Below are 72089 nucleotides of genomic sequence, written 5' to 3' on the forward strand. Positions count from 1 at the left end.
AGCCCTCGACGAGGGCTAAAAAGTGACCGCGAGTGAAATTCTCTTTATATGAGCTCTATTACGAAAAAAAATTTCCTCCGACGACACCCCTTGATATTTTGTGAGGTGGTAGGAGAACGCCTTGGGGTGTCACAAAAAACTGGCCATGTCCGGGAAAAATCGGGAAACGGGTCAAAACTGACCAGTTGTATTTCCCTATATAATCTTTGTATTTTATGGGGAAAACTGGGTAATTTCTACACAAATTTTAGGGTACCTCTTCTTTGTATAACTGGCTAATGTTTTGCATACACCTCTATAAATAGATGGGCCGTATGGAAAACCTGTTGGTCAGCATTAAAGCCCTCGAAGAGGGCTAAAAATGACTGCGAGTGAAATTCTCATTATAAGAAATTTGGTCAATTGGTCTATGAGCAGGGGAGGTAACTTTTTAATGTAACAATTTTTTAATATTTTGTATACTCTTTTTAAGAAAAAACAAAAATCATAAAGTATAGCATTGTTTTAAATGGATATTGTGTTATAAATTAAGTTTTGTATTGTATTGAAATTGTAAAATTAATTGCAAAAGTAATTTAATATAATATTTGATCGATAATTTTTATGAAAGCCCTTTCAGTTCTAATAACCTTGCGAGTAATAAGTTTGCGAATATTCCATCATTTTATGGGCACAATAAAAGTACCCGACTGTATAAATTTAGGCCCTAAGCATTTAACATAACAGCCAATCACCTATAAATTAATCATTCAATTTCTCAACTTTTTTGAAAACCTAAGCGAAGCTAGGCAGTATGCCTAGTCCTAATATATAAACGACCATGTGCGCACTTCTCTCTCTCTCTGTCCGCAAAATATTTTCGCAGGATATAACATCAGAATCTTCAGCGATATATTTAGAACTTGATACGGACTTTTGCTGAAAACAATATGGTAGATGTTTTAAATGTATAAAAAAAAATTTATTTAAAGAAGAAAAATAAAAAAATAAAGGAATATTCGAATGTAGAAAAACAGTTTTAATTATGCAACAGGAAAAGTGTTTATAGTTGGGACAAGAACACCGAAATCGATGACGTCACATGTCATATGTTTGAAGTACGGAAAGTACACAAAACCAATGGCGTCATCTTCCGATTTTAGAATAAGAAGAAATAAAATATTTCATTAAAATTTGATTTAGATCTATAGATTTACTTATCGAGACGTAATTTATGAAATTTATACAATTTCCTCGGCCAAAACTAATACAAACTACTTTAAAAAACAACATAAATACCATTGAAAAGCCGGGCTTTTAACGGAATCTTTGAGACTTTTAATAAATGTGTGCATTTAATATGGTGTTGTGTTGACTAGTTATATATATAAATTGGTTTTAATTTTTCTAATAGGGATTAGTAGCCTATGTTATTTTAAATGTGTCGGACTTTTAGCTATTTAGTTATTTCTTTGCTTTGTCAATAATATAATATATTACACATGTAATAAAGCACTTTGCGTTTTGACCAATAACTATTTTATAAAATATTCTTCTAAAAAATGTATAACATTAAAAATATATAGACCTATCACGTGTAACGGGTACCGATAGCTAGTGAACTCGAAATGCGAATTTTAAAAATATTTTTTTCTAAACAACTAATGTATACCATATTACAAAGAACTGAATCGACCTTTACCTTGATCCAAAAGACCTTAATCTAAGCTTGATAATCTACATACCCTCGTCATCCGACGTCATGCCATCTATGACAAGACCACGCTGGACTTAATCGAGAATTTGTCCACCCATGCGTACAATCAAATACTTTTTAACCTACATAAGGCACGGGCGAGCTAATCAAGATTAACGCTTAATCCAAATCATCACTGGTAATGAAAGTAGCGATAATCCCTCAAGTGGAAACTTTTTCAAATTTTGTCAGACAGGATTAGGATTAGCTTATAACAATTGTAGGTTTAATAATCCGTCTTACTTTCTATATAAACCAACTGATCGCTGTCAGAGGTACCTTCAGTTTTGTCTTCATCTCCAGGTAAGATTTTTTTTCTCTACATTGCCAGAAAGGGTGCGTTATTCCACAAATGTATATAAAATATTTAAACAAAATAATTAACGTATCAATTCCTTCTTATTCTCTGCTACAATATATAGCGTATATGTTTGAACAAAATAATTGACGTATTAATTCCTTCTTATTCTGAGCTACAATATTTAGCGCACTGATTGCAACATAATACGTGACGTAATATTTCTTTCTTATTCTGATACTACAATAAATATTGAACAAAATAATTAACGTATCATTACTTTCTAATTCTGATATTTCAGTATATAGCGTACTTATTTCAATAAAATAATTAAAGTATCATTACCTTTTTATTCTGATACTCTAATATCTATCGTACTTATATAATCAACGTATTATTGTTTCTTATTCTAGTATTACAATATCTAGTGTATTAATTTCAACAAAATAATTAACGTATTATGTCCTTCTAATTATGTAGGCCTACTCCAACATCTAGCATTAGATCTACAAACCAAGCAAAGAAGATGTCTGCAGTCCAAATTCTACTCGCTGTCATCGCAGTTCTTCTGGCTTCGTCACGTAAGATATTTAGCACACTTATATGTACGTTAAATATCTATTTACTACTTCTCTGAGTTGCAAATCAACAACCTGAGACTAGAGACATCATGTTGATGTCAATACCTGCGAAATTGTGGTGTTAAAAAGAAAAAAATGCGGCTTTTTAAATTTTCGAATAATGTTATTAATTTTAAGCTTTTATAATGTTCTTATTTTACTATCGTAGAAATACGAAGCAGTATAAATAACCATTTTATAATGGCTCTCTGATTAAACTTAATGCTATGTCTAATGTTACAATCAGTACAGGGTAATCATTTTTAATTAGGGAGCGATTTATATAAATTAGAAAACAAACATTATGTGCCGTGTTTAAAATTATAATTAAACAATTTTTGAAATTTCGCCCAGTAGAAAGTAGTTTAAAAGTAAATTGCGTTTTCATCTTAATTTTATATAAGTAACATGAATTAAAATCACCGAAATTGTATCGCATTTATTAATTTGAAAACATAATTATTAAAGGAGTACAACATACGGTCAATTACTGACTTATTGGTGTAAAGTCAAGTCACCTTTGTCTCATGGTGATCTCACAACTCTTTATTTGAAAGATTGTTAAATATCGAATGAGCTATATCAAACCACCTTTTTATTTAAACAATTGTTAAATAATGAATTAACTATATCACTCTCCCCTTTTTTAAAGTCTGTTAAATAACGAATGAGCTATATCAAAATACCTCTTATTTGAAAGATTGTTAAATATCGAATGAGCTATATCTAAACATCAAAATCTCTTATTTGAAAAATTGTTAAATAGCGAATGAGATACATCAAAACACCTCTTTATTTGAATGTTTCTTATATTATCAAAAAAAATCTCAGCTAAGCTTTCTAATAAACTGGTTTTGTTTATTTTATTTTTCTAAACAACTACATAGAAAAATAAAATGTATATCCGTTGTTTATTGAATACAGTTAGTCATAACACATTTTTGCTATTGTAATGTACTTGTTTTTATTTTTCAACAACTTGCATTGGACGGGTTATAGAGGTCAGTGTTATTGAATTTTTTTTTAATAGGCGAATATATATATATATATATATATATATATATATATATATATATATATATATATATATATATATATATATATATATATATATATATATATATATATAAAGAGAGAGAGACAGAGAGACAGAGAGCTAGATAGATAGATATACATATACATATACAATTGCCTTATTCTCCTCTCCTCTGTAAATTAAAGGTACATTAACAACGATCTATGAATAGCAAAACTATAACAAAATCAATGCTGATTTTATCACACAATCTCTCTTTTTTTTTCCACCAGAAATGATAATTTTTAAAACATCACAACTTTTTATCCCAGATTTTAAGATTTTGTTTTTTTTACACAATCTTTGTTTTGAAAATCATCAACGTTTGTTCCCGTTAGACACATGTAACGCAGATGAAGTAGAGTTCATCTGTTTCAACAAACTCGGCAAACTAGTGTTGTTAGCGCTATGATCAGCCGCCTTAGTTTCCTGACCGTTAGCTATGTACCCTTTAGTGCTGGGTGAACGAAACGTCTTCCGGGATCCGAACTCTAGACTTTTATGTTAGCATGCGAAAGCCCTACCACTCAATCATGCATATCCTATATTTACAAAAAAAAATATTTTGAAAAAAATCCCAGATTTTAATATATTTTTTGCCTCTCTCCCCTCCCCTCTGCCACGCAGTCTGATGCACTAGGTATCACAGGCAGTGTAAGCCTAAATACACCAACTCTCCTGAGTTCGAATCCCACCGCGCCGAACATCACCCAAACAGTGCAGGTAATGAATTCTTTTCTATAAAAAAAATTATTTTAAAATCCAGTTAAGTACTGATTTCAACGATAGAGACCCAATTACTTGTATAATATATAAACTTAGCTTAATTAAGTAATTTTTCCTTGCTTAATTAAGTAATCTGTTCCTCCACCCTCACAGCAAGCAGTTAGTGGCCTGACTGGACTTCTGCCAACCACCTCTGTCGTAGGGTCAAGTCCCTCCACACAAAACATCATCCCAACGATTAGTGTAAGTATTTCTTTATGATAAAGTTAAAATAAATAAAACCCAGTGGGATTGGACTCATTTTAATGTTATATTTAGAAATATAAGATATGTATTTAATAAGCCTGAATTACAATATCATCATCATCTTTTCCGGTTCGTGCCCCAAGACACATGGGGCAGATGAAGTAGAGTTCATCTGTTTCAGTGGATCGCGGTATATGAAGGGTAAGCTTGGACAACAATATGCCCTGCTGTCTTAATCTTCTCATAAGAGCTGGGCGTACTCAGGGACATTGTAATGATTTGATCTCAGATTCGAACTCGAGACTTTCGGTTTGCAGTCTTACTGCTATGCCACGCCGCTACATAGAAGAACAAAATACTTTTTTTACAATGTAAACACAAATTTCAAATGGCATGCAATTATATGATTTATAAACATGTCGTAGGTGTATAAAAATATGTGTACGATTAACTTGAACACAGACACGAATACAAACACAATGTGTTCATCAAAATAAACATAAACATAAACATGAACATGAACATGAACATGAACATGAGCATGAACATGAACATGAACATGAACATGAACATGAACATGAACATGAACATGAACATGAACATGAACATGAACATGAACATGAACATGAACATGAACATGAACATGAACATGAACATGAACATGAACATGAACATGAACATGAACATGAACATGAACATGAACATGAACATGAACATGAACATGAACATGAACATGAACATGAACATGAACATGAACATGAACATGAAGAGGTGAGGGATATTTTATCGGAAATATTTGTTTATATATTTTGTTTGATATATTGGGGTCGGCGTGGCCGAGTCGGTAAAGCTCATGGTTGCTAAACCGAATATTCTCGAGTTTGAACCCTCGGGCAGATGAGGCTCGTTAGCTGGGGACAGCCACTCTTCTAGGAGAGACAACTCCAAAATTAAACAACTGCTGCCTTGTAGTTTGTTCTATGGAAGCAAATCCAAAAAAAGAAAAGCAGGCTGAAATCGGAGTCAATGGCCTCAATGGCGCATAACCAGTTGACACGTATCCTTAATTGTGATGGAGGCGTGGTCGAGTCGGCAAAACCTAATGGTAGATAAATTCGAAAAAGTCTCGAGTTCAAACCCTCCGGCAGATATGGCTCGATCCCCTCCAACACTAAAAAATTAAGAACGAAGAAGAAGAAGAAGTTTGTTATATTTTTTCTAGTGACTAAATGTACATAAACGTTAAAATCCCGATATTTATGGTGTGTATTAATAAATTATAGATACGCTTTAGGACATTTTGGTTCATGGTGCATGTGAAGTAGAGTTCACTTGATTCAGCGAATTTGGCATATTAAGGGATAGTGTGGTTAGCACTATGCCCAGCCGCCTTTTAGTTCCTAACGTGAGTCAGGTACCCATCAGAGCTGGGTGAACTCAGAGACATCATACGGACTCGAGGACGTAATGAACTCTAGACTTTCGGATTCGCAGTCAAATGCTGTACTACTAGACCACACCGGCTCACAATAACTTAAAGATGAATGTTTATTATTTACACAAATAACACTCAAGAATATATTTTCTGTAAGTTTTGAAAATATTTAAATTTAATTCAATTTTGTTCTTACTATGGTATTAGGAACTGAAAGCAGCAGTAGTTGTATAAATCATGACATCCAAACAAATTTAAAATTGTTTCATTTACACACTGCTTTATAGGATGCAGTATCTGGTGTGGTTGAAAATGTTCTTCCCCCTTCGAACGTAGGTTCAAATCCATCTTTACCAAACGTCATCCCAGCAATTCAGGTAAGTGATTCCTTTAAAAAAACTAAATATAAAGAAAAAAAAACGTAAATAATAAAATTAATTTTTAGTGGTAAGCCTATACACATGTATTTAAATTAGGCTATATTACATTGAAAAAAAAGTTTCTTTTAAAAATATGTGTGTAAAGTTCAATCGTGTTCTAGATGCATTCAGTTACAAACTTGGAGTTTCATAATGTCATAAGTGTATGTTACTAATATGACAGATTTTGCTTTTGACTGGTAAAATATGCCAGATTTTGTTTTCAACTGGTACAAATATGCCAGATTTTGCTTTCAACTGGTACAAATATGCCAGATTTTCCTTTTAACATAAACAAATATGTCAGATTTTTAAATTGTTTATTGTTTTCTCACCACCAGAACGTCGTATCTAATGTGGCAGAAAATCTACAAACCCCCTCTCTCCTGGATTCGAACCCACCCCTTCCAAGCCTAGTCCCAGCATTACAGGTCAGCTATTCTTTCTGATGAATTTACTATAATGCCGAAATGGTAAAGAAATGGGAGAAGCCTTCGTATAATTTAATATTAACATAAACGTGAAATAGATCTCGAATAGTGACGAGACACATACCTCTCAAAGAAATTTCTGAGATGCATCAGATATATTTTGTCTGACTAACTCTGTCTAGCATAATTTTGTTTTTTCTTGAAATAATCACGAAATGCAGTTAAATACATAAAAACCACTACTTCCAAAATACTTTTAAAATTAATTGAATCAATGATTTAGATGTATATTATAAAAAAAACCAAAAGTAACATATTAAAAAAAAACCAACGTTTTAAACATATTTAAAAAAAAATTTCCACCGCCGTTTTCAGCAAGCAGTATCTGATGTTGTAGACAATATACCTGGTTCCTATGTCGTAAGCTCCATTCCTAGAGTCATCCCATCAATCAAGGTAAGAAAATAAACCTACCTATGTCACCTATTTCTATAAACATTACCACGATCATGAACATGTATGTGAAAGAAATATATGTGTAAGCATGAATATTATTTACACGAACCTCATCGACTTTTCCCGTTCGTGCCTAAGATGAAGTAGAGTTCATCCGTTTCAGTGACCTGAGTTTTTTTCACGAACTCAACAAAATAAAACAAACTTAAAGTACAATCTAAATCTAGTTGTATGTATTTAAAAAACAACACATTTCAAACAATCCCTGCTATATAACACATTTCAAATGACATTTCTCACAGGATGCCTTGACAAATGTCGCTACGGAAGTTCCAGTTCTCTCACTGATTAGCGACACGCTTCCTAAAGAGAAACTCTTCAAGATAGTTAAGGTAAGCGCTTCTTCGGCAACCTTCTCCTAACTCAGTGGTTCTTAACATTTTTAGGGGTACCCAACCCCACAAGCTACATATGTGCATTCACCGAACCCTTCTTAATATGAAAATTAAATATTGAGTTCGGTGTGTCTTGACCTCAGCGAACTTCAGGGACAGACCCACCGAACCACTGGGGTTCGATCGGACGAAGTTTAAGAACCACTGTATTAACTGGAAAAAACAATATAGTCAACACATGACATTTTTTGGCTTACAGAGATCTTATGATTATAATGTCTCCCGCCAAATGAAATTTTTACTAATATCTTTGAGTTCATTTTTTTATATTCATTCAGCATATATAGAAATATTAGAATAAATTATGTGAGTGAGAGAGAGAAAGAGCGAGCGAAAGAGAATTATATATATATATATGTATATATATTTACATATATATATATATATATATATATATATATATATATATATATATATATATATATATATGTACACACATACTATATATATATATATGTTTATAAATAGTATATATATATATATATATATATATATATATATATATATATATATATATATATATATATATATATATATATATATATATATATATATATATATATATATATATATATAATATCTATATATTTAAGCTAATAATATGCCATTTAAAAACCTATGCATAATTTCTAACTCTATATCTTATGTCTATTTCAAAGTATTTATATTCTATCTATATTAAAGCACTATTTCGGTTGTCGTTCTAGCCCGACCAATGTTGCCGTGTGTACCGCAGCCATGGCCTTAACCTTCCTCTCAAGGACAGGAAATGAAAGACAAGAACACAACAGACGGAAACGTGCAATAAAACATGACGGAAACTTGCCTGTCTCAAGGATCATGGCTACAAGAAACTTAACTTTTAATTTTAGTCTATTAAATATTTTTTTTGGCACGCAAGTTTTATTTATATTGCTTACAAGTTAAACAACTCATTCGAAAATTGTATTTTAAAATTTACCATACATAAAAACATATAATTATTTTATTGAGTTGATCGTTTCTCCATTTGAAGACTATTTAATTATTTATATTTAGCTTATTTTGGAAAAGTTCATGTTGCTTTTTTCTTGCGTGTCAGTTACAATTTTATTTAGTTTATTAGGGAAAATAAACGTAAAGAAATCTATAAAAATGATTTGTTTTATATTGCTTCTTACAGTTAAAATTATGAATACTTTAAATGATTTAAAAACAAAAGAATGGGACAGCGTGACCTAGCGGTAGAGAACGAAACTGCTTACTCCAGAGTCTCGAGTTCGAAACCGGATTCAGATCAGTGGAACTTCCCTGATCACCCAGCGACCCATCGGGAAGATAAAGTAGAGTTCAGATGTTTGTATAAAAGAATAGTGTTAGAAGTATTATACCTAGTCGCCTTTACTCGGGTAATTCATATACTCACAAGTCCTAATCGAGGTCCGAACTCTAGATCTTCGACCTACCAGTCAAACACTCTACCATTCGACCTCGCTGTTCAGAAACCCAATTCACAGAAACTAACCCTAATCCAATGCTAATGTTTTGAATAACAAGCCAACATTATATTTATGAAGTATCGTTGTGTGGTTTTACAACGAAGCTGTACATTATTAAAAAAGAACACCAGAAAACTTACAATAATTTTACATATTATATTTACTTCCGTTTCTGAGATAGCTTGTATTTGCTGGTCAACATAAAATTCACGACTGATGCTGCGTTGCATCTAACATATGACACAAGAACATACATATATTAAGAAACTAGACTTAAAATATAACAAACTTTAAAAAAAAATCATAATATTAATCAAGTTTTAAATTGCGTGAGCAATCCAAAAAAAAAAAACTTAGTAAAAGCTTTAGTCGTTTAAACCTGTAAGAAATTGTATAATTTTTTTTTCTAAAGTAAAATATTTTCTAAAGTAAATAAGTTAGTTGCTTTTGAAACATTGTCAATATTTAAAAGATTTTTTATTGGTTTTTAAATTTGTTTTAATTTCAGCTTTTTAATAATTCTAAAAACAGGAAAAATTTAAATATTACAAAAAAGAGTACTTACGATATTTTATTTGATTCATATTAGATATTTGTGCGTTGTCGTCGGATAAGAATGTATCTGGAAAATTAACAAAATGGCTGCATTAAATGAGAGTTGGGAATAAATGACAGGATTCGCCACAAACTGAAAGACAGAAGGACAGACAGACAATGTTAAGCTAATAAAAGCTTATACAAACAAACTCATTCCACAGACATCTATTTTATTTACATAAATAAAATAGAAAAAAATAATTAAAATATTTCGTAGCAATTTGACACGGAAGTTGTTTAATGAGAAAAAAGAAATCTTTATCCTATTCACAAATAGGGTAAAGAATTGAGATATAAAGGTTTTCGAAGAAATCCTTATTTTATTTGGATCTGATACATTTTCTGGTCAAAGTAACTCTGAATATTTTTTATCAAATCTTAAAGCAGTTCATTCCTTTATAACTTAAAAATAAAATTTATTCATAAGATTTATTTCCAGTTTTGCAACATTCGTGCGAAATATCAATACAATTTTACGATTAGATATATAAAATTACTACTAGTAAAAACGTCACAAAAACGAAAGCAGGGACATTAAAACTAGATAGGGAAGTATAAGCTGACACGCTAACTAAAGTACATGTCCTGCGATTTACTGTCACATACATTAGGGTACAAATCCCAAAGTTTCATAACTTAAATAAGAGAAGAACTCTAATCAAAAGTCTCAAGTTGCAATGCCTGACTCGAGTCCGTAGGGCGTCCCAGAGTCCACTCAGCTCTGATGGGTACCTGACTGACGTTGAGGAAAGTAAAGAAGCTGGGCTGAGAACTGACTACTCTAGCACTCTTAATGTTGAAGTAAATGAAATAGGTGAACTCTACTTCACCTGTTCTAATTACCATCATAGGTTAATAGGTATACGAGTAGAAAAAACTAATAGTTAAAGGTATCGGTTTCGGATGGAGATTAAAGCTACTAAACTATTTTTTATTTGTTTTTCTGACGCTTTTGGGATTAGCTCCAAGTTGAGCTGTCTTTCATTTTCTCAAAATTTTTAGTTAATCTGAGATGGGTGCTTGGAGATATAAGCGTTTTTAGCCTGATAACCAAATGCTTTTTTTCTGGTTAACAACAGCATGGGATCGTACCCTTCCAACACCAATAGTGGATCGTAGTCTTCCACCACCAATAGTGGATCGTACCCTTCCACCACCAATAGTGGATCGTACCCTTCCACCACCAATGGTGGATATTACCCTTACATCACCAATAGTGGACTGTACCCTCCACCAACAATAGTGAACTCTTCTGATATTTTTTTTTGTCTCTTTTGATCACGCGAATAAACCTTAATAATAACCAAACAACAAAATCAAAACAAACCCAAGTGCTCTAACAAAAGATTCAAGCTATACAAATCTAACTAAGGCGTATGCAAGACAAACTGATTCCATCCATTATGATAAATATTAATACTGCGTCCTTTAAAAAAACTCATTGAAGCAGCATTACTTCATTATTGATACAATACATAACATAGGTTTAAACCTACCAATTCAATACGACAACGTAAAAAACCTCAAGCGTCACCAATTCCCAAAAATAGATCAAAGAGAAGATTCCCATCTAAACCAACAACCAGATTTAAAACTATCACAAGATTTATGTTACCGATAAGTTGATCTGATCCGCAGATTAAGCCATCAATCGAAGTTCTTATGCTTGATCGAAGTCTTGACGTATTTTGCAAACTACGGTAACCACTCATCTGGAAAAATGTTTCGTTTCGTTCCGCTAGATTTAGGATTATCCCATACTACGTGAAGATTTCTTAATATTTTATCTTCTATATAAACCTCCACATTACTTTTAAGGCTATTCTAGTTTTGTCTATATCTTCAGGTAAGTTTCTAGCAAAATTCTAGATAGTGCCTTCAAATGATTATTAATATAAAGTGTATTATCAAGGGAGACAATAAATACTTTTAAAAAAATCTTTAATAAGGGGAAACAACTAACATTTTCTTTACTTCAACCAGCTATAAAAGTCTAGTCAGTGAGGAGTTATGGCTGCAGGTCGATATCTACTCGCAGGAATCGCAGTATTTCTGGCTCTCTCTGCATCACGTAAGTCAATTGTTACTTTGATATGATTGAATTGGATCTATTAAGTTCAAATTTAATTATTAAACGTCTGATTTGTGTCTTAAAATCGTAGTTTCGTTTGGTGGTTTAAATAAAACGAACTGTCCCCAAATTGTACATTTAACTTATTTGTACGAAAGGAATACAAATTTTTCCTCCATCTAAAGATATATCAAATAACAAACAAATATAAAAACAAATATTATTAGATAAACTTGTATTTATTGCTCCATTATTAAAGTTAAATTTATTTTAATTCATTGATTGATTTTATTTCTACTACGCCACGTAACGGAAATCAGAGGTCAGTATTATAATTATTCAAATATTTTATACTATACTGTAAATTGTAGTAGACCTGCTAGTAACTGTTTTTATTTATTTAGTTAATTAAAAACTGTTAAGCGCGCAATTCAAACACCGGTTACAGTGTTGATTTTCAAAAACGTAGGCTGGATTCTCAAGTTGTACATATTCAATGATTTTTTGTTAGCACTGTCATCTCTTGCTACTTTGCGGTTCATTTATCGTGGCATCAGTAAATCGCAGACTTTTCACAAATAGTCATCAAAAATGTTAAAAATAATTGAATAAATATAGCGTGTAGTTGCCCGCTCGCGAGCAGAAAGAAGGGAGTGCCATACAAATCAAAATCAACTTCTCTGATTTTCCTGCTATCATCCCACTATTTTATATCTCTCCCTGGATAGCCTTAGAACAGTAGTTCTGAACCCGATTATTTAGAGAAAAAAAAATAATGTACAGCTTTAAAAACGGAGACAAAGTTGCTATACAAATAACGGACTGACACACTACATAGCGGCTTACATTATAGATGTTATTATATACACTTTTTTTTTCTACAGGCCCAAGAACCAGGATCGCTTTCTAGAATAGTGAGTACATTTCTTCCGTATCATCAATACTCATCAACACTGTCAGTATGGTTTGATTCTTCTTCATAAAGGACGATTTGCTAAACAGTAAAATATTATTTAAATTAATATGTCAATAATTCCTAACAAGATCATATACTGTATAAATTAAATCCTATTTAGTGTTGTAAACTCCGTAAAACTAAAGTAAAAAATATTAACCTAAACATGTATTTAACGCCAGGGTGATGGAGATGAAGAATATAGAGGAAACAATGGCCCGATGCAGCTTAGATTTATGGACGGACCGTACGAAAGGGTAAGAATTTGTCTTTACAAAGGGTAAGAATTTGTCTTTACAAAGGGTAAGAATTTGTCTTTACAAACGGTAAGAATTTGTCTTTACAAACGGTAAGAATTTGTCTTTACGAAGGGTAAGAATTTGTCTTTTCAAAGGGTAAGAATTTGTCTTTACAAATGGTAAGAATTTGTCTTTACAAACGGTAAGAATTTGTCTTTACGAAGGGTAAGAATTTGTCTTTTCAAAGGGTAAGAATTTGTCTTTACAAGAGGTAAGAATTTGTCTTTACAAAGGGTACGAATTTGTCTTTACAAAAGGTAAGAATTTGTCTTTACAAAGGGTAAGAATTTGTCTTTATAAAGGGTAAGAATTTGTCTTTACAAAAGGTAAGAATTTGTCTTTACAAAGGGTAAGAATTTGTCTTTACAAAGGGTAAGAATTTGTCTTTACAAAGGGTAAGAATTTGTCTTTACAAACGGTAAGAATTTGTCTTTACAAAGGATACAAACGGTAAGAATTTGTCTTTACAAATGGTAACAATTTGTCTTTACAAACGGTAAGAATTTGTCTTTACAAAGGGTAAGAATTTGTCCTGACAAAGGGTAAGAATTTGTCTTTACAAAAGGTAAGAATTTGTCTTTACAAAGGGTAAGAATTTGTCTTTACAAAGGGTAAGAATTTGTCTTTACAAAAGGTAAGAATTTGTCCTGACAAAGGGTAAGAACTTGTCTTTACAAAGGGTAAGAATTTTCCTTTACAAAGGGTAAGAATTTGTCCTGACAAAGGGTAAGAATTTGTCTTTACAAAGGGTAAGAATTTGTCTTTACAAAAGGTAAGAATTTGTCTTTACAAAGGGTAAGAATTTGTCTTTACAAAGGGTAAGAATTTGTCTTTACAAAGGGTAAGAATTTGTCTTTACAAAGGGTAAGAATTTGTCTTTACAAAGGGTAAGAATTTGTCTTTACAAAGGGTAAGAATTTGTCTTTACAAAGGGTAAGAATTTGTCTTTACAAACGGTAAGAATTTGTCTTTACATAGGGTAAGAATTTGTCCTGACAAAGGGTAAGAATTTGTCTTTACAAAGGGTAAGAATTTGTCTTTACAAAGGGTAAGAATTTGTCTTTACAAAGGGTAAGAATTTGTCTTTACAAAGGGTAAGAATTTGTCTTTACAAAGGGTAAGAATTTGTCTTTACAAAAGGTAAGAATTTGTCTTTACAAAGGGTAAGAATTTGTCTTTACAAAGGGTAAGAATTTGTCTTTACAAAGGGTAAGAATTTGTCTTTACAAAGGGTAACAATTTGTCTTTACAAAGGGTAAGAATTTGTCTTTACAAAGGGTAAGAATTTGTCTTTACAAAGGGTAAGAATTTGTCTTTACAAAGGGTAAGAATTTGTCTTTACAAAGGGTAAGAATTTGTCTTTACAAAGTGTAAGAATTTGTCTTTACAAACGGTAAGAATTTGTCTTTACATAGGGTAAGAATTTGTCCTGACAAAGGGTAAGAATTTGTCTTTACAAAGGGTAAGAATTTGTCTTTACAAAGGGTAAGAATTTGTCTTTACAAAGGGTAAGAATTTGTCTTTACAAAGGGTAAGAATTTGTCTTTACAAAGGGTAACAATTTGTCTTTACAAAGGGTAAGAATTTGTCTTTACAAATGGTAAGAATTTGTCTTTACAAAGGGTAAGAATTTGTCTTTACAAAGGGTAAGAATTTGTCTTTACAAAGGGTAAGAATTTGTCTTTACAAAGGGTAAGAATTTGTCTTTACAAACGGTAAGAATTTGTCTTTACATAGGGTAAAAATTTGTCTTTACAAACGGTAAGAATTTGTCTTTACAAGCCTATGGTGACCTTCTAGTGTTTAATGATGATCGAGATACCATTCAGTCATGCTACAATCTGGTGCGCAACTCGAAAAACTTCACTCTCTCTCTCTCTCGCTCTAGTTATCTCTTTCTTAACTTCAGCTGTGTAGATTGCAAAGGTCTGGCTCTTCTCAACATTCCGGCCCAAGCTCTGCGTATGGATTTCCAATGCGAAATCATCCGATTGTATATTATACTATGGAGCCATACACACACACACACATGTGTATATATATATATATATATATATATATAATTTATATATATATATATATATATATATATATATATATGTCTGTGTATGGATGTGTGTGCGTGTGTATGATTTGTAAGCAGTGTATACACGGAAATCGGTGGCTCTAAAACGAAAAACACGTCTTTTAAAGAAAAAAAAAATCTAAAGAAAACAAAACTTTGGTATAGCAAGTAACATATCTATAACCAACTATGCCATTTAGTTATACAAAATGAATAAGAATTATAGGTATGGTGATATACTGGTGTAGACTAAGCAGGATTTCGATGAGCTGCAGAACACTGCGATAAAAAGAAAAAGCCGACATTGAACCTCTTAAAATACGTATAGAGAGATGCGTTGATAAAATCGAAAATTCTGTTTATGTAAAAAAGATTGATACTTAACAGTAATGTTGGCAAGATCAATTTTTCAACCCGGATTAGCAAATCTGTTGCTCCATGGCTGGTTTATTTTAAGCGATAGTTTTCTTTGATGTGTACAAATCCCGATATTTTATCAATGCGAGTTCGGTTTTTACTAGCCGTTTTGCCCGTTGGTTTAAGAATTCTACAATCGCAATATTTATGTTAATTTTGTGTATACCTCGAATATTTTGTTTTTATTAGTTAATCTATATTAGTATGTATATTTTTAGAAATTAATAACAGTTTTAAAAGCGAATTTCAAATTAGTCATAATTATATATATATATATATATATATATATATATATATATATATATATATATATATATATATATATATATATGCATGTATAAGGCTAAAGATGAATGATGAATGTGTAGTAGGTCTATAGAACTTATTTTAATAAGACGAACAATGTAAAAATCAACCACGTCCAAATATACTCACGCGCTATAATTAAAATCATTTTGACAGGGTCCGCCAAATCAAGCTGAATGGGCGCCTCCACCAGAGGAGGAAACGGTGAGTAATTTATTTTTTCTGTAGATCCAGTCACGTCGCTAGATTTATATTCAACGCTGAGATTGTTAAAACTTACTTAACCCCTTAAAGGGTTCGACTATTGTATGGTAAATAATAAAAGTATATTACATTTTATAAGTTATCTTTGTTAGAATTACTAATTTAAGATGTAATATCTGAGCTTTAAATGATTTATAATAACGTAAAAAAATCATTATTACAATCATACGTTGTAAAAATGTGTCGAATTATCCACGTAAAAAACATTCAAAGAAAATGATCAACAATTAATGTCTAATGTTATAAAACAATTTCACAGTAATATAGATTAAATATAACAGCACCTTGATTATTTATCTCGAAAAGACTTTATATCTTGGAAAGACTTTATTATATATCTTGAAAAAACTTATATCTTGAAAAGACTTTATTATATATCTTGAAAAGACTTTATTATATATCTTGAAAAGACTATTATATATCCTGAAAAGACTATAATATATGTTGAAAAGACTATTATATATCTTAAAAAGACTTTATTATATATCTTGAAAGACTTTATTGTTTAACTTGAAAAGACTATTATATATCTTGGAAATACTTTATTACATATCTTGAAAAGACTTTATTATATATCTTAAAATGACTATTATATATCTTGAAGAGACTATTATGTATCTTGTAAAGATTTTATTATATATCTTCCAAAGACTTGATTATATATTTTGAAAAGACGACAGCGAACAATATAAATCACACTTATAATCACAACTGTTTTACCGACATTTGTCTGACCGATAGCCTCCACCGAATGAGCCAGAACAAGAAGACCCGATTATGACGTATCCTGTAAGTACTCACACGCAACCAACAACTACCTTTTCCTCTAAACGATACAGCAAAATTCTTTCAAATGTGACAGATTGTCAATGTTTCTTTCAGACATCTCAAGGGGTGTAGGGGGTAGAAGCGGGAAAGGGACCACCATAGCATGTCCACAGTGTTTCTTTTATACCTTTTCACGGGGGGGGGGTGGTAGTATGAGTGTCGGATTAATTTTTGCAAGATGAAGACAGACACTGGTAAAAATATACATTACTTATATAAATTCTATTTCGTTTGGGAAAGGATGGGGGGTGGAGAGAGGTTGATTGTGGACGTGTCCAACTAGATGCATGAAAGAAACTCAGGCCACAACAAAACGAACATTCACGCACAATTCTTGCTGAAGTTTAGATCAACTTATGACCCATTTGTTTCCATCTGGCTTTTACCGACAACCTAATGTAAATATGCCATCGAGTTCGAATCCGGGTTCGAATCAGTGGACCGTACCTGAGTCCACCCAGCTCTGATGAGTACCTGACTCAAGTTATGGAAAGTAAGGGCGGCTGGGCATAGTAAAGTTCCCTTAAGTAGAGTTCACTTGTTTCTGTGACCTCGGCATATGAAGGGATAATGTGGTCAGCACTATGCCCAGCCGCCTGTAATGTAAAGTTTCCCTTTCAAACCTGACGGTCTATGGGGCAAGTGAAGTAGAGTTCACTTGTTCGCCTGTACTTTCCATTATTTTCTCTAGGTACCCATCAGAGTTGGGTGGGCTAGGGACGGTCTACTGACTTGAACTCGGATTCGACCTCGAGACTTTCGGGTTAGCAGTTGAGCTCTCTACCGTTAGACCACTCCGGTTGGGCATAGTACTGACCACACTATTTCTTGCATATGGTCAAGAAACATATGAAGTCTACTTCATCTGCCCAATGAATCGTTAGGTCTAAAAAGCCATTGTCACTTTTTACTAGTTTACTAGTTGGCGGGAAAGGCATTTCTAAAAATGAAAGTTATCAAAAACGTATATATTTGAAAGTATACCAGCCATATTAACTTTACAAGAAAATAAACATTTTAAGGCATTTCTAAAAATGAAAGTTATCAAAAACATATTTATTTAAAAATATACCACCAATGACAACTTTTAACAAGGATTATACGTTTTAAGAATGTTACAATACTAGATAAAACAACGCTTCTGCCCACATTAATTTTCTAATATAATTTCATCACCAGTATCCGAATGAGCCTGACTACGTCGCTATACCAGATGAACCAGAATCAGACCCAGTAAGTACATAATATACATTTAGATTTTTTTGCAACTGGACCCTATATAACGGACAGCGTGGTAGGACGGTAGAGTGCACGACTGCTAACGCAAACGTCTCGATTTCAAATCCCCGACTGTATTATTAAGACGCTTCTGAGCCGACCCAGCTCTGACGAGTACCTGGCTCGAGTTAGAGAAAGTAAGTATGTCTTGGTAAAGAGCTGATTTCAATGTATCTTCGTTTACCAAGGTCATAGAAATAACATAAATCTACTGCATAATCTACTGCATAATCTACTGTAACAATGAAAAAACCCCACCAATTACCTTGAGACGTCAAAGAGCTGGACTCTCTGAGTTGATCCACTGGGTTGATCCACTGAGTTAATCCACTGGGTTGATCCACTGCGTTGATCCACTGCGTTGATCCACTGGATTGCTCCACTGCGTTGATTCACTGCGTTGATCCACTGGCTTGATCCACTGGGTTGATCCACTGCGTTGATCCACTGCGTTGATCCACTGGGTTGATCCACTGGTTTGATCCACTAGGTTGATCCACTGGGTTGATCCACTGGGTTGATCCACTGGGTTGATCCACTGGGTTGATACACTGGGTTGATACACTGGGTTGATACACTGGGTTGATACACTGGGTTGATCCACTGGGTTGATCCACTGGGTTGATCCACTAGGTTGCTCCGCTTGGTTCACCCACTGGGTTCACCCACTGGGTTCACCCACTGGGTTAATCCGCTGAGTTGATACACTGGGTTAATCCACTGGGTTGATCCACTGGGTTAATCCACTGGGTTGATCCACTGGTTTGATCCACTGGGTTAATCCACCTATTTTGTTGAGTTAGGTCGGTGCAGGCATGCTAATGTACAGCTTGTCGTGAGCTGTTGACAACAAAATTGTAAATCAATTGTCATCCTACTATACAATAGGGCTGGTAAGTAGGTCATCAACCAGTTCTATGGCTCATGCAGGTTTAATTGAGCCGTAGAACTGGTTGGTGACCTACTTACCAGCCCTATTGGATTCAGAATATGACCGAAATTATACACGTGTCTTAATGAAAAAAAAATAAAGATGACGATTAAACATTAAGAACTGGCAAAAAAAATATTTAAAATTAAAATAGAGAAATGATCGATGCTATGCAAGACGTAGTGTGGTGGGGTCATGGGGTTGTGGGGGCAGGTGTGGTGGGTTCGTGGGGGCAGGTGTGGTGGGTTCGTGGGGACAGGTGTGGTGGGTTGTGGGGGCAGGTGTGGTGGGTTGTGGGGGCAGGGGTTTTTAAGTCAGATTTTATCGGAAAATACAAAGCAGTTGACAACCATAGAGTAATGTAAGAGTTGTAATAGTGCGGACATGTACTAGTTGTTTCAAAAAAAAATTTTTTTTTGCCTCAGACATGTAATTTACAGCGTCAGTTGTGCGTGTTCGCTTTAGTATTACAGTATTCATCACCGGCTTGTGAGAATAATTTAAATGCTTTTTTTTAAAAATAATTTTATTTTCATAAAACAAAATTCAACATATAATTTACGTTTATCTTATTTGTACTAAGTGAATACAACTTTTTCCCACATTGAAAAAATATATCAAATAACGAAAAAAATACAACACAGATAATTTAAATGCTGCAAGCTGAAATGTTAATGCAGACACGAAATTCTCAATTAACGCTTATTTGATTGTGAAAGAACATCATAAATAAACGAGAAATGATTGCATTATAGTTTTTAGTAGAAGGCCTGCAATACATAAAATGTGTAATAAAATTCAAGAATTTCAATTATAACAAATATGCATCTAGCAGTTAAACAGATAAAAATAAACACACAATATAATTTCAAGATTGTATTAATTTAACGGAAATACATTAAAATTAATAGACGTAAGAATCAAGTGTAAAAACTAAATCGCTTACCGCCCCTGAAATTAAAAAAAAAATCTTTGTGACCCGTGATATTTTACTACCAATAATATTTAAAGACTACGTATCATGTATGCATATGTTCTAATAGTGCATTTAAAAATATATTGTTATAGTAGTCTTTATACCTATTTTATTTTCAATATTTTAATATGTATAGACTTTGTAAATAGAATGATAATATTCATTAAAATATTTCCATTTTGATGAAATTTAAGTTTCAATGCTGCTGATTTTAATACATTTATACTCTTTGAAACGTTATCAATAGCTCAAAACGACACTTATCTGCCAACTATTTAGAATAAGTTATTGACTCAGAAATAAAAACATCCCTGAAAACAATCAACAGAAATGGTGGAAGGGGCAGGAGAAGTCGGGTCGGTAAAGCTGTTGGTTGCTAAATCAAAAAGTAACGAGTTCAAACCACCGGCAGTTTCTTCCAGGCATCTCTTCCAGTAGTCAACCTCCCCCGAACGAAATGGAATTTATATAGAAAACATATACTTTTACCAGTGTGTGTCCCCCCTAGAAATTTTTGTTCGCCCCCCCCCCCCCCCCCCGAAAATATCAAGTCCCCCCCCCCCCCCCCGAGAAAAAAGTCTGGAAGGAACACTGACCACCGGGCAGACGAGGCTCGACAGCTGGTGACAGCAACCCGCAGTGGCGTAGCGAGGTCGGGTGTCTCCCTGTGCGGCACTTAATGGTGTCACCCCCCATAGGCGATTTGCATCCCCCCCTCAAACTTTCGATTTGCACCTCTTAAAAGACTATTTAACCCTCAAATTAATCACTTAATTAAGTAGAATTATCATTTTTCTCTATTTATTTTGCTATTTTTTTCCTTGGTGTCACCCCACCCCTAAATGGTGTCACCCCCCTAAATGGTGTCACACCCCTAAATGGTGTCACCCAGTGCGTTCCGCTCCCCCCCCCCCCCTCCCCTTCGCTACGCCTCTAGCAACCCGTCTAGGAGAGACAATTCCAAAATCAAACAACTGCTTCCTTGTAGTTTGTAGTTTGCACATAGAAAAGCAGGCTGAAATTGGAGTCATCGGACGCACACCATGTTGACACGTAATAGTTAATTCTGTTAGAGGACATCACTTCCAATATTACAATTAAAAATAAAATAGAAATCACTGCATAGAATGTGGATCAACATTAAGAATTATGATTTAACCTCAACCCATTGACAGACATCATAGTCAGGAAGACAGACATAGTGGCTTACTTCTGTAGAAGTTTATGTATTTGCTGAAGTCTTGCAAACTTATGAATGAAGAAAACCAACATAGTATTTATTCACCATCATCAATTTGCCACAGGTCTTTGTTTGATATTTTGTCTGGCCTTCTTATTTTAAGTATATGTCGTAAGCATTTGTTTACGAACGTCTGTAGCCTATCAGTATTTGTGTAGTATTTATTAGGTAAGATTATTTATAATTCCTGCTTTTGTGTAGTGCAATAGAAACTAAAATTGAAAACAAATCATCGTCTATTTACCTTATATAATAACACCATGATAACGATCACCAATAAATAACTACACAACACACTATTTTGTTGATTGTAAATGTACATGTTACTTGTATTTATTCATCGTTATTTTATTACCAGGGTCAAATTGAACCTGATTATGCTACAGTACCAGCGGAGCCAATAGCGGATCCGGTAAGTAAACTATAGTACAGTATACAATATAATATGGACAATCATACAATTACTGTAGTTGCGTTCTGTTTTTGGGAAGTTTATCAGCTTTTAGAAAAAAAAGTGAACGGGCTTTATTTCCAATTCAATTGGTTTTCTTCTTCACTGTTGACTTTATCTTTTTCTAAAACACCAATGTCTCAAAGTAGAAACGATTAATTAAATGGTCTGACGTTTTTTTGCATTTTCGTTTTTCTTTTTTTCCTTTTTTGGTGTAAAATGTAAGATTTCTTTTAGAGAAAATACATTTCAACGAGACATTTTACGTTTGCCTACATCAATACTGATTATCTTAAAAAGTGTATTCATTGTACAAGAGGCTAAACGAAGTAAATAATAACTATATTGTACTCATGTCTCATACATGAACGCTAACTACATGTATTCAATAAAAGTTCTATAAATATACTCTATATTTACCCGGATTCCAGACTCTACATATAACATATTATAATTTATCCATTTATAACTTCAATTTGATTAAATATTGTAGAACTATTACAATTTCATTACGAATTTAGAATTTACGAAACAGAAATAAAATTCAGAAATGTTAAAATTACAACCAACTTATATTGTATTAATAAGCTTTCTCACTCGAACCTCTCCCCAGCCCGGCATATTTGGCCCAGGGATCTACCCCTACACCACCGAGTCAGATTTCCCAGTGCCGTTCGTCATCAGCCCCAGAGATCCGGAGCCTGTGAATATTCCAGCAATAAACGTAAACATTTATCTTACACTTGCTATTTTCTTGTTACAGTAAAATGTAAAATTTGAGGACAAAGTAGAATGCATGAGTAAATAACCAAACCTGCATTCTTCGACATTGTCGATTGCAAACTTTTGTTTGTGATATTGGTGTTTCAAGCAGAATTCACCGATAGACTATTAAAATTAAAACTGAGAATAAATCTTATTACTATTTATATATAAATTTAGTTGCAAGGCCTAGCATATTATATATATATATATATATATATATATATATATATATATATATATATATATATATATATATATATATATTTCTAAAAAGTTCACTATTGTCGTATGTACATCAGCATATGTATATATATATATATATATATATATATATATATATATATATATATATATATATATATATATATATATATATATATAATTTGTATTATAAGTTGACTATTGTTCTACTGCCAGCCAAACCTATGCTGTCGAGTGTACCGCAGCCATAGAGAAACTGCATCAAACGACGATAACTTATCTGCTCAAGGGAAGTAATCGAAAGTAACTCTAGGAGCAGCCCTCAGCACTAATCTACCATCAATTCACAAACGTTTAAAAGAAATTTTATTTAGCAAACAATTTGTAGAAAAATGTCATCAGTTAACGACAATTTGCTCTTTACTGACTCAATGTTTTAGGAATAAATTTACGATGCAAGATTTTAATTATTTTTACAAGCTTTTTTAAAACTTGCTTCCTCTGTCGTCAATCTGTTGAGAGTCTGTTTATCTGTCGTCATAAATCGAAACGCTGGAGCGAAATTTAGGTTACTTGTAACTGACAGATTCGTTTCAAAGTTGGCAAGTGGGTAAAGTTTGTAATCATATAACTCTATTATATTAAACATTTTAAAGTATGCCTAGTAAAAAAGAAAAATCATAAAAAACGTTTTAATAACAAGATTTTATGTAGTTACTGTTTCTTAATAATCACAGCCAAAGGGAAACAACCTAATCAGTAAAGATCACATGAATAATTAGGTTAGCTGATGTTCTGTTACTGATGTTGAATAACTCATCAACAATAGGCATATAATCCAGGTCGTAAAACATCACTCCATCATTTAGACTTGTTGTTCTACTTGCACTTGATAATTCAACGCCACAAACTCCACAAACAAAGGGAAGTAACAGACAATAAGGATAGCTCACACAATCCGATGAGTTGTTTTTCTTTGTTTTTTATATAACAACTAAAGGGAAGTAACCCAAGCAGTAACGATCACTCAAACGACAAAAGGAGATGTTCTAGGTTATTAGAATGGAAGAAACTCTGCTTGCAATGTTTAAATTAATCTATGCTTTTAAACATTGGAGTAAGTTATATTATTATATAAATTAAATAAACACAGCATAGGTTAAAATGGGATATGCTAATTTAATTAAAACACGATTTACTTTATGAGGAGAGTTTACTAACCAGAGTACTATGGAGCCTCACCTGTCAGATAACTGGGAAACAAACTCAATGCTTTCATGTAAGGCGCCTTATGCGCTACCATGAAATAATCTTTCCCCTTAATCATTAATCCTTATAAAGTCAATTCACCACTGGCTTTTTACAGTTGCGTACACTTAGTTCAAATCAATATCACCTTAGCTTTCCATTAAAAAAATTAGGTTAAGCCGTATGAATATTTTTTTTACCACGCAAGCAAAATAAAATTGAACATCAATCAGGCATGATAATATTTTAAATCAAGCGTGAATTATAATGTATTAGATCACCGTGAACAAGCAGATGCCATATTCTACTTGCTCACGCTACCATATCAATAGATAAAGAATGCCTTAGATATGAAGGCGTCTAACTAAGCATACAACCAAATCCGTTTTAATACATCGTTGTTGATCTAAAAAAAACACCAAAACTCAAGTTAAAAAATTAATAGCTGTCTTGGCAAGCTTAGTAAGGCACCAAATCCTCTCATGTGTACTTGGATTTAGATTTTGTAAGCTAATACGTTAGGATAAGCCTTTAATTCCTCAAATATTTTTATTTGGATATCTTCTATATAAACCTACATGTAATAGTTTGGGCAACTCCAGATCTCGCTGCGGCTCTGGTAAGTTTTATTTACTACAACGTTGAAGTCTTTGTCATGTTTCACAAAAATTTTGGAATCCCACTGATTAATCATTGGAAATAGCTTTATGTTTATTTCCTTCCCAGAATTATCTCTACATCCTTTAGTGTGTGAGAATACGACTACATAACGAAGATGAATACAACTAGACTTTTGCTAACTGGCATAACAGTTCTGCTGTTTTTATCGTCCCCACGTAAGAATATTATCATACCTATTATCAGTGGCGTAGTGAGGTCGGGTGTCACCCGGGGCGGCACTTAATGGTGTCACCCCCTAGAGGCGTAGCGACCCTTCCCGGGGACAAACTTTGAAACTTTCGATTTGCACCTCCCCCCCCCCTACGAACTTTTGATTTGCACCGCCCCCCCCCTCAAGTTTTTCTCTTTATATTTTGCTATTTTTTGCCTTGGTGTCACCCCACTAAATGGTGTCACCCGGTGCGGTCCGCTCCCCCCGCCCCCCCCCCCCCCCCCTCGCTACGCCTCTGCGTATTATGTAATTCGTACGTATTATGTTATTGATAGAAAGATGTTATCATACTTAATATGTTATTGATAGAAGGATATTATCATACTAACTGTGCTATTGATAGAAGGATATTATCATACCTACATCAATGTCACAATAAGTTAATTATACTTCATATTTTGGTCTTTGATAGTATTGTCTCAAATGATAACCCATATAAATACAGACGCTTTATTATGTATTAGAATCTTTGAACTTAAATTTTAAATCAATAATACACAATGCATTGAATTGTTGAACTACAAATACAGAAATACATCTAGTATATATAGACATAGGCTTCAAATTACAGCATCTACATGTGGGTAAAACTATTTTAGAAAACTTATATAAAACTATGCTAAATCACCGCTTGTGAATGGTGAATAGAATCTGTTGTTTTGCATTCTCTATGTTTTTGTACCACAAGTAGGCTACAACTACAACAGTGTGTGCCAAAAAAAAAACACAACTATTATAAATACACACATAATTTTTTTACCACAGCAGTTATAATCAAGGAGCAAAAAAAAAAACAACACATAACGAAAGTCAATGCATGATCAAACATATTTTAAATAATTTGACCCAACAATTTTAATAAGAAATCTAGGACTGCCGTTTTTCAAGATTTTTGCCCTTCCTGCTGAAAGTATACAAGGAGATGCATAAAATAGTAATTTACGCCTGGAACAGTCGGATTGTTATTGTGACAATATTTGTACATTTTGAATTTTTTGAAGTCATACCTAACTAGAGGGAACTTTGAAATTTGCTTTTTTTAAATACTTTTATTTTCTTATAGAAATAATTACATCAGCATATACACATAGCTTAAACGTTTACAAAAATTATCATTACATGAACAAAATGGTGAACATTACTAAATAAAAGATTTGTTGATCAACAATTAAAATGAAGGTAGATCTAATTAAAATAAAGATATACGAAAAAGGTATATTACCATGATTGGTTTATATGTATTTTTTTTATACTTTTATTTTCCAATTTAAAACAAATACAGTAACATTCCACGCCGTTTGGGTGGATATTTACAAGATAGTTACATTGGTGTACAGAGTATAGTAAATAAATAGCGAAATTTGTAATTGAATACAAAAGATACATTGAATTTAAAGCTTGTTAGTTCAAAAATTGAAAAGAGGCTGGTTTGTGAAATGTTTGCCAACAAAAGTTGTGGAAGAGTATAACGTATGGAAGAATGGTCGAAAACAAAGCTAGTTTACATGGATTTTATCCCATTCTGTACAATAAACATAGTAAATACCAAAGAAAAATGAATAACCAGTAGAGTAGTCACACACACACACACGCACACGCACACACACACACATTTGTTGTTTTAAACAGATTTCGTTTACATTTGTACAATATTGAATTTAAAAAAATAGATAAATAAGTAAATGAATAAATATTCGAAACTGATGTTTTTTTTTTTTTTTTTTGGAGGGGGGGAATGGTGGGGTCGTTGGAACAGTTAAAAGGGATGTGGGGTTATCATATCTGAGGGTGATGTGGGCAGAGGGGGGGTGCTAGAGTGTCTGACGAGACATGGAGAGAGTGTCTGTGTGTGTTTAAGGCAAGCCAAGCGTCAAAATCTGTGCTGTGTGATCTAACTGCTGATGTGTTACTATTTATATTGTGTGTATGTTTGGAGGGGGGGGGGTGTTGACAAACAGATTGCTGTGTGAGCGATTTATCGGGAGAGTGAAAGTTTGGTATGTTCAAGTCGGTGTTTATGTTTGTTTGGATGTTTAGTACCGACAGGTTAGGGGTGGGTAGGCGTGTAGCTATCACGCGGTGTGGGGATACAGTGGATATTTGAAGGTCAAAAATTGGTTAACAGTGTTTATATGTATTTTTTTTAAAGGTTTAATAGATTTCCTTCCAAACAGTTCACTCCCTTCAATCCAGGAGCTAGCTGTGTGGATAGGTTGCATGTTAAAATATACATGTAATACATAGTATTGCATACACAATTTTACAATATCATTTTCTTGATTTTCCTTCTGTTTTCTTTGTTTCATTTTTCCGTGTTTCTTTGATTTCATTTCCGTTTTTTCTTGGTTCCATTTTTCCGTGTTTCTTTTGATTTCTTGTTTTCATTTCCGTTTTCTTGGTTTCTTATAACATAGAGTACAGGATAATACATGATCGCTTCTCGTTTTTAGCCTTGCTTTTTGCGCGTATTACAATCTTGGATGAGCAGTGGTTGATTCTTAGTTGGTAGTTGTAGTCAATGAAGGATGTTGTTCCGTTATTGGGAAGATGAGTTTGGTGTCTTGTCGTTCATGGTAGAGTTGACCGAAAGGAGTGGAGCTTGAAGAGGGTGGTTGAGGTAGTGTCCTTGCGTTGAGATATTGTTTTTCCTAGGTAGCTTTGTTTTATAGTTCATTGTGGTTTGAAAGGGAGTGAAGTTGTGTCGTAGGGCATTCTTCCGTAGTTGAGTAATTGAGGTGGGCGAAGTGACGTTGAAGAATGATTAGTTTTCGTGATATTGCTGTGTCGAGGATTGTAGATGTGAAGAATTTGAGCTTGGTCAAGTAGTTGAAATGGGTAGAGTGAAGCTGTTGACGAGTGTTTATTTTGGGTAAGTTGAGTTGGTTTTTGAGAGATGGTTAGTTCATTTGCTGGTATTTGACGGAACCTCCCACCTAAGACGTCTCCTAGGTGGGTGTCGCCAAAGTAGTGGTGAAGTTGTTAGTAATGATGTGATTGCGTGGTTGATCTTTGAGAGATGTTGAGTTGATTTGCTGGCAATTATGACGGAGCCTCCCATCTAAGATTTCTCCTAGGTGGGTGTCGTCTGGCTGAAAATTAGAAAACTGAAAATTAGCCACTCGTACATTTGAAGCCACCCAATACAAGTACTGGGTGACTCATCTCGAGGGCATGGTGCACTTCGAGGGATGTGTGGGCACAACCCCACAACGATCGATGGCGAGATTTGCAATTGATTGCTTGCGGAGTTGAGTAGTAGATTTGACCGCCTCTCGACCCCGGCAGCCAGCCCTAAAAAGTGCTGACCAACCAAATGACTAAGATTTATGTAGAACCATAACAGATACTACACTTTGTTCTTAGCCAAAAGGCCGAGAAGCGATCTAAAAAACTAAAAGACCGATATTTAGTTAAATGTGTTTTTTTTTTAATACTTTTATTTGCAATTAAAACAAGTACATCAACATCACATTTTTTTACATAGTTTCAAAAGAAAACGAAAGGTTTTAAACTTGTACATAATGAATATTTACATGATGTCATGTATATGATTATAACAAAAATTTCAAAAGATGGCAGTACAAGGGGTGAAGGTCAAATAAACGTGTCAGAAGTCTGGGTGGGGAGTGGAAAGGATATTTTTCCGAGAATGACAAAGGGCCAGTGGAGCATTTTCAATGTAGGGAAACAAATTAAGTTGACTAGTTAAAAGAGTGTTTATTTATGTACTGGTCGCATTGAGTTTTCAAAAGGTTGCTGTGTAAAAAATGAGGGGAAAGAAACAAGATTTAGAACTTTAAAAAGTAAATGAATAGATATTCGAAATTGATGTTGGGGTGGGTGGTGGGGTCGTTGGAACAGTTAAAGGGAAAGTGGTGTTTTCATGTCTGAGTGTAAGTGGATAGAGGGGGAGAGGGGGGAGTGGGTAGATGTGTCTGACGAGGCGTGGAGAGGGTGACTGCGTGTTTTAAGGCAAGCCAAGCGTCAAATTTTGTGCTGTGTTATCTGACTGCTGAGGTGTTACCATTTGTAGTGTGTGTGGGTGGGGGGGGGGAGGGTTTGACGAACAGATTGCTGTGTGAGCGAATTAGTGGGAGGGTGAAAGGTTGGTATGTTCAAGTCGGTGTTTATGTTTAGATGAATGTTTAGTACCGACAGGTTAGGGGTGGGTAGGCGTGTAGCTATCACGTGTAGGGATACAGTGGAGTTTTATAGATAAAAAAAATTGGTGTTCACATAAAAGAGTTAGTAAAGTTAACGAAACAACTGTAAGTGTTAATTTGGTGATAATACAATGAATACAAAAGGAGTACGGGTCATTGGGGTCATTTGTACGTTGTGGACCAAAGTACCTTACATATATGATAATAGTTATATAGTAACAAATTATAGCTTTACAATGTTTGTAAGCTTTATAAATTAAACAATACACAATAAGCAACAATAGGAATGTGTTAATATTTTTTTTTTAATACTTTTATTTGCAATTTAAAACAAGTACATCAACATCATCTAAAAAAATTTTTTTTTTTTTTTTTTAATACTTTTATTTGCAATTAAAACAAGTACATCAACATCACATTTTTTACATAGTTTTAAATGAAAACGAAAGGTTTTGAACATGTACATAATGGATATTTGCGTGATGTCATGTATATGATTATAACAAAAATTACAAAAGATGGCAGTAAAAGGGGTGAAGGTCAAATAAACGTGTCAGAAGTCTGGGTGGGGAGTGGAAAGGATATTTTTCCGAGAATGACAAAGGGCCAGTGGAGCATTTTCAATGTAGGGAAACAAATTAAGTTGACTAGTTAAAGGAGTGTTTATTTATGTACTGGTCGCATTGAGTTTTCAAAAGGTTGCTGTGTAAAAAATGAGGGGAAAGAAACAAGATTTAGAACTTTAAAAAGTAAATGAATAGATATTCGAAATTGATGTTGGGGTGGGTGGTGGGGTCGTTGGGACAGTTAAAGGGAAAGTGGTGTTTTCATGTCTGAGGGTAAGTGGATAGAGGGGGAGAGGGGGGAGTGGGTAGCTGTGTCTGACGAGGCGTGGAGAGGGTGACTGCGTGTTTTAAGGCAGGCCAAGCGTCAAATTTTGTGCTGTGTTATCTGACTGCTGATGTGTTACCATTTGTAGTGTGTGTGGGTGGGGGGGGGGGGGGAGGGTTTGACGAACAGATTGCTGTGTGAGCGAATTAGTGGGAGGGTGAAAGGTTGGTATGTTCAAGTCGGTGTTTATGTTTAGATGAATGTTAAGTACCGACAGGTTAGGGGTGGGTAGGCGTGTAGCTATCACGTGTAGGGATACAGTGGAGTTTTATAGATACAAAAAAATTGGTGTTCACATAAAAGAGTTAGTAAAGTTAACGAAACAACTGTAAGTGTTAATTTGGTGATAATACAATGAATACAAAAGGAGTACGGGTCATTGGGGTCATTTGTACGTTGTGGACCAAAGTACCTTACATATATGATAATAGTAATATAGTAACAAATGATAGCTTTACAATGTTTGTAAGCTTTATAAATTAAACAATACACAAAAAGCAACAATAGGAAAATGAAATGCCAAATGATAAATGATGCGACACAGAGTGGGGACATGGGGGTTGAGGGGTGGGAGTTACATTGATGTTGTTAGAAATGTATTTGGATAATACATCATTGTCACTGTTTAACATAGTACTTCATCACAGGGGTGGTGGTGATGGGGACGAGGAGATGCAGTTTTGAGGGGAAATTTGATATTGGGATCATGAGGTTTAGGGGCGGGGGGCGGAGAGGGTGTGATGAAAGGGGGATGTGTCAGTTCGATTAGGCGTTCCAGGTGGCAAAAGCAGTGTAATATGTTCTTTACGTTTTGGTGTTGTTAATTTATGGTATATGTGTTTGAGTGCTGTCATTGTCGAGTCGTCTACGATAAATCAAGTCTAGTACGTGTCCCGTGAACTGTACCTTGTCGTGTTTTGCTTTTATTCTGCTGTTCCAAATAGTCTGTCTATATATAACTACCGTCCTTGCTTTTTGCTCTAGGTCCGTCCTATCTCTTTGTATTGGGATTTTGTTTAGAGTTATGACTATATCGATATTGTAGGTCTCGTTTTTTATTATTTTGTTTTCTAGCGTCTTTTTCATGTTTTGTATGGTGGGGCATTCTAAATAGATGTGCGTTTCGGTTTCGGGTGTGTTTTGTCTGCATAGTGGGCAAAATGGTTTCTGTTGTTTTGCTAGGGGTGTGGAATTGTAGATGAGTCTGTAAGTTATTTCCCTGGCTTTGGGTGTGATGGTTTTGAGGTGTAGGTTTCTGAAGGTGTCCATTGTGTCTGTTAGAGCGTATTTCCTACACCATTGAATTCTGTTGTATAGTGGAGTTGAGAGCTTTTGCACTAACTTTTTGTAAATGTTTTGTGACTTTTTGTGAACTAGTTTTTCGTTTTTTTTTTAATATTTGTAAACATTCTGTGTAAAAGGGACTGAGTTTTCCTCCTATGTAATGTGGAGTTGTATTATTGATTTTTGTAAGTTTGTTTAGCTGAATGCCTATATAGTAGTGAGCTAGAGGGTGAAAGTTTGGTTGGCTAATTATTCTGCTAATGTGTGTTAGTCTGAATGTATTGATTTTGGTCTGTATATCGTGCAGGTTTATTCCTCCATGAAGTTTGTTTTGTACTAAAGTGTTGTGGCTAATGTTTGAAATTGTGGTCTGAAATATGTACTCTCTAATGATTTTATTCAGATGTTTAATTGTTGGCTTTGGGATTGTTTTAGCCGTGGCTATATAGGTGATTTTTGGGATGACATACCTATTAATTATAGATGACCTAGCAAAAATTGTTGTTGAGCTAAATTTATAAAGTGCTATGGTGTTTTGGATTTTGCTTAAGACTTGTTTCCATTCATCATCGTTGTTGGTGTGTGGGTTACTATAGTGGGTTATGCCGTAAAGTTTTAGTTTGTTGGTACCTAGCATGTTTAGTGGGTAATTGGGTTTGTTGATCCACCGTCCAAGTCCCATAATTTTGGTTTTCATTAGGTTAATTTTTGACCCGCTACCCAGCCCAAAGTCAAGGAACATGTCTGTTATTAGTATGATAGATTTTTCGGTTTGGAGCGTAAAAGCTGTATCATCAGCGTACGCTAGAATTTTTTTGTTTAATTGATTTGGGATGTCGATTCCTCTAATGTCTCTAGTGTTTCTAATGCATTCTAAAAGGGGTTCGAGTGTTAGTATATAAAGGATTGGAGATAGGGGACAGCCTTGTCTGACTGATTTATTTATTCTAAAGGGTTGGGAAATATTATGGTTTATCAGTAAGTGACTATGTGCATTAAAATAGATTATTTTTATCCATGTCGTAAAGTATTGTCCTAAATTGTTTGCTTCTAAGATTTTGTGAAGGTATTTGTGAGCTACCCGGTCGAAGGCTTTTTCTTGATCTAAACTGAGTATGCATGCTTGTGTGTTTTTCTCGTGTGTGTAGTGGATAATGTCTCTAATTAAGTGATTGTGATTTTGTATGTTCCTACCTGTGATGTTGCATTGTTGGTCTACATATATAATTTTATGCAAGTGCGGTTCAATTTTGGAGACTAGAGCTTTGGATAGGATTTTGTAATCAGTGTTTAGGAGAGAAATAGGTCTATAGTTTTGGGTTTGTTTAGGATCGGTTTTGGGTTTGCGTATTAATGTTATGTATGATCTGTTGAAATTTTCGTGGCATTGTTCTAGCAGAAACATTTCTCTAAAGGTAGCTAAAAGGAGAGAAATTAGGTCGGTTGAAAAGGCTTTAAAAAATTCGCTTGTCAGGCCGTCCGGCCCTGGCGATTTATTTGAATTTAATTTCAGTATGGCTTTGGTTATGTCGACTGGCTGAAAGGGGGTGTCAATATTAGTTTTGTCGCTGTCACGTAATGGTTTAATAAACTTAAGGTATTTGTCTTGTATGTCTGTGTTTGTCTCTTCGAACTTATACAGTTGCGTATAATAGTCTCTAAATATTGATTGAATTTTTTCAGGGTCAGTCGTCTCTTGGTTGTTGTTATCTATGAGATGTGTGATTTGTTTTGCCCTCTGAAAGCTTTGTTCTAAAATTAAGGTGTGGTGTGTGGGATTTTCCGAGCCTATTTGTTCAATTCTACTTCTAATTTGCGCCCCTTTATATTTGTGCTCTTGTATTTTAGAAAGTTCTGATTCTGTTGCGTCTATTTGTTCTTTGTTGTTGTTGATTCCTTTCAGTATACTTAATTGTTTTTCTAATTTAGTTTCTATGTGGGCCCTTACGCTATTAATGCTAGATGCATATTGGATAGATACCCGCTTAATGTCTTGTTTTAAATCTTCCCAATGTTGGATTTTGTTAAATTTTGGTGATGACTGCGTGTAAAATTTTATTAAGTCCTTAATAATGTTAATGTAGCGCTCGTCTAGTAAGAGTGTATTATTGAATTTCCAATATGTGTTGTGTTTTGGTTTGTTTTGTATTTGTTCATTTTTTAAAGTTGTCAGAACTGCTGTATGGTCGCTAAACTGTAGTGTTGAGAATAGGTGTTCTACTTTGTTGATTTTCATGTTCGATGGGGCGTAAATTCTGTCTAGACGGAATCTATTCCCAGATGTGTTACTTCCGTGGGTGGTTTGTATGGTGTGTGGATATTGCGCTCTGTATGTGTCGACTAAATTGAAATATGTTTTAATGTTGTTGATTGAGTTGGCGTGTGGTTTGTCTGCGGTTAAACGGTTTCGAATTATGTCTTTTGGTCCTAAAATGTCTAATCTGTCTTCCACGAAATTGAAGTCCCCGGCCAAAATGATGTCGTGTTGGTTGTATCTGTTAGTTAATAAATGTTCCAGGTTTTCATAAAATTTACTGTCTTTTGGTCTATGTGGTCCGTGTACATTGACTATGCTTAGTTTTCCCTCTTGTCCCTCGATTGAAACTATTGCTAATTTTCCCTCAGAGTCGGCGTGCGTGTCTGTTATGTTGAACTTGTTTGATGTGTTAAAAATTGTTGACCCGCTTCCCGTGATTAGTGAACTGTAGCTGTGATGTGCTTGAGTTAACCCTAAGTTGTGAGTGAATTTGTCTGCTGTGTATTTATTTTTGAAATTAGTTTCTTGTAGTAAAATGAAGTCAGGTTTATGTTTGTCGATTAATTGTCTTAAAAACTTGTCTTTGTATCTTGTACTTTGTATGTTGAGGGTTAAAATTGTGAGGTTACTTACACTGCCTTTAAAACCTGGTCCGCCTTAGTCTGTTTTGGGATTAGTGGAGGGGGTGTGAAAGTTTTCCTTTTTGTTGTGGTCCTGTCTTTTGCGGTTGGGCGTGTTGGGGTTGGTCGTGTAGGGCTCTGTATGGTGTCGGTTTCAATGATGTGTTCGTTTTCTTTGCTTCGTAAGCTATCTTTCTTTTTTTTCCGTGAAAGCTTATTTCTTTTTCCCTGAACTTTTGTCCATTCACCTTCTGTGGTAGGGGCTGTAGTTGTAGCTGGTTCTTGGGCTGGTTCAATTTCGGCGGCGTCGTCAGACACATCTTCGCTGTCGTCAATAAGTAGATCATTGTCGTAATAATTTCCATCGTTGTCTATATTTATATTGTCTCTCTCCCTTACATAGGGGCTTCGGCATGCGGCCGGTCCATGTTTTGTCGTGCCACAAAGGGGGCATATCGATCTCCTGCCGTTTAGTTGTAATAGCAAGGTGTAAGTTTCTCCTCCAATTTCTAAATCAATATAGTGGGGTAGGTCCTTTAGGGGGGCGTTTGGGCAAAAATCAACTGCCCACTTGTCACTTTTACCAATTTTTAAAGTTGACACGATTGTATCTGGCTCAGATATTTCGATCATGATCTTGTTGATCATATTCTGAGTAATGGTAGGAGGTACCCACTTTAAGTGACCCCTCTGACCATTTTTATCAACATGTAGCAGCAACATGCTGCTACAATAATCTGAGTGTTCGCAGATTACTACCAGATGTAGAGAGTTATAGATTTCTTCAGATTTCAGTGAGATGTACCATTCGCTTGGTTTCCCTAAGTTGTAGACATTTATAATTTGTGAGCGGTTAATGTTCAATTCACATGTAAACAAGTCTTCTGAGATAAATTCATCCAGTCGACGCTCTTTTTTTCCTTTAATCAACACACGTAGCGTGTTTTTGGGATACCGCCCAGGTGCGGACCCCGTAAGCGTAATTTTTTTGAAGAGTGTACTTACAGGTACAGGGACAGTTCTCTCCTTTTGTAACACATCTCCGATTTTTCTTCCACTTTCAAGAACATTTACAGTTTCATTTGGATATGTATCCGCTACGGGTGTTGACACAGGCCAGCTGGTAGTTTGCGAAGTGTCCGTGTTATCTACAGGACAGAGCGAAGGCCAGCTAAGGTTTTTTGAAAGTCGTGTCTGTCTGGTTTCGGCCATCTTGAAATTAGTCTTAGAAATTTCCTAATTTCGGATTTTTAAAAAACCTTATCCCTTAATAGAATGCTCTGATCTTAGTTAATATGTATTACATCCCACTCATCAAAATCATTATTGACAAAGCACATTCTAATAATGTAAAACAATTTATAGCTAATTTACTTATGATTTCACAACACTGTTTATAATAAAATAAGAAATGTCTAAAAAAAATTAGAAAATTAATTTTTAGAAAATATTTGCTAGACGTTTACCTATTAAAATATATATTCTGTATTATAACTGTAGAAAAATAAATATCACTGTAAAAGTTTGAACTGTGTATGTCTGATAGTTATTTTTTGTGTGAAAGTTTATGCTTCTCTCCCTTAGTATGCGTGATACTGTCCCCTTTGAAACAACACATTTTCATTGCACCCATTTTTGTGCGCAGGCGTCCGTTACGCAGTTTTCCTTCCTGATCTCCGATTCATAATCTATATATATTATTCTCTTCTGGGAGACGCTAGAAAACAAGCTGTAAACGCGCTCCCTACCACTCCACCCCTACATGGTCTGGTGAGCTGTGGTTCACTCTAAATGTTTACAAACAAAGCCGGATTAAGTTACGACTAATAGGGGCAGATAATTTAGTTTGAAACGATTTTAAACGTGGGGGGGGGGGGGGGGTAACTAAGTGGAGTTTACTTTAACGGAGGGGGGGGGGGGTGGAGAAGGAGGGGGGGGGGGGTATCGTCCTTAACGAGCTACTTAGAGTGTTTTAAAGAAATATTTTTAGTGGCAGCGTTGGTAGTATCGAATTCACAAATTATGGATAACTGAAAAGTAGAAAAAACAACAACTAAATAGCGGCGTATGATATGCCGCGGGTCGGCTCGTACGGTTTAAATCCTTCTTGTATTCATGTATATTGTTCATCAGTTTATTATGTACTGAAATAGTTTAGGACGAAAATTAACCCAAGAAGTTTATCATCAAATTGTACTGATTTCTGGTAAAGATTTGTTTTGCAATTATGTACTAATTATTTTTGTATTCAATACATGCTCCTTAACGGAATATAGAGGTCAGTATCACAAATATCAATGAAAATTAAGTTATATTTAAGGTTTTTCTTAAAGGTAAAAACCAACCATTCTCTCTCCCTCCCTTTCTCTCTCTATCTCCACCACTCTCCCTTTATATATATATATATATATATATATATATATATATATATATATATATATATATATATATATATATATATATATATATATATATATATATATATATATATATATATATATATATATACATATATGTTTGTGTGTGTCTGTGTGTGTGAATCGGCCCATAATTTTAATATATGCCGCATACGCGTATATGTATGTGTAATCACTGCAGACGTAATGGTAACAATGTATATTTATAGTCTGTTAATAATACAGTTGGAAGTAGCATTGTTTTCTCTACGGTTAGCTCGTTTACGTCTTGGTGTCACCCCCAACCCCTTGTAATAATTGTCTATTTGTAGTTAAAAGACTATTTAACTTTAATTAAATGTTTACTGAACTGGCAAAAAAGCTTTTTTCTTCTGTAAATTTTGCACATTTTTTTTTTTGCCTTGGTGTCACCCTCTAAACGGTATCACCCGGTTCCGGCCGCACCCCTGCCCCCCCCCCCCCCTTGCTTCGCCTCTGCCTGCAATGCTACACCATCTGCCACGTAATCCCATTGAATACATGAATACATTAATACATAATTTTTACAAACTACATTATTTAGGAAAAAATTAAGAAACCGCTGAATTACAAATAAAACATTTATTTTTTATTCTAGATCTTGAATATGAATCGGGAGATCAATTTCATGGCTGAAGCTTCTGGGTCTGTTAGTACTGTAAGTATACCTAAAGACTAGCCCATTTTATCGTTCCTGTTTTTTGTTATATATGTATTGATGAATTCACATCTTCTGTAAGCAGATACAGTAATTCTTTATCATCTTTGGGGCAGATGAAGTAGAGTTCATCTGCTTCAAAGACCTCGGCCTATTAAGTGACAGTGTGGTCAGCATTATGACCAGCCGCCATTGTTTCTATAACGTAAGTTAGGTACCCATCAGAGCTGGGTGGACTCAGGGACGTTCTACTGACTAGAACCCGGACTCGAACTCGAGACTCTATAGATTAGATAGGGTAATTACTGCGAAAAATATCTTACAATTAAGCTCCCCCCGGAGAGATGCCTGGAAGAAACTCTGTTTGACAGAATCTCAATTTCGATTTTATGCATGGTTACAATACTTCTTCTATACTCTGCACACGAGAAAATCAAAAGTCAAAAACGACGTACGTTCTCGTCTAGAGATCATTTGCCAAAAAAAGATAATGTGGCCATAACAATATCGCTAGGATGGTCATTTTTGGTAATACCAAATCGGTTTCGTTCACAGGGGCGTAGCGAGGGGGGGGGGGGGGCGGGGGGTGCGGACCGCACCGGGTGACACCATTTAGGGGGGTGACACCAAGGCAAAAAATAGCAAAATATGTAGAGAAAAACTAGAGGGGGGGGGGGTGCAAATCGAAAGTTTGAGGGGGTGTGCAAATCGAAAGTTTGAGGGGGGGTGCAAATCGAAAATTTGAAAGTTTGTCCATGGGAAGGGTCTCTATGCCTCTGGGGGGGGGGGTGACACCATTAAGTGCCGCACCGGGTGACACCCGACCTCGCTACGCCACTGATCGTTCAAGTACCTATAATCGAAATCTATACCCGTTCAAATAGTATTAGCATATGAGAATCAAATCTTTAAAAACATCGACTGTAAAGTTCTTTCATTGGATTGTATGTCTTATAAATTTCGATTGGTCAAAACGGTGTCACACTCACGATTACGTAATATCTGCGCATGCGCACTTGTTATATTTACCACAATTATTCTTCAAAGCGCACGTCGACACATACACGCCAAAGCCCTGTCACTTATGAATATTCATTCCATTTAGATCTAGATCTAAATCTATCAAGATGCTTAAACTGAATTTTTGTTCGGGCGAGAAAAAAGATGTAAAAGTCCAAAAGGAATTCAGGCTATGAGACTTTCAAGGTAAATTTTATCAAATTAATAAAGTAACACATGTCTCAAGTCTCAGCATGATCAGTTGACGAGTTGTTAACACGAAATGAAGTTGGCGTGATCGAGGTGGATTAAATAATAAATATAATAAAATATAAATAATCAATACATCTTGAATATAGACTAGATCTAGCACTATTAGATCTAATATTACACTACGAAGTGTGTACATCTTTTTAAGTAGGCTCTAGCTAGGGACAATAATTTCGACTCGATCTTTTGTAACCCTAGCAGAACGAACCCTCGGCATGGCCTCAACCAACCGGCGGGCTTGTAGTAGTGAGTTAAATATAAACTCAAAACAATAATACCATCTCATTTAAATAGGTCAGACCACATACCATGAGCTGGGGTATTGACATTGAATGACGATGTTGGCGATTGCGATTTGTTCGCCTCTTAACTAGTGTTCATTTTCCTTTCGATTCTTAATTTTATTTTCATGTTGTCTGTAGTGTTTATTTTTTATTTATTTTTTTGTAATTCCTGTATATATTGTATCCATTTAGCTGTAGCTTCATACTTTATCTCTTTTAGCATATCTTTTGAGCGTGTTTTTTTTTAAAAAATAATATTTAATTTTAAAGATACCATTCACCGTAAGCTGGCTTGACCCTCTGACTTAGGGATTTTTATGTTACTGAAATGAGAACCGATGATGTTGACTGAATGGTGTATGGACGAAGGTTTGTTGTCTAATCGTCACGTCTATCCTAAATGTGGTATAGATATGCGTGTGGTGAAGTGGGCGCGGACTTCGGACCATCACGCCTGGGGGTGTCAGCGGAGTTTCTTCCAGGCATCTCTTCGTTTACCGCCCTCCCGAACCAGATGGAATTTATAGAGTAAATAAACATACACTTTTACTAGTGTCCGCTCCCCCCCCCCCCGTAAAATGTTGACCGCGCCCACCCACTCCCCGAAAATATCCAGTGCCCCCCCCCCCCCCGAGAAAAAAAGTCAACACTGGGTGTCAGACAACCACAGGAGACAATCAACACACGGTAAAGGGATCTTTAACGAAGGGGACATGGTTCGGTGGGGGTAAAATGATACTTAGATCAATTTTAATTTTGACGTTTATGTTGGTTAGTAAATTGCCAACGACTGCGATTTATTGGGGAGCTTAGTGTGGGCTCCGCGACTGTGACTGACTGGATGAGGTTTTGTAGGCAGAGGCGTAGCTGGCACCACCCCCCCCCCCTATAATTTTTATGTTAATAATTTGAACCTGCAGCTAACATAAGGTTTTAACTCTTTTTCCAACACATTTTGGCGCCCGTGGGGTCAGCGCCCGGGGACATATGTACCCCCTCCCCCGCCCCCATTCGCTACGCCTCTGAAGGAGTGGGCATGGTTTGAGGGGGGTAAAATGATGCTTAGATCCATTGATATTTTGATGTTTAAGTGGGTTAGTAAATTGCCAGCCACTGCGAATTATTGTGGAACTAAGTGTGGGCTCTGCCACTGTGACTGACTGGATGAGGATTTGTAGGCAGAAGCGTAGCTATTGAAGGGCGATTTGTGCGGCCGCCCCTGAAGCCGATATAACGGGGGAGGGTTGAGAACGCCGAACGGTGTAGAAAAGTAAAACAAAGCTAATTTTAACCTGCATTATCAAATTATACAGTCGGAGCTATGGAAAATAGACCAGTACTCGATTTCACGGGCTTATTTAACTGTTTTCTTCATCACAGTTAAAATCTGACATTAACATAAAAACCATTATGGGACGGTAACTGGTAAACAGCGCCCCCCCCCCCCCCCCTTGACCTGTCGTGGGGTAGACGGCCGCTTTTTTGCCGGTGTCAATATTAACATGAAGAGGGAGTGCAAAGTTGATAGTAGACATCGGAGCCCCCCCCCCCCCCCCCCCGAAGAGTTGCCTGGAAAAAACTCTGGGCGCCATAATGGGCCGCTGCGCCTCTGTTTGTAGGGAAGCTTGTTTTAAAACGTGTGTGCATGAAAGTGAACTTTTAAGAGGTCCTGTGAAAAATTGACCGAAGTAAATTTAGCAAGCGTAAATATCACAGAGGGAGACGGGTGTTAGGTACATAGGTGTTTGGTGGGTTAGAGCATGGGTCGGCAACCTGCGGCTCGCGAGCCGCATGCGGCTCTTTTGATATCAAGATGCGGCTCTCCAGATCCTTGCACAATTACTAATAATCTTAATAAAACAATAAAATATTTGAAATAGAAATTTTTTAGTGGCTCTTTAAAACCAGGGAAATTTAGAAAATTGTAACATTTGGTTACAAAAGGTTGCCGACCCCTGGGTTAGAGAGATTGACGGATAAATGGGTTTTGTGTGTTGTGTGCCCAACACAAGCATGGAAGTGCTGCTACAGATCATTCATGAATGTATTGCCCCTGGGTCGACTGGTGAGTGAGTGTAGGAAGTCGTATGATTGTTTAGCTGAAGATGGAGGGTCTCGCCCACCTTAAGGTGAATCACTCTCACCATTTTAATGACCCCGAGACTTGAACCCATAAAAACAGCATTGAGGGCACTTTGTCTGCTACTGAGAATAGTATGCTAAGACATGGTTGTCCTGGACAGCTGATAAAATATTTGGCTGAGTATAATCCTGGAGGGTTCAACCAAGCTGGAAAGATATGCGTGGGTAGGGTCGGACAAAAGCTAGCACCCTGGTCCTCCAGGTTGGGGATTGAACATTAGGCCAGCAACCTTATTTCGTACACAAATATTCGGCAACAGAAACCAAAATAGGAAGCAATACAATTTTTAAAACCGGTGAAAGGGTGTGACCTACTTAGGTCGAGTCAGGTTCTATTTTTATTTTGACATTGTATAATACCTTATATGGAGTGATTGTGCAACAACCGGAAAATTTCCACTGACTTATTAAGGGGTCTAAGACATAGAAATTTTCCATTAAGATCTGATTGAATGATTCTAATCAGATGACTACCCCATAGCTCAATGGCTAGGATCTCGGCGCGCCACGGCGGCGGCCGAGGTTCGAATACTCGGTGAGAAACTGAGTAGAGTCTATGGTGCCTAGTGGTCTAGTGGCTTAGAAACTCGGCTGGCTGCCGAGTAGTGTGGCATAGTGGTTAGGAACACCACTAGTGGCCTAGTGGTTAGAACCACGTAAAGTGTCACACCATAGGAAACACAACCAGCACGATAACAGTAGCTCAGGTGGCCTTGAGTGATCTGTGAGTCTCCATTTGAGACTTGTCGCAGGCAGTCTACAGGGCGATTTTACCTTGATCAGGCCGCCGTCCATATTGTCCGGCTATAGACTCTGACCATTTGAACGTGAGAGAACTTAAGTCCTGTGTGTGCCTGGCTTTCTTAAGTTGATTTAGGCTTCTAGTATAATATTACTCGTCGCTGAGTTATTCTAGAAACTATAGCAGTGTTGTGTGGCCTGTAGTTATTTAGACAGTGTAGAAATCTGTGATAGTGTTTTTCCTACATTTTGTAAGTTGTGTTTTGATATTTTATACATTAAATATTTTAACTAGTTCAACCTTGTGTTTTGCCACAACTGTGTTCGCTGATTAAAGTTGTATGTGGATTGGATGAGTGTTAATTACAATAGTATCACTAGTTTACCCTAGACATAGAATTCGAGCCCTAGTGTGCCGTTGTGTTAGTGTTCATCCACTTAGGCCGTAAGGCATTTGCATATGACCCCGAAAAAAGAATCCGGGGACGTTCACCGTCTATTTGGCTGATAGATAGGGGACGTTACAAAGTGGGGGCTCGTCCGGGATTTAATCTGTCGTTCCAGTTGTTGGTTATATCAGTTAAATACTAAGGTTAGTTGGATTTAGTTGTTTTTATATCCAGTAGCGCAGTGTTCTTACAACGCGCGCAAGCATAGAGGTATCTAGGTCAATAGCCAGACGTGTCGTCCTAGATTGAAGAGGTCAAGTACACGGCCCAACGCACCGTGTTAAGTTAGTGAACCTAGGCTTGTTGTGATTTGAAAGTTAGTGTTATGGAGTCTTTTTTGGCTAATCCTACTTTTGAGGAGGTAGAAAAGTTGAGTAGAAAAGTTTTGATTAGTGTTGTTAAGGAATTGAAATTGGATTATTCTGTTACGCAGAAGTCAGAAGTGTTGAGAGATAAAGTTGTTGTTCATTTTATTAATGAAGGTGTATTTGATGAAAGCTTGTTGGCTGGTGTGTTACTCCGCGAGGAGAAACCTCTAGAGAAGATAGAATTAGAAGCTAGAATTACTTTAGAGAAGGAGAAAGTTGCTTTAGAGAAGGCTTTAAAAGAACAGGAGTTAGAGGCTAAAATTGCTTTAGATAAGAGGAGGTTGGAATTAGAGTTTGGTCAAGTTAGTGATGTCACTTCTCCGGTAGATCCAAAAAAGTTGTCGGTAGGGCAAGTGATTGCAAAATTTGGGAAATTAGTTCCTAAGTTTGATGAAACAGATTTGGTCGTTTTCTTTAACTCATTTGAGAGTTTAGCGAAGACATGTGAATGGCCCGAAACTTCCATTACTGCTTTATTGAGCTCTGTCCTTACTGGGAAAGCTGCAAAAACATACCAGGCACTCTCTCACGACGTTCAAAATAACTATAGTTTGGTCAAGACTGCCATTTTGAAGGCCTACGCACTGACGCCCGAGGCCTATCGGACAAAATTCCGAACACTCCGCAAGTCACCCACTCAATCATATGTGGAATTTCTCTTTGAAAAGGAGAAAATATTTTCAAGGTGGCTACACTCGGAGGAAGTTTCTGAGTTTGAGAAACTCAGGTCACTTATCCTAAGGGAAGAATTCCTATCGTCCCTGCCTGAAGAAATACGACTACACATACTGGATAACAAGATAACTGACATCCAGAAGGCTGCTGAGTCGGCTGACACATATATGTTGGTGCATAAGAAACCACCAGTGTCAGGAAACCGCCTCAACCCCGTGCTTCCCCTTTTTGGCAGCAATCCTCCTGTTGGCCAACACGTGAAGGCATCACAGTCCAGAGAGAACCCCAGATCAACTCTCAATCGTCGAGCGGTATGCCAGTTCTGCAAAAGACCTGGTCATCTTGTCAAGGACTGTTACAAACGTCGTCAATATAACAGAGAGGTGGTGCGTACTTCTGCGCACTATGCTCTATCCCCTCAAGCAGCCAGTTCAACTATGAACTCTAGAATTCTAAAGGACTCTAACCCTAAGTGTCCGCAAGAAGGTAGTCAAATCTCCACACATTATGTGCAGTCACATTTTGACTGTTTACACCACCATCCAGTTTCTTCCGAGTCTACCGATCTCGAGGGATCGAGAAAAGTTGACTTTTCATCTTTTATTGCCAATGCCATCATTAGCAAACCAGGTGATCCGTTGTCTCAGCGGAATATCACCGTCCTAAGAGACACAGGAGCGTCACAATCACTTCTTTTGAAAAGTTCAATGGACATTTCACCAGAGACGAACACCGGAAGGATTTCCATTATCCAGGGAGTGGGGACAAAATCTACTGTAGTCCCTCTACACAAGTTTGCCCTGAAACATCATCTCGTCGAAGGTGAGGTCATTTTAGGTGTGATAGATAGTATTCCTGTCCCAGGAGTACACCTACTTCTAGGGAATGACCTTGCGGGAAGCAAAGTATACCCCTGTACGGTTTCAGACCCTTTGTCAACAGTTCCAGATAATGATAATGAACTGTATCCTGCATGCGCGGTGACAAGAAGCCAAACCAAACAATTGGCTGACACAACGTCTGAACCACACCTACCCTCATCGTCAAGAAATTCGACTCCCAAACTGGAGTCTATGCTTCCAGAAAACACAAGCCTGGGCTTACCCCTGAGAATATCTCAGGAAGACATCATTAAAGCTCAACAAGTCGACGCGGAACTCAGGGCAACGGTCGAAAAATCTCTATCATCTGACGATGGAGAATATTTCTCCGAGAACGGCCTCTTCTTTCGTCGCGCTATACCAGTGAATGCCTCACCAGCCGAACCATGGTTGGGTAAAAACCAGCTGTGGGTTCCTCCACCTTATCGGCATGAAATACTTAAACTGGCACATGACCATCCAATGTCAGCGCACCCAGGAGTCACTAAAACGACGGCGAAGATCAAAGAACTGTTCTTTTGGCCCAAAATGAGAAATGATGTGTCGCGTTACTGCAGAAGTTGCACGAACTGTCAGTTGGCCGGAAAGCCAAACCAGACAATTCCTAAGGCCCCTTTGAGTCCGATTCCTGTAGTAGAAGAACCTTTTTCTAAAATCGTCATGGACTGTGTAGGTCCCTTGCCTAAAACCAAGGCGGGCAACGAGTACCTACTTACCTTTATGTGTTCAAGTACCCGTTTTCCCGAGGCGATTCCCTTACGGAACATTAAGGCAAAGACTGTAGTCCGAGCCATGACCCGGTTCTTCACTACCTTTGGATTACCTAGAATCGTCCAAACAGATCAAGGCAGCAACTTCACCAGTCACCATTTTCAGGAAGCACTAGCCAAGCTAGGCGTTACCCACATCACCAGCTCAGCCTACCACCCTCAGTCTCAAGGCGTACTTGAGAGGTTCCACCAAACCCTCAAAACCATGCTAAGAACGTTCGCTAACAGTAACACCCAATGGGATGAGACTGTTCCTTGGATTATTTTCGCCGCGAGGGACTGTGTCCAGGACTCTTTAGGCTACTCGCCTTTTCAACTTGTGTTTGGACATTCTGTCCGAGGTCCCCTAAAGCTGATCCACGAACAGTGGACAGGTACCAGCGATCATCCTGTGGAAAACTTTGATGATTTTCACGTTCGACTGAAAGCCGTGTGCGAAATGGCTCACAAGAACTTAAGAAGGGCCCAAGTGAGAATGAAAGGACTGTATGATAAGAGTTCTTGTAAACGAACATTCAATCCAGGCGACAAAGTTCTTGTGCTAGTGCCTAATCTGAACAATGCGTTATCCTTGAGATATTGTGGACCCTTTACTGTGCATTCAAAATTAAGTGATTTGAACTATGTTGTCAATACGCCCGACAGAAGAAAGAAACAGACAGTGTATCATGTTAACTCACTGAAAAAGTATTATGATAATTGTAACAATTTTAATTCCACAGCGAATATTACTTTACCTGTATGTTCAAATGTTTCTGATGATGTGATACATGATAAATTGAAACCCCCAAAATTGGTAAATTCTTCCTTTTTAGATAATTTGAATGTCCACCTTATGCACTTGTCCACAGAGAAAAACCAGAGATTGTCTCAGTTATTTGAGACATTTCCCTCTATTTTTGGGGATGTCCCCAAAGAAGTGAAGGTTCCACCTCATGATGTAGACGTAGGTGACGCAAAACCCATTAAACAACACCCCTATAGAGTTAACCCGGAAAAAGCTGCTTTGATAAAGGATGAAATTGACTATATGCTCAAGAATGATATCATTGAGCCCAGTTTCAGCAACTGGAGTTCCCCATGTCTCCTAGTACCGAAAGACGGTGGATCTTTCAGGTTTGTGACCGACTTTAGGAAGGTAAATGCGCTCACCAAAGCTGATTCCTATCCTTTACCTCGAATAGAAGACGTTATCGATAAAGTTGGTCAGGCTAAGATAATTTCCAAAATTGATTTACTTTCAGGATACTGGCAAATCCCCTTATCTGACCGTGCAAAAGAAATATCTGCTTTTGTAACCCCTAATGGTTTTTATAGATACAAACGTATGCCCTTTGGTATGCGAAATGCTGGTCAAACTTTCCAGAGAGTCATTAACTCTGTCATTGCTGACATAGACCAATGTGAGGCCTACATAGATGATATAGTTGTATTTTCTAATACTTTTGAAGAACATATTGTTCAGTTGACTAACCTTTTTAGAAAATTGTCTGAAGTTAATTTTACTGTAAACTTACATAAAAGTGATTTCTGTAAAGCTTCAATTACCTATTTGGGTTATCAAGTGGGAACGAACCAAGTTCGGCCCATTGAAGCTAAAGTAGATGCTATTGTAAGGTTACCACCTCCCAAAAATTGTAAAGAAATCAAAAAGTTCCTTGGGATGGCTGGTTACTATAGACGGTTCTGTCAGAACTTTTCAGCTATTGCTGAACCTCTTACTGCATTATTGAAAAAGGGTGTTGAGTTTGAATGGTCAGATAAATGTCAAGAAGCTTTTTTTACCATTAAGTCATTTCTATCTAATGCTCCTGTTATGGCTGCACCAAATTTCAGCAAGCCCTTTAAACTTGCCATTGATGCTAGCAACTTAGCCATTGGCTCAGTCCTATTTCAAGAAGACAACATGGGAATTGACCATCCCATTGCTTTTTTTTCCAGGAAGTTAAATGAAAACCAAAAGAATTATTCTACTATTGAAAAAGAAGCTTTAGCTTTGGTTTTGTCATTACAACATTTTGAAGTCTATGTCTCTTCTTCAACCAATCCAGTCAGAGTGTTTTCTGACCATGATCCCCTGAAATTTACCTCTAAGTTAGGACAGACAAATCAAAGAATATTGAGATGGTGCTTATATTTCCAAAATTTTAATCTGGAAATTTCACACATTAAGGGTAGTGATAATGTTGTGGCTGATTGTTTGTCAAGGATGTAAAATCTTATTGCACACATTAATCATGTGACATGTTTTGTGGTTCATTAAGACCATACACAAGTGTTGTGTTTTCACATGAAAATGAGTGGTATGATTTTGATTTTTTCAAAATTCCAATTCTATTGAATATTTTGTTTATTTTCAGGTGAACCTTAATTAAAGGTGGTTTTTGATTCTATGTAATCTTTTATAATAATATGTCTCATGTGACTCAATTGATATTGTAGCTAGTCATTGAAATAAAGGTCTTACCCTGGCGGGTTTACCACTTTTAATATCCTCATGGAAATATTGTAATACCCTTTTTTTGAGGGATTGTGATGTATAATTACTTTTTGAAGGGTTACTTCCCTTTCACCAATTGTAAAAGTTGGAGTTACTTCCCTTTTATGTTCAGGGATATTTTCATCTGGTATTATGATTTTGATTGCCTACATTTGTAAAACATTTTTTTTATTTCATTGCCAGATTGGTTCCTTATGTATGTTTTTGTGGAACCTATCTGTCACTTCCAAAAAGGGAGGGGATGTGACCTACTTAGGTCGAGTCAGGTTCTATTTTTATTTTGACATTGTATAATACCTTATATGGAGTGATTGTGCAACAACCGGAAAATTTCCACTGACTTATTAAGGGGTCTAAGACATAGAAATTTTCCATTAAGATCTGATTGAATGATTCTAATCAGATGACTACCCCATAGCTCAATGGCTAGGATCTCGGCGCGCCACGGCGGCGGCCGAGGTTCGAATACTCGGTGAGAAACTGAGTAGAGTCTATGGTGCCTAGTGGTCTAGTGGCTTAGAAACTCGGCTGGCTGCCGAGTAGTGTGGCATAGTGGTTAGGAACACCACTAGTGGCCTAGTGGTTAGAACCACGTAAAGTGTCACACCATAGGAAACACAACCAGCACGATAACAGTAGCTCAGGTGGCCTTGAGTGATCTGTGAGTCTCCATTTGAGACTTGTCGCAGGCAGTCTACAGGGCGATTTTACCTTGATCAGGCCGCCGTCCATATTGTCCGGCTATAGACTCTGACCATTTGAACGTGAGAGAACTTAAGTCCTGTGTGTGCCTGGCTTTCTTAAGTTGATTTAGGCTTCTAGTATAATATTACTCGTCGCTGAGTTATTCTAGAAACTATAGCAGTGTTGTGTGGCCTGTAGTTATTTAGACAGTGTAGAAATCTGTGATAGTGTTTTTCCTACATTTTGTAAGTTGTGTTTTGATATTTTATACATTAAATATTTTAACTAGTTCAACCTTGTGTTTTGCCACAACTGTGTTCGCTGATTAAAGTTGTATGTGGATTGGATGAGTGTTAATTACAATAGTATCACTAGTTTACCCTAGACATAGAATTCGAGCCCTAGTGTGCCGTTGTGTTAGTGTTCATCCACTTAGGCCGTAAGGCATTTGCATATGACCCCGAAAAAAGAATCCGGGGACGTTCACCGTCTATTTGGCTGATAGATAGGGGACGTTACAAGGGAAACAGTTACTTGAAATGTAACGGATTCAGGTGAAAGCTGTGACACAGAGGTCAACAAAATCTCCCCCAAGACCAAATGCAGATTTTTTAAAAGTAATGTCCTTAGCGTCTTATTGTATGGTAGCGAATGCTGGAAAGTAACAACAGCCACCGGCAGATCTCTGGACTCTTTGTGAAGGATAAAAGACATAAACTGGCCTAACACCATCTCAAATGATAAATAACCAGGAGAGATGGAAATAACTGAAAAAAAGAAGATCGCGGTGGATAGGGAACGTCCTAAGTATGAATCAAGTAGACATCGTTGGAAGAGCGATAAACTTGAAGCCTCAAGGTAAAAGAAAGCTAGGAAGGCCAAGGGAGACGTGGAGGCGCACAGCGGGGAAGTAGCTGGCAGTGGCAGGACTGTCGTGGGAGACTGCCAGGAAAATTGATGAAAATATGATGATGATGAAAATAATACTTGGCGGCGGAAACAAAAGCATGCTCCTAATCTTTGTTGCATTTTAAAATGCAATCAGGCATGTCTACCAGCCCCAGTCGCAAGATTAGTTGTTTTTTTTTCATTGATTTGTTGACTTAGTCATTTAAATTTAAGTCTCTGTATATTGTTTAAATTGATTGCTACCTTTTTAAAGCAATTATCCAAAAACATTTTAGGGCAATCTATGCTACTTATTTGTTTAAAAAACCGTTTTGCCCGAAAGTTTATAAGGAAATATATGCTACTTTTTGCTGTAAAAAAAGCATTTTGTCTGAGTTCATTTGGCAATTTATGCGTGTTCGTTAAAAAAACATTTTGCCTGAAAGTTTGTAAGGCAATCTATACTACTTTATGTTTGTAAAAAAAAACATTTTGCCCGAAAGTACATTAGGAAGTGAATGTTACTTATTTGTTTAAAAAAACATTTTGCCTGAAAGTTTATAAGGCAATCTATGCTACTTATTTGTTTAAAAAAACATTTTGCCTTTAATTTCATTAGGCAATCTATGCTACTTTTTGTTTCTAAAAACATTTTGCCTGAAAATTTATAAGGCAGTCAATGCTACTTGTTTGTAAAAACTTTTGCCTGAAAGTTCATTGGGCAATCTATGCCACTTTATGTTTGTAAAAAACATTTTGCCTGCAACTTTATACGGCAATCTATGCATCTAAAAATTTGTTTCGATTGAGACAAACAACCCTCTTCAGTATAGCCTACCTTGACGTGGTAAGAGGGCTTAATAGTCTAAATCTTCGATCATTTATTTTGTGATACTCCAAGATTTGACTAGACTAAAGGGCTATAAATAATAAACAAGACGAATATGTAGCACATTATCCGCTACTGTTTAATATTTTCACAAGCATACCCTATGATTATAATCTCTACATCCTGGTATCACTACGCCTACCATTGCCCACTAAAATAAACGGCTTCACATAGCCTATTTTTTTAAAAAATCAGGTCAATGCTAAAACTTAAAATTGTCATTTTCTTCGGTCTGATTAACCAAACACATATTTCTGATGTTGAAATTGAAATCACCCCACACCCCCCACCCTCTCCCCACCAGTTCATCTTGAATTTTAACCACAGCACTATAAGTGACCTATATAACTGTTTCTACCCCGCATCCTCCCCATCTCTCACTTGCCACCCTCACCCCGCAATATTACTCATCAGAACCAATAACAGCCGCACCGTGAAAGGTCAAGGTTGTCCGAATTCGTGTTGTCTCGAGCTCATTGATTCACAACACTTGACTACACACAAGTACGCACACACGCACTACTACGGATTGTTGTGTCTGTCATCGTGAACGCTAGACGCCTACCAAAACGCGGCGAAATCTGAAATCATCAAGTAATTGAAATGTATACCACCTTAATGTGACAATGGTTAGAAAGGCTGGACATTACCATCAGTTATCAAGCAATAGGACATAAATTACATAATGTTTTATGATGTAAAGACACGGACATAGGTACTTGTAGACCCCAATCTGGATGTTTGATGATGCCGATGTCCGATAATAATAGACTCTTCCAAAAATAGGTGTGTTAGGTTATTTATTAGTAGTTATCTCGACTGGCTTTATGGTTAGAAATTAGGATTAGGCATGTTTGTATGGGTATATGATATAGACATTTACCTGGTTTTATTTTTTTCTGGGCGGGGCAATTTATAAGTGGGTTATTTTTTTCCAAGCGTTAACCAACTTTACTGGAGTTTCCAGTGGGAAAAAATAAATTAACGAGAGACGTCGACCATCACTAGCCGGCCAGCCAGTGTTTCTTCCAGACTTTTTTTCTCGGGGGGAGGGGGGCACTTGATTCTCTCGGGGAGGGGGGTGGCGGTGTACATTTTCCGGGGGGGGGGGACACGACGACGACACTAGTAAAAGTATATGTTTACTATACACATTCCATCTTGTTCGGGGGGGGGGGGGGGGGGGGGGGTTCGTCGTCGTCGTCCCCCCCCCCCCCCCCCGAAGAGATGCCTGGAAGAAACTATGCGGCCAGCTCGCGAATTTAGTTTTTTTCTTATAATGTCGAATTAGTTGCAAATAGTATAAAATAAACATTCCTCTTTCGTTGATATAGAGATCATATATTTCTTGAACTCGGAATATGAAGGGATAATGTGGTCAACACTTTGCCCAGCCGCATTTACTTACCCCAACGTGAGTTAGGTACCCATCGGAGCTGGATGGACTCAGAGACGTTCCACAGACTCGAACCCGGATCCGAACTCGAGACTTCCAGGTTAGCACCACTAGGTAAATAATGTAGTTGGGTGTTTATAAATCTTTACTTATACTTATGGTTCTGTACGATCTATTTTCATATTCCGTCTACTTTAGTGTATTCATCTTTGTCTCACTGTGTTTGTACGTATAGTCCTGCGCTACACAATATATAGTAAGTTCCAGCGTGATCACGGAGCTGACTCAATTTGACTTATTCCAGTATGGCCCCTGGGGCGCAAAGGGTTACAATCACACATCTCCACCGGACTCGGTTTTGGGCTGCTCTCCTTATCCGTGCCTACAATAGCCCAGCCCAGTGGCGTAGGCAAGGGGGGTTATAACCCCTCCCATGGACCCCGACCCCTATATATATATATTAATACTAATAGTTTCGCTGTCTGTCTGTCTATCTATCTATCTATCTGACAAGAACGCTCTAGAGAAAAGACAAGCAAATTAAAAACCTGCATAGTAATTCGAAAAACGAAGTATGACGTCGCCACATTTAGCACAGTATCTCAAGCCGGAGAGTGCACACAGTAATATGACGTCATTGATTCTCGAGTAAACATTGAATACAAAGGCAATTTTGTCTAATCTAAGTGGTTTGCGTGAAGAGTTTCTTTCATACAATTCTTCGGGTAGGGGCGAAGCCCCACCCACGCGTAAGAACGTCTGAGCCCCCCCCCCCCCCCCCTCCCTAACTCAAAAGAAATTTCTTCATCGATACTCTATAATAAAATTACCGCCTAATTAATGTGTCTAATCTAAAAAGTGGTTTTCTTGCAATTTCTTTAATGCAATTCTTCGGGTAGTGGCTAAGCGCGACACCAGTGTTTCTTTCAGACTTTTTCCTTCCCGGAGAGGGGTGGGGGTACTTGAAATTTTCGGGGGCGGGGGTAGAATTTTCGGGGAGGGGGCGGACACTGGAAAAAGTATATAATTATATTTCGTGGTGTGTGGGGGGGGGGTGGGGTGGTTTTAGTTTAGAGAAAAGAGACAGCACTATCAGCCTAGCGCCCGTTGTATCCTTCCTCAACGGGCCATTTTTCTCGTATATATATATAGTCATATATATAAATAATTATAGGATTATATACGTATGGAAACATTTTTGAACCCCTCCCATGATCAATTCCTGGCTACGCCACTGGCCCAGCCGTTGCCTCTACTACAGTTCTTCTTCATAATTTTCTAGGCCGGCCCACTTTCCTCTTTCCCCGAGGATTCACGGTGCTAATGTCCAAAACAGAATGCTCAAGTGACGTCAATTATAACAGTAATTACCAAACCTTAGATCGTTGGCAGACATTAAACAAGTTTACAGGGAACAAATTTAACACGTGGCTCTTCTAGCACAATCCACATTGTAAAATATCCAGCTAAAGCCATTACGAAATCTTCCATTTTACCAGTCACAAAGACATAACTTGATTATTACTGCCAAAACAAAACATTATTTTTAAAGTGCTTACAGCACTTAAGATTGACATTGCCACCTATTAAAGAAAAAGAATCTTAATTAAAATACAAACTGCGTCGTAAAGAAATTAACCCCAGCATACGAGACCGAGTAATAACTATTGTTTTCGAGTTGAATATTTTTTATCACTTTTATGGTTAAACTGTTTATATTATTTTCTACACAGCGTCCGTCCATCAACCCAAATTTTCCCAAGGATATACTAAGTTGTTTTGTTTTAAATTATTTACAATTTAAGATCTAAAGCCTTTTGAATATTTTTACCATATTTGGCTCATGAAAGTAATTATTAAACAACAGAAAGGAGTTTAAAAACATGTTCGGCTATCATAGAAACCCGAAAAAACCTCCGCCATTTTGAATCGTTTTTTTTTTTGTGCTTTTAAAAACGCTTAAGTTATTTTTTTAATGCACTTAGCAGCAATCAAATTTACACGGTGTATATTTCAGGATATTTTTAAAAATTCGTCACCACAACTTTTTGATTGAGCTATTGGGCAGAATTCTATAAGGTCCGATTAATCGCTATAGAAAAATATAAATAAAAACCGTTTTCATAATGAATATTGAACAAACAGACCGATATGTTGTTTTTAAATCATTGACACTACTTTTATTTTAATAACAAAATTAATCTTTTTTTCTGAATCAGGAACGTGTATAAATCATATGTTACTAATATCGTATTTTAACATGTGCATTAAAAAGACATCAGATTATATTTTAGGTTTAAGATTTGAGAAAAGTTTAACTTAACTTATATATCTTACAAAATAAAAATTGTATGAATTAGTGAACGCTGTGATTGCTATTAGCAATGACACGACGGAGAACAAATACTCTAGCTCAGCGGTTCTTAACCCGGGTTCAATAGAACGCCAGGGGATCAGTGGGTCAGTCTCAGGGGTTCGAGGAAGTCATGATTCACTTGTCTCAGTCCGGACGAAAGTACCGTAGAAGCAGTAGCGTACGCAGGGGGGGGGGGAGCAGGGGGAGCAGCCGCTCCCCTCTGGCCATTTTCAGCAAAGTGGCGCCTTTTTGGAAACTTTTTAAACTCTAAGTTTTAAACAATGATATTTGTTAAAAAATATTTTTGGTCGTCACATCTATGTAAATCACAAGATTTCTTTTCATGCAGTAATTAAGCATTTTTGTACTAGTCTAGTAGTGTCTACGTTTACAACACGTATTAACAGCTGCACCAGTTTGTCATTCTAAAAATAACCATTACGATGCATTGCAATGTTTAAAAAACCTTAACGGGTAGTACCACTTGGCAAGAGGGGTGTTAAGTTTAAGGCAACTGTATAATGTATTTGCTTACGAATAATTGAATTAGAAAATGTTATACATAAAACTTCACACATAATTACTTTGTATATACAGTTTGAATCGTGTGATCAATTTAAAAAAAATTACAATACATAAACAAATACAACTGATGTGGCACCTCTATTTAAATTTACTTATGAGCAAACTGCGTAGTGGTGGGGAAATTTTGACCAGGTCAAAAACGGCATCACGATGAAGTAGTAGTATTCTTACAGTTTGGACGATAGTGATTACGATTACAAATTATATGAAACAGTTACAACCCCCCTCCCTATTTCTGTAATATGTATTTGTGTAATATATATTTGTGTAATATATATGTATGTTTAGAACAGTCATCTAAAAACTGACGCTATGTTCACTCTGAGTTGGTTATCTCCACCCCCCCCCCCCCAACACACACACACCCCACCACCGCAATTGTGTAGAGCGACATTAATGTCACACCTAGGTATACACTGGGTTGGATAATTGACCTAAAGTGACCGGACAGTGGTGAATGAAGTTGACCCCCCCCCCCCCCCCAACCCGAACTGATCTGTTAAGTACATGTAGAAAAACGCGTAATGATGCACCAAAGTAACATGCCGCCAGAAAATTAGCTTTTTAAACGTAAAACTCTGTAAATATTGTTTTTGTAATTACCAGTAAAAAGGTGTGTGCTCAATACAGTGATCTAACCCATACCTATCACCATGTTAAAGAAAGATCTTTAAAGAACACAAAGAAGCAGTAGTTAATTAAAAATATATGATTTGAACTAAAAGACAAAAGTTTAGTTAAATGTAGGCTGGTATTCCGAGCGTTTTGAATTATATCGAAAAGTGTGGTTTTATACCAACTCTGATTTTAAAAACTTTTACTATGCTGTAATACCTTAGCATTTATGATGACGATTTATTAAATTCTGATTATAGACAAAAACATTTTGTAAACACGAATAGTGTTAAACAATTTCATTATATTCTAAAGTAATTATTTATTTGTTTTGACATTTATAATTAAATTTGTAGATATATACATATTTATATTTAGAGAGTGATTATTTCCCCTATTTCACTTGTCTTAAATAATTTCTCAGGAATTATTATGTAAGAATTTTTTTTTACAAGAATTACAAAACAGATTGTGATACGTTCGTTGTTTTTGGTTGTAGTGTGTGTATATTTTTTTTTAGATTGATACAATTTTTGTTTGTCGGCCTACATTGTGTTTTTTCTTATTTCTTCAGAGTGCTACTTTCAATTTATTTTACATCATAGCGAAGTAATAACATGCAGCTAGTAGTTATATATATATATATATATATATATATATATTTATATATATATATATATATATATATATATATATATATATATTTATATATATATATATATTTATATATATATATATATATATATATATATATATATATATATATATATATATATATATATATAGTACACGTATATAGAACGTGTTAAAAATTCGGCGCCTTTTTTTTGCTCTTTTCGCTCATCCCCCCCCCCCCCCCACCCCGCTCAAACTATTTATAATGCAAAAATGCAGCTAAAAAGACATTTTAATTTGTTTTTTCCAACCCATTTTGGGTACATATGTAATTCCCCCCCCCCCCCGCCCGCCCCCTCGCTACGCCTCTACTAGCATATTACAATAAAACGAGTGATACAATCAAATAAATGGTTAAAATAGTGATCGAGATACCTACTAACAAGCATGTTACAGGTCAGGATTTATTTATAGATCAATAGATAAGATCTCGTTTCAAAAGTAAACTGAAATATTATCTGCAAAAGATAAGATTCTATGTAATAGTAAGTAATAGTTCATATATTAAAAAAGTATTTTAAAATGTAAAAATGTATTAGGACAAAGAAAAGATTAGTCTAGTATTTACACTTTATTTTCATTAGATGTTCACAACTGTGATTATGGGTAACACCCTAACGATCTTAATTTAAGTTAATTAGTTGTGAGTTTTAACAATTAGTTTTACATTTCATATCGTTTCAACGCTACTTAAAGTACATTAATTTTAATGAAAAATTTTACGACTGAGAAAATAAGTTTACATTCTGTTTACAAAAGTATTTTAAACTACGCGTTTTGCTTAATGAAAAGGTAAAAATAAAATTGTATAATGATTATCACCCATTGGCTGTATTAGATGACAGAAAAAAAATTGGAAAAAAAAAACGTTTGTATTTTAAAATTATAAAATGTGCTTGTGGGACTGTGCAATTTTTAAAACAGAAGTAGGGCCTATTCATATCTAAAATTCAGTCGCGCAATCTATGAAAAAGCATCATTACAATGAGGACGATTACAGTGCTAATAGAATTAATGTTGTACTGTGGGATTATGAACCTACCGCCCGCTGTAACTGGTATAAAACTTCATATTAGTTAACTATACAATTATAACTTAATTAAACAATGAATATATATATGTATATATATATATATATATATATATATATATATATATATATATATATATATATATATATATATATATATTCATCAAAAGCCTACCAAACTATTTTGTTTAGAACTTAACTTAAGCTCTTTATAATTTTTTTACAATAGCAAATAATAACTTAAATGTGTATTTATATGTAAGCGGTCAACTTACGGTGTAGGAATTTGAAATGAATGTAAATTTAAGCAACGAAAAATTTTTTTATTTGAAAATCCAAATACCAAAATTTTATTCAAGGGAGCTAACTTTCACAAGAATAGCTAAATTATCCAAAAGTAACAAAAACATGCTTGAAAGACACAATAAAACGCTCTCAATTTCATTACGAAATAACTATAACAGAACTTTTATATTACCTATGTAAGCTTGTGAAAACAATATATTCTACCTATTGAATACTTAACTGTAGGTTTTGCTTTGAAAGTTCCGAAACAGTAGGTTTATTATAACATACTTCCATCAATTTTAATGACATACATATAACGGCATTTCGTCTCTTTTCTGTTGGAAATATTTTGGATCCCCTAAATAAAGGGACGCCTTTCTAAAAAATTAAACAACGGTACCTGATTGCTAGAATTTTTGATTAAAGAATTTGAAATAAACAGTTTATGGTTCGTTATAAATTCCATTCTATTTAATATTATATTAATACCTTAAGAGTGGTAATTTACATTCATAAAAAACTAAAGATTTTTCAACTAGAGAACGCCTACCTTTCTCTGTAGTGTGTTCCGTCCTGAATTGAAATCATCTACGATAAACGATAAACTCGACTACTCGATATACTCTACTACATTCACAACACCTATCAAACTTCGATACTTACATAACTAGACTCAATGCTCCAGAACTATGACTCCAACTCGTTTAACTTCACCAAGCTCTACAAACAGTACTCCCAATTAACAACGATTTCACTGGACCTACTACTACGCTTTAACAGTCAATATAATTCGATACCTTAATACCAAAAGAATCAATATTCCCAAACTCCAAAACTACAATACTTCATCACCTGCATTCTCATTTCTCTACTACCAATCAGATTCCACTTGACCTTCAACTACAAAAACAGCCGAATAAAAATTTTAACACTTTGATACTTTATACCTACGAATCCATATCAGCAACAGCCTTCCGCCGTTACTCCCAAATCAAAACGATTCATCAAAATTCACCAAGCAAGTACAATACTTTGAACACCCCGTCATGACAAAACTCTATACGCCAGAACAGAATTCTAATTCAAAGTCAAAGAAAACGAGACTTACAAGCCCTATTAAAATTAGATAACCATTTGAAATGTTCGAAATTTAAATTATGAACTTATTTAATCGTTTTCTACATCAATTATGTGACACCAAATTAAAAAGGCAAAGTGACTAGTAAAAAGCGCCCCGACCTTTCCAATATTAGGGAGGTGGGGTCGCATTTTCACGATCGCGAATAAATATAGGCCTATATAGGCCTAATTTTGGGGTTGGGGTGCAAAATTGATAGTTTGTCCTGGGTGCCGATATAGATCGCTACTCCTTTATAAAAGTCATTAATTATTAGATACTTTTTGATAATAGCGATTAAACCTTTTGCGCCCCCTAGGGATGGCGCCCTAGGCGCCCGCCTAGTTCGTCTTATAGGTAGCGCCAGCCCTGGCTTTCCAAATATAATTTTTATTCCCTTCTCACTCGTATTTACAAAATCGTAAAGTTGATGTAAATATTTTTTTGTGTGTAAGCTTTCATTGTTTTATTCACCCAGGCGATTGCTCAAACAGCCGTTGGTTCAGTTTTCGTGAAAATTGCTACTTCTATGACACAAGTGAAAAAACGTGGGCTAGTGCACAAGCTGCCTGCATCAAGTGTGGAGCCAATCTTGCCAGTCTGCACTTACAAGATGAAATAGATTTCCTGAGTAACAAGATAAGTATACTAGAAGACAACGTAAAATTGAACTGTCAGTAATTTTTTAAAGATTTTATTTAGTTCACAATGTGTGTTGATTTGCATGTTTGTCGTTTTGTGGCACATTTCGTAACTCAATTATCATCCTTTTATAATGCAGCAATTCCGTTTAAACTTTCTAGATACGTCCGGCTTTAATGTTAATGCAAGAATATACCATTTTTATTCTAATAAGAGTTTAAATTAATCATCAAAAATTGACATAACGATTAATATATTGTTTGGGGACGCGTGGTCCATAGTGAATGCTTGTAGCTTGCTGCGTTTAAACTTACCTGATACGTCTGTCTTTAATGACAATGCAAGAATATATAATTTTTAATCTGAGAGGAGGTAAAATCAGTCGTTAAAAATTAAAATATTGATTTGTATATTGAATAGGGACGGCGTGGTCGGGAAGGAAAGCTCATGGCTGCGAACCAGTTAAGTGCCAAGTTGGAACAGTTGAGGCTCGAAAGTTGTGTGTGTGTGGGGGGGGGGGGGGGGGGGGGCAGCAATCACTCTAGGAGAGACATCTTTGAAATCAAAAGCATTTCTTTTTTGGTTGATGATGAAATCACTTAGACATTTAAGAGACCAAATTTTTGTTAAAGAAATGATGTTTTATTTTCGGGAATTTTTTCAGTGCATTTGAAAGCTTACTATAATTTATTTTTTTAAAATATATTTGTTTAATCTTAGGTTATGCATTTTAAAAGTCTCCTTTTTCACTAATATTTGTTTTTCATTAATTACAATACTTACATAAATATATTTTAATCTCAATGTACTTGAAATAAGCACAAGTATTTATTATGCTTTAAAATACTTTCCCCCATTTTATGCATGGCTTGGTTACCATTATAATTCAATCGAGGATACATGGAAGTGAGTTTTTTATGTTTGAACTTCAATCAGAAATCTGTGATTTAATTCTATATTTGATATATTTATAAACTATTAACAGTGAAATAATTTAATAAATATATTAGTTTTTTTTGTGTTCATATTTGTGAATCACGATAAACATCAATGTCATGCTTAATTACTTATCACAATTCGCAGGTGGGTTGATGGGACGGAATCCAATTTTACCAGATGGTATTTTGATCAGCCTCTTGATACACACGACGAGTGTGCCATTGCATACCTTACTTTTGGTAAATCATATTCTCCATCTTCTATAAAATGTTCATTCTTATAGCAATCGTGGTACTACATCTGTGAAGATGGTATATCTGTATTTAAAGGGACGGCGAGGTCGAATGGTGCTACATCTGTGAAGATGGTATATCTGTATTTATAGGGACGGTGAGGGAGGGCGAATGGTACTACATCTGTGAAGATGGTATATCTGTATTTATAGGGACGGCGAGGGAGGGCGAATGGTACTACATCTGTGAAGATGGCGAATAGTACAGCTTACGATTTATTAACCCAAAAACCCTTGTTTGAATTCCGAGCTCGAGTATGTTGAACGCCACTGAGTTCACCCAGCTCTAATTAGTACCTGACTCAAGTAAGGAAACAAAAGCTGAAAGGCATTGTGCTGAACACAATGTAGGCCTATGCTGAAAAAAGATGAAATCTCCTGTATCTGTTAGAAGGGAAAAGATTCAAGATCCATATATAAGGACAGAATAGCAAAATATTTATAACATGTTAAGTTTAAATGTAAATATTAGCGTGCTTTTTTCTCAGAAAGACTTGTTTTGGTTTTTAAATATTTTTTTTAAATTAATTTTTTTGTCCGTAGGCCCATTTGTTTTTGTTGTGAAAACAAAATCAAGCAAAATTCGTTTTTAGGTGTTTAATCGTAGACTAGATCTATGAGATTTGTCATGGTAAAATAGACCACATTATCCATTATTAGACCAGTCCCTATACTTTAATGAGACGGAATGACACACTATCTAGCGGCTTATACTAAGGTTTAATACTTTTAAAAGTTGTTTTTTTATCCGTCCAATCAGGTCGATGGTATAATAAACCGTGCGGAGCTTTTTTTCCAAGTTTGTGCAAGAAAGTTCTACCAATAAATGTAACCAATGGCACAGGGGACAAATGTTCACCAAGTCAAGTCACTACTGAAAATACTAAAGCAAGTAAGTATATTTTATTGTATTTCATTTCGTAAATTATGTTCATTAATAATACATGGATAAAATTTTAAATTCATTTAACACTGCAAATACCTACCGAAACAAGACGTCAGGGTGAAGGGAAAATACTAATAGAGCTTCAATAATTTTATTTTAGGAAAATTATTATTTTTTTTAATTCCATATTTCTAGAATAGAATACAGTTTCAAGCACACAAATACGATATATTTTTCTATTACAAATTTAAATACACTAACCAACTGCTTAAAAATTCAATTAACTTCTTATGCAAATTTCTGATTTTTTTTCGGCTGATTTTGTATAGCAACAGAAAAGAAACAAGTTAATAAAAAGTCTAGTGACAATTTAAGCGCAATTTCCTTAATTAATTTTTTGTGACCGAACGAAAGGATATTTTTGAAAACTTTCTTCGGCAATATTGTTCTAAATTATGGCAGGAATCGATTGGTAAATGTTTCAAGTCGCTAAGTGGTCTGGTTGCCGAGATATGGGCCAAAAACTGCATTTTTTCGAGGTTATTTGGCTTTTCCGGGAAATCCAGGAAGGTATTCCGGGAATTTTTTTGGCCCACAATCATCCTCGTAACTTGCTTTACATATTTGCTTTTGGATGTAGTCCTCGATATTGCTTCGTTGAGGAGGAGATACGACTTAAAGCTGGGGACACACATCCATTCAGAAATGACGAGTTAATAATCGCAATTCCTGTAAGGAATTTTTTCTAACAATTCATGTAAGGAAATTGCGCTAAAAATAGTGCATAGTATATATACATTATTTAGCCTATTACAGAAGTTAACGATACGATATTTTCAAATACAAATAGTTTAGTTGCAAATGCTCTAGTGAACATTCCAGGCAGTTTTTTTATAATTTTGCTTTCATTCTTGTTTAAGTTTATATTATATAATTTATAAGGGTTATATTTCTTCAAAATCCATTTTCAAAATGAGATGATTAGAAGATTTATTTTAGTAATCGTAATGACTCGAAAAACACTGGCAGCGTTGTGGTTTGATAGTGTAAAACAAAATGGCTGTTGTTAAAACTTAGTATTGTTCAAGTGAATTTTTTATTTAAATTTCGGTTAATTGAGAAAGTACTTAAAACATAAACTGGTTCTTATTAAAGTCTGAGAGTTAAAGAGTTCAAAATATTTTTTTTTCGTTTTGTAAGATAGATAAGTAATAATTAAAGACGTATAAATGTTGCATTAATTTATTCATGCCTAGGCTGCTTGAGGAAAAACTGGATATTTTTTCGGGAAAATGGCTACTTTCATGATCTGTATGGATTGAGTTGGATCGAAGCACAAAATGCTTGCACAAAGTGCGGTGCGAACCTTGCCAGTTTACATTCAGAAGACGAAGTCAGATTTTTAAACTATCAGATAAGTCATACACAAAGAAAATATGCATACTTGTTGTCCAAACTAGTCATATTTTTTGTAAATTTTATATTCATATTTTTACATATTACAAATTTAAATTCTGCAATTAAATTTACTCTTAGGATAATGTTTATTCCGTTATATGTATATCTTATAAGCCGTATAATGTTTACTATGATATATTTATATCGTATAAACCATATATGAATTTTAAATATTTTTTGTTTTGTTTTTTTATTGTGTTTACATTATCAACGGATATGCATGGATAGGTTACCATTATGACTCACATAACGATACGTGGAAGTAAGTTTTTAAATTTAATGTTTTATTCTATCTTATAAAAATAACGTTAAAACACAAATATAATTAAACATAAATATTTCTTATTGCGATTTGTTAATTGAGTATCAAATTTAACATATTAACTTAGTCATTAATCAAGTGTTACTTTCTATAGATGGGTGGATGGGACTGTGACTAATTACAAGCCAGATGCCGGACTGAGGCCGAGTACTGACCCAATTTATGCTTGTGTAATTACAGGACTTAATTTTGGTAAGCTTTTCTCTATTTTTCCACTTCCAATATTTCCAATTATACGACTATCTGCCTGCAAACCCATTGCCAAATTAACATTTCTGTTCCTTATCTGGCAATGAAAAACATTTTGCTTTGACAATTCGGTATAAGTGTTTATTATAAATTAATTTTCAAGCAGATTTCGGCTCCGACCTAGACGATAAATAAAGCTACACATATCAAACACATAATTTTTCAAACAAATCTTCCGGTAAAGATGAAGAAGACCACATTTAAACCCTTTATCTACTGATGGTACCTATAAGTACTACTTAAATTAAGCGCCTGTATTATTTCTAATCTAAGTTGAAATGTTTTTCCCTTAATTCTGGTCAGTGTTGGGCGGTCGGGTCCAGCTCTTACATTTCTGCATTAGCAGCTTTGATGGTCATCCATAAATGACGTCACTCTTTTTTTGACGATTTTTACTTCCCCCTGCCCTCCGTCACACATCGTCACAAAAAGCCAGACCCCCCCCCCTCTAAAATGACCTCACACCTCAGCCTACAACCACCACCTCAAAATTGCTGTTGAATTTTTCTTAATATACGATATTTTTCGAAAATCTTGTATGAACTTTGTCAACGTAGAGTATTTTAATCAATTCCTATTTCAGTTTATTAAAACAGTTTTCTACAACACGAAATAACGAAGTAACGGCTAAAATTCGTTTTCTAACATTGCTTTTTTAAATAATGCGTAAGTGTGACGTCACACCATCTGAACCCCCCCCCCCCCCACATCATCACACACCGTCACACAATTACGGACCCCCCCCCCAAGGAGTGTGACATCATTTATGGAGGACCCCTTTACAATACAATAATAATAAATTCAATCGAGTTTTTAATCAACGGAGTATTCTGCATTAGCAGCTTTACATCAAAGTATTGATAAATGCAACCAAATTTATTTATCAATACAGTAGGGTGTATATAAAAATAATTACGTTAATTAAAATGATCTCAATTTGATGCCACAGAATTTTGGACACAAGAAAATTGCCAGACACGTAAAAACTACCTGTGTAAGATAGATCTGTCGTTGAATTCAAGTAAACTTACGTTTGAATCATTTTTACAATATAGGCGCACACATGAAAAACCTACAGCAGGTAAGTATATTTTCTGATCTATTTTGGACTAATGGTCTATGCAAGTGTTAATACGTATCCATCCATTCACCCATCAACCCGTCAACCCGTCAATCCACCCATTCATCAATCCGTCTATTTGACCATATGCCCATACACCAATTCATCCATACATCCATACACCCATACACCAACCCACCCATATGCCCACCCACAGATACCCCCTTTCTATCCATCAATTCTTTCATACACATATGCACCCATTCATCCATACACCCACCAATCCATCCACCATAAATCTATACACTCATACACTCATACAACCAGACACCCATACAGTGGCGTAGAGAGGTCGGGTGTCACCAGGTGCGGCACTTAATGGTGTCACCCCTCAGAGGCGTAGTGACCCTTCCCGGGGACAATATTTCAAATTTTCTATTTGCACCCTCCCCCCCCCCCCCCTCAAACTTTCGATTTGCACCACCCCCCCTCAATTTTTTCTTTATATATTTTGCTATTTTTTACCTTGGTGTCACCCCCCTAAATGGTGTTACCCGGTGCAGTCCGCACCCCCCGCACCACCCCTCGCTACGCCTCTGCACCCATACACTCAAACAACCATACACCCATACATCTATACACCCTTACACTCATACACCCATACACCCGTACAGCCATAACCCATTTACCCATACTCCCATATGTTAAATCCCATTACTCTTCGTTAGAAATACATATTATTTTAATTAGGTTTTAAATTATGATTTTTTTTTTAACTGTTTATATTTAAGTTTTTTTTTTTAATAATTCATGCTGACCTCTTTGTTTTCATTACCTTTCTTTTATAGCGTTATACTATTTAAGCCTGCTAATATTAACCTTATATTTACTTTTTATTACTACTACTAATTATCTTATATTTCCTATATTTAGTTTCTACTCGAGATTGCTCAAAACAGGATTGGTTTCTTTACATGGAAAAGTGCTACTTTGTTCAAACATTTCCTTTACCTTGGACACCTGCGCAAATGACATGCGCAAAATGTGGGGGAAACCTCGCCAGTGTCAATTCCGAAGAAGAATTGGAATACTTTGCTCGTCTGTTAAAAGGTCAACCTTCAAAATACCCGTGATTTATTTAAACACTATCAACACTTCCATACAACACTTCTTAAGAAATGTGTCTATTTCTGAAGAAAGGCTAAGGCACTGTTTCCCCATGGCCAGTAGCGATCCATTCCGGCTCCGGGGCAAATTATCAATTAGTGCCCCCCCCCACTCCCAATTATTTATAGATATCCACCTCAATGAAAAGGCGCCTTCCGCCTGCTTTACTTTGTAAAGTTAGGGGGATACTTTTACAAGTCACTTTCCGTATTTATTACGGTGTTACACTTTTCATGTAAAAAAAAGTTCAACAAATCTATATTGCTAGGTGGAAATCTATTTCCGTAACCTCGACTATGGTTTATTCGGGAACAGGGCATTACCCCCCACCCCCTCCGTCAATTACCCCCCCCCCCCGGACATTCCCCCCCCCCGTATTAATTACCCCCTGTCAATTAACCCCCGCTCAGTAAGTCATTACCCCCCCCCCCCCGGTTATAGCTTAAGGTTCAACTAGGGTAAGAGCTAGGATTTCAGTTTGGGTAGGCCTAGGTCTAGGGTTAGCGCTAGGGTTAGGGTTAAGGCTAGGGTTAGGGCTGGGATTATGGTAAGGGTTTAATCAGTAATGCAGCTTAGAATGAACTTTTAATATATTTTTTTCTATCCTTTTTGGCGCAAACTTGATATCAGAGCCGCGGGCGGACGCCCCACCCGCTACACCCTCCCCTCGCTACGCCCTCCCCTCGATACGCCTCTGGTCCCCTGCCATAGAAAAAAAACTCTCATGAAACCCACTTCACACACCAGTTAATTTTTTTTAGCTAGTGAATTTTGCAAATAGTATTCATATTATAGTTGTTATTGTTTTGAAATTTTATGTTTGTTTCTTGGGGGAGTGACACTACGATGTGACGAACCGGGTGACACCCGACCTAGCGATGCCACTGCTTCTAGGTGTACGTCGTATTTAAAAACCTCAAATTTTATTTTTATCCATAGGTTTAGATGTAAAATATAAAAACTTTCACTTAATTATATGTGTTTGTTTATTATGTTTTTCTTTATATTATTGTTAAACATTTATTACACCATTTTAGCGTAATATTAAATACAACCATATTAAAAAATTAAACGGTTTTATTGTATTTAAAATGCGTATCCAAACTGATTTCTTTTCTTTAAGGTAAAGAGTCTATGTGGATAGGCTATCGCTACGATTCTTTAGAGGCAATCTGGAAGTAGGTTTTACATACATTTTTTTATTTAGCTAAAAGTAATTAATTACAATGCCTTTTTAATAAAAATCCATTTCAATGAGATTTATAGCCTCGTTTTGAATTCATTTTACAGATGGGCTGATGGATCTGAATCAAAAGTTACGAAATGGGGCGAGACCAATGATTACACTGATGTGTATGAGTGTGCAACAATTAAAAATGGTAAATTTATTCAGTTTTTAAAAGTTTCAATTTATTGAAAATAAAACTTACTTCATGATGTAGTAGATAGAGCTGCATGAACTTTTAAATGGTTGAAGTGGTTTAAAGATTTTTTAAAATAGTCACTAGTAATTGAAGTACATTTTTGTCTGTGGAATTTGGTGTTTGCAAACAAACACAGCAAGTCGGAGCGGAAAGATGGTCTATTTTTTAGGGGGACCAGAAATCAAATATTTTAACCGAATCTTAAAACGAAAGTAGATAACATTTATCCATACTCGGAGGTGAATATCTTTTAATCAATGATTTAATGCATAAGTATAAATATCAAAAACATATAATCATAACTTCAGCTTCATTTCAACTTCTGACTCGAAGCAACACCCTACTCTGTTCCTTTACTTTAAATGTGACGGGAAAAAACTAAATCAGAACTATGTATATGCAGTGTTTCTTCCAGACTTTTTTCTCCGGGGGGGCACTTGAAATCTTCGGGGGGGGGGGGGGGGGTGGGGGGCGGTAAACTTTCTTCGGGGGGGCGGACGCTGTTAAAAGTATATATTTTCTATATAAATTATATAAATTTCATTTCGTTCGGGGGGGGGGGGGGGGGCGGTAAAAAATTTTCGGGGGGGCAAGGCCCCCCAGAAGAGATGCCTGGAAGAAACTCTGTGTATATGGAACACAATTTAAATGAAAATACAGATAAATACATGGATAAACGATATTCTATCTTACATGTAAAACTTAGAAAAAAAACATTATATATATATATATATAATATACATACATAAATCTATTTATAATATATATATATATATATATATATATATATATATATATATATATATATATATATATATATATATATATTTACATTACATATATAGATTAAATGCATATGCATTATGTATATATATATATATATATATATATATATATATATATATATATATATATATATATATATAGGCCTATAGGCTATATATATATAGGCCTGTATATATATATATATATATATATATATATATATATATATACATATATATTTATATATATACGTATATGACTATATAAAGGCCTATATATAAATTATATATAAATTTTGTATATATACATTAAATATATATATATATATATATATATATATATATATATATATATATATATATATATATATATAACAGAGGTGGCAGATGTGTATTTATTGTTAGTGGTGCAAATATGTGGCTTCTTATTCCAGGTAAAATACAAGCCACTGGCTGCAATGCCTTTATCAATGGCTTGTGTCAGAAAGTACTACCTAACAATATGATGAATGTAACTCTTGACGATTGTTTCCCTTCTCACAATAATGGTGAATCCGTCAACATAGTTTTACTTTGCCGTGTCTATATGTTACTATATTTTATTTCGTTATATTAGTTCAACTACAGTTGGATGGTTGAAAATATTTGTTAAAAATTTTTAAGTTTTCTTTTATCATTTTCTTTGTTAATGGTTTTTATAAACTCGGTTAATGATGCTGGTAGTTCTGAAAAGAATGTTCTGATAAAACGTATTAACCTTTCTCCTCCGTGTACCTCATACCAGCCAATCCATTACATTTTTCATCTAGCCGTCCCGGCTAGGCTTCGAACTGGCTTTTAGAAAATCAACCAAACTCAACTCCAATTATCTGCTAACACTTACAAATATCATACTTTTTAAAATACAAAACATATACAATAACTATTGTCGTCATTTTTGTATGTTATTATTGTTATTCCATTTAAAAAATTGAGCTTTACACATTTAACAAAAAGACTGTACATTTTTAAGTCTTTAGAAGTGATATAATCGAAAAATAAAATAGTTGTAGCATTAAGAATTTGTCTTTTCATGAAGTCATATGTGTTTACTTCGTATCGTTTGTATTTTTAAAATCGGGATCTTAATTGAATACAGTAAAATCTCTTTTTATAATCGAAAATATAATTTGAAGACTTTATTAACCCCTGCTTAGCATAAGTTGTTTTATGGTTTTCAATTATAAAAACTTTTAAGTATACTTAATAAGTATAGGCCTATTTAAGGTAGCCTGCAGTCTTTTGTTTTCTGAAATAATTTTTGTTCATTTATTTATTTTTTTGTAGCAAATATTGAAAACGAAATTTTCGTCGTGCTTGTAATAAATAAAAAAAAATAAAAACAATATCGTTTGTTTCATTTTAACTTTTTATTTTGTTTTGCTCTTTGTGTTTTGTGCACAGCAAATAAAAAAAATATGAATTTTAAATACTTCACACGCAGGCGCAAACACATACTCACACGTTACATAAACAAATATGTATATATGGATCAATTACCAGACTAAACGAGTGTTACAGAAATTTTAAAGCAAAATCCCAAAACAATAAGATTGATTAAAAGTATAGTTTATAAATCATAGTTGAGAACATGCATTGTATTTATAAAAAAAAATCTTTGCAGTAACATATTCTGAAACAGGCAGCCAAAAAATCGATTCTAAAAACATCCGTTTGTGTAGATCAACCTTTAACCTTAGGCGAAATTTGTTTTCTGGTTATTTTTATAGATCTATTTTTATGTGTGTTTAAGTGTATCATGAAAAGGTCGCAGGACTGAATTGACTAACGCCTAACGCCAAGCCTTGATAGAACCGCCAGTGACAGGTAAATCAATAAACTTATTAAAGGACTATAAAGACATTTCATTGGGAACAAGTAAGTTGCAATCAACCCCATCAGGTAAGTAGTATTAAAACAGTCAATGTTTGTCAGGAAACTTAAGAAACAAACTGGAATCATGCAAACCAAATGAAGCAGAAACAATACGTTTAAAGGTCTCGAGTCCTTTATCTCTGTATACTGGAGTCTAGACAGACTCGTTTCAAAATGGTTCATCCTTGTAAATAGTAATCCAATGACAAAGAAAATTACGTTGCATGGAAGCAAAATAACAAATACAAAGAACGAAAACATCCAGCCGGAGGGATGTTGAACATAGAAGGGTAAACCTAAACACATTGAGTTGGACTCAAACATCGCCCAATCCGGATACACGAAAGGCATTATAGATAAAACAAAACTTATGAGCCATACAATGGAAACTAAACCGAATCTAGAGATGTGTCGTTTGTTGAGATATAGCAGTAAAATACGGTCCAAATTGAAACATAGAATTAAAACATTCGTTGTTATGTAGGAAAGTAAACCCAGAAACCCAGTCGCTTTACATTGGAAACTGTACCTCCAGTCTAGATCATGAATGAAGTAATCATCAGCGTAGTAATTATCTACCCCAGCGATAATAATTAAATGTATGCTCATTAAAATTTCAGACATTGAAAAACTAATAGCCGCAATCCTAAGACTACATAAATAAAACATTTTGCGGTACAAAAAGATAAATATTATCACAGCGACGTTTCCAAGCAGTCCAGTAATAGAAGCAACGCTAATAAATGTACGTTTAGATGCGTCTCCCATAAGCCCATAACAGGAAGAAATGGAGTCGTCTGGAGCGAAACATTCATGCTGAACAACGTGCCCCCTATACACGCAGCATAATTTAAAGCTATCCCCGTAAATCATTGAAGGTTTTGAAATATAGTCATAAAAAATATCAATGTCATGTTCATCTATATATGCAGATTTTAATTGTTTGAGGCACTCGATATCTTTGGCAGTGTATTTTAAATTAGTTTTCCTTACGTCTAAATCCAGAACGAGTCCTTTAGACTGGCAAAGATTGTTATCGAATGGTGTGTTGCTCAGATTTAAAATTCGAAACGGAGATTCCGTTTTGAGTTGAAAGTTTTGAATCTTTGAGAAAGATAAATCAACCTCCTTAAATCTAGTTTTATCGTGCTCAAGGTTAAACGAAGTGAAGCTTGTATGCGATAGTTTTAAATACAACAAGTTTGTAAGCTTGTTGCCGAAAATATCAATTTGACCTATTAAATCTTCATTATAGCTCAAATCAATTATATGTAATTTGTTATAAAAAATATCTAACGCATCTAAAATTGCTAAAAGATTTGTATTGTTTAAATAACAGTGCGATAAATATACTTCAACCAGGCTGTTTAATCTTGTTTCGGTATCAAAGTTAAAATCACGCAAGTTCACACCTGATAAATTTAAAACCCTCGTGTCGATATCTACGTCGTTTGTAAAATTTTCGTGGATTTTTTTACTCGGATCATCGACTTGTGTAACACCAAGATCGCAGGTGAACCCTGACGGACATGAATCAGTACACAGCAACTCATCGTCACCTGTTGGACAATGGTCATGCCCGTCACAGACATGCACCGGGTGAATTATTGTCAAAAACCAACGGCATTTGAAAAAATCGGGCTGAAAAATCTCATTCAAATCGTCAACTATTTCATCGGTACCGTCCTCACAGTCGATAACACCGTCGTTTATCATGTAATACGGCACGCAATACGACATTGGGCATTTAAACAACCCCTCTGTACAGATAAACGATTCGCAGTGAGTTAAATGAGATAAGTCCCAACACCCGAAAATATCTTCAGTGTATTGACCTCGTAAATAAACACACCGAGAAGCCCATACATTTTCGTTAACTTTCAAATAATCTTGAAGATCAATATTTATCTTATCTATACCATTTCCCTTTCTACACTTAACAATATCAAACGTTATATTTTGTTTAAAAATACATTCTGTTGTATTACAAATCGAAAGGATTTTATCCAGAGCAGCGAGTTTGTTAAAGTCAATGGGTCTATCACTGCGAGAGAAGGAAAAGTTTCGTCTAGATTCGTCATAAAACCACTGACTTGGTAAACACGACCCATCTGAGAATGAAATCTCCATACACTCACTGCAGTTCAACTCATCAACCCCATCAGAACAATCAAAAACACCATCACATCGCTTCTCTCTACTTATGGAAACAGACTTTTCTTCCTTTTTATGTTTAGCTCTTCTTGAATATTTATCAAAATGTATACTGTACATTGTGTTGGAGCATCGAAATTTATTAAACATAAGCCCGTCACTATGACAACCAGAGTCAACATCTTTACAGTACTGTTCCACTTCATCCATAGCGAATGAACAATCTTCGACACCGTCATTTACTAAGCTAAAAGGAACCATCTCTCCGGGATGATTTAAATTACACGAAAAAAGTCGAGTACTACTTCCCGATAAGGAAGTTTCCTGAAATGTTTTATTTCTAATAGCGTAATTTTGTCTTCGCAGACTAACAAAGTCAATTTCACAATTTATCAAAAAGAACTTCATGTCGTATTCACATAATCTTACTACATCGTAGTTTGAAGACAGCGCTTGAAACCAAAATCCGGTATAATTTCCTCTCTTGAAGCTCATAGACAGTCCAAGACACATATCTAATGGTTGCAATCCCACCTCAACTAGAACAACTATTTGACTTTCTCTAGAAGAAATTCGGCACAGGCCTACAGAAAACAGGAAACCGCTAACTCGGGAACGACTTAAATGTTCTAGTAAAAGAGAAAAAATTGTGCGCTTAAAACCAGATTTACTTAAGTCTCTAGCAAGAAATTGTGATTCTAAATCCTTACATCGTTGGTTGAATGCTTGATTTATTATCATAACATCACT

At 35.5% G+C, this 72089-nt stretch overlaps 2 protein-coding genes and 1 pseudogene across 2 annotated transcripts; 2 read left to right on the forward strand and 1 right to left on the reverse strand.

The window, feature by feature from the left end:
• Window positions 1-4136: 4136 nt before the first annotated feature.
• On the forward strand, window positions 4137-8832 carry LOC131928066 (uncharacterized). The gene is made up of 8 exons (XM_059283977.1): window positions 4137-4163; window positions 4356-4451; window positions 4608-4697; window positions 6423-6512; window positions 6896-6985; window positions 7361-7441; window positions 7744-7833; window positions 8604-8832. The coding sequence occupies exons 1-8, from the start codon at window positions 4137-4139 to the stop codon at window positions 8667-8669; spliced, it is 630 nt and encodes a 209-aa protein (XP_059139960.1). The 3' UTR covers window positions 8670-8832.
• A 2852-nt stretch (window positions 8833-11684) lies between these two features.
• LOC131928067 (circumsporozoite protein-like) lies at window positions 11685-23485 on the forward strand. The gene is made up of 10 exons (XM_059283978.1): window positions 11685-11817; window positions 11955-12040; window positions 12923-12956; window positions 13180-13254; window positions 16241-16288; window positions 17090-17137; window positions 18356-18409; window positions 21960-22013; window positions 22666-22776; window positions 23235-23485. The coding sequence occupies exons 2-10, from the start codon at window positions 11982-11984 to the stop codon at window positions 23313-23315; spliced, it is 564 nt and encodes a 187-aa protein (XP_059139961.1). The 5' UTR covers window positions 11685-11817; window positions 11955-11981; the 3' UTR covers window positions 23316-23485.
• A 4909-nt stretch (window positions 23486-28394) lies between these two features.
• LOC131928069 (uncharacterized) lies at window positions 28395-28541 on the reverse strand (annotated as a pseudogene).
• Window positions 28542-72089: the final 43548 nt, after the last annotated feature.

The sequence above is a fragment of the Physella acuta genome, unplaced genomic scaffold (assembly GCF_028476545.2).
Source record: "Physella acuta isolate Inbredline_101_S28 unplaced genomic scaffold, ASM2847654v3 ptg001459l, whole genome shotgun sequence".
Taxonomy (NCBI): domain Eukaryota; kingdom Metazoa; phylum Mollusca; class Gastropoda; family Physidae; genus Physella; species Physella acuta.

Excerpts from the sequence above, each read along its gene's own strand:
- LOC131928066 (XM_059283977.1), top strand. The coding sequence starts at position 4,137 with ATGATCAGCCGCCTTAGTTTCCTGACC. Across the intron at positions 6,513-6,895 it reads ACGTCATCCCAGCAATTCAG|AACGTCGTATCTAATGTGGC; the intron begins GTAAGTGATTCC and ends TCTCACCACCAG. Across the intron at positions 7,442-7,743 it reads GAGTCATCCCATCAATCAAG|GATGCCTTGACAAATGTCGC; the intron begins GTAAGAAAATAA and ends CATTTCTCACAG.
- LOC131928067 (XM_059283978.1), top strand. The coding sequence starts at position 11,982 with ATGGCTGCAGGTCGATATCTACTCGCAGGAATCGCAGTATTTCTGGCT. Across the intron at positions 12,957-13,179 it reads CAGGATCGCTTTCTAGAATA|GGTGATGGAGATGAAGAATA; the intron begins GTGAGTACATTT and ends ATTTAACGCCAG. Across the intron at positions 22,014-22,665 it reads CGGAGCCAATAGCGGATCCG|CCCGGCATATTTGGCCCAGG; the intron begins GTAAGTAAACTA and ends ACCTCTCCCCAG.